Source organism: Chenopodium album, chromosome 22, assembly GCF_948465745.1.
Source record: "Chenopodium album chromosome 22, dcCheAlbu1.1, whole genome shotgun sequence".
In the NCBI taxonomy this organism is placed as follows: Eukaryota; Viridiplantae; Streptophyta; class Magnoliopsida; order Caryophyllales; family Amaranthaceae; genus Chenopodium; species Chenopodium album.
The window spans coordinates 5581325-5642272 of record NC_137855.1 but is presented as its reverse complement, the minus strand read 5'-3'; the positions used below and the strand labels follow the sequence as shown (position 1 = coordinate 5642272).

The following is a 60948-nucleotide window of genomic DNA, read 5'->3' as shown; positions in this document are numbered from 1 at the left end:
GTTAAGATCATTACAAGAGCCGGGTATTCCAAAAAATGCATGCCAAATCCATAAATCTTGATCCGCAACAGCTTCGAGGATTAGGGTTGCATTCTTGCTACGACCTGCGTATTGTGCTTTCCAAGCCATAGGGCAGTTCTTCCACTCCCAGTGCATGCAGTCGATGCTACCGATCATGCCCGGGAATCCACGCATTTCATTTTGGTGAAGGATTCTCCTTAAATCTTCATCTGTTGGACTTCTTAAGTACTCGGCCTCAAAATGCTTGATCACCCCTTGAGTAAAATGTTGCATTGATTTTCTAGATGTTGTTTGACCCATGCGTATGTATTCATCTACGGCATCCGGAGCAACACCGTACGCTAACATTCTTATTGCAGCGGTGCATTTCTGCAGAGGTGATAAGCCAAGCCTACCAGCTGCATTCCTACGCTGCTGGAAGAACGGATCGCCCTCAACCACTTTATTCATAATCCGACAGAATAAAGGTTTGTGCATTCGAAATCGACGACGAAACTGATTCTCGGAATACACAGGATTTATTGCGAAGTAATCATTGTACAATTGCAAATGCCCTTTCTCCCTTTCTCTATCTCCCCTATGCTGCGGGACTGTTTCATCTTCATTTACAATTTCGATCTCGGATGGAGGTGGGTGAGGAAGCATTATGTTAGGTAAGTGATTTGTGACAAATTCGTCAACTAGATTATCAAATTCCGCATATTGATCTGAATCAGAAGAATTTGAGCTTGAGGTTGAGCTTATGGAAAACATTTTCTGTGTCTGGTTTTTGAATGTTTTGGTGTTGTGGATCAATTTATGGATTTCAGACCTTTAAATAGGAAATGTTATCAGTGCATGTCCTTCAACTGAGTGTGACCTGACTACTCAATGTATAGTAAAAACAAAATACATGACTACTCATTTCTTAATAATCAATACCAATGCTTGTCATACGGTTGAAGTTATGTATGAAATGACTACTCAATGCTTGTATAAAACAAAAACTACAATTGGACTTGACTACTTTTTGGGATTTGACAGTTCAATGGTTGATAAAACCAACCACTTGACTCATAATTGTATTAGACAAAATCTACACACACTAGCTAGTACTTCACTCATAATTGAACAAAATATATGAAAATGTAATATAATTTGATTAATTTTTGGAACATAATTAATAATAAAAATTAATTCATTGCAACATAAAATAAACAAAGTACTTGAAATCATAATGCATAATAAACTACTCTACTTTCCACCATACACTTCTTGAATTAGTTCCTCCTTCCACGCTTCTTCCGCTGGTGTAAGTGGCGTCGTTTTTGACATAATTGCTTGCAACATATCAAATTTCATCTTCTTCTCTTGTAATTCGACCTGTTTGTTTTTCCTCTTTTCCTTTTCCCTTTCAAGCTCCAACCTTTGCTGCCGTAAATTTGCCTCAAAGCTTCTAACTTCAGTACAAGCCTGTATCTGTTCACCAATACTTAAAATTGCACTATCATGAGCAATAGCTTTTCCCTTACGCTTAGCCTTTGCTTTTTTTACCCCGTCGGGTCTGGGTATACCTCCTGATGAAAACCCACCAACGGGAACATCTCCTTCAGCTTCACTGTCAGTTCTCGATCTCTTTCCACTTCCACTGCTATCCTCGGTGTCCTCTTCCGGACGCAGTTGACAATCCTGTCGTTCCTTTAGTGACAATGCCCATCTGAGTTTCGGCCTCCACTTTGGGTCTTTCTTTATCATTTCCCAAGCGTGGGGAAAAACAAAATTGTGTGGTGGTTTGGCTGATATATGGAACAACTTCGAGGCCTTTTGAATTCGATCAACTTCGTTGTATCCACTTCCAGTTAACGGACCCGCTTCATCATAACAACTTGTCCATAACAGTACATCTGCCGCCATCCTTCTCCAACGGTTCTCCAAACTCTTCGCATTTCTGGGTGGTAGTATTTCTGGCTTCTTAGCTTGAACCATGTCGTACGCCGCAGATATTTGTCGCCAAAGTTCAGCTGCTTTCATGCCCGTACCCACTATCGCATTTCCACTGTATTTTAAATATAGCCCAATAAGAGCTTCATCTTCTGCGACTGACCAAATACGACTAGCTTTAGCGAGTCGTTGGTTGGAACCCACCGGCATTCTTTGAGTCGACGGAGGGTATTGAGGTGTCTCAGGCACATTTTCTTCTTGGCTATCATCGTACTGAGAGTTACTTCCTTGGTAAACAGGAGGTGATTGCTCGTTATCAGTGTTTTCAGTTGGAATTTGTGGAGGTGTTTGTTGTTGTGGAGGTATTTGTTGTTGTGGAGGATTTTGCAGAGAGGTGTTGCTCATTCTTTGTAGGAAAAGTTGAAATTGAGGTTGATTCATGAAATTCTCATCAAAATCATTACAATTTTGAGAAAAAAGTGAGTAAAAGGGGTTATTGGGATCCATATCTATTTTTTTTTTATTAATTTCAATAACTAACACAATAATAACAATAATAATAAGAATAACACAAATAAAAATAATAATAATAATATTAATAACAAAAATAATAATAACAACAATAATAATATTAATAACAATACTACTAAAATAATAACAATAATAATTATACTTCCAATAATAATAATAATAATAACAATAATAATTATAATAATAATATTAATAATAATAATAATAATAATAATATTAATAGGATGACTAATTAGGAGGGAGAAATTGAGAGAAAATGTAAATACAACAAATTTATGTGAATTTTGGAAATATGAAAATATAGGCAAAATGGGTCTCTATTTGTAGAGAATTTTTTTTTCTAGCCGTTGGTAATTTTTTTTTTTTTTTTTTTTAATTTTAAAAGCCCAAAATAACGGTTACAAAAATATAACCGTTGCAATAATCAGGAATTTCCTGATTGGTGGAAGCCCCTGACAGGACACGTGTCAGCGCCTGATTGGGCGTGCTGACGCGCCTGTCAGGGCTGGCAATAGTATTTTTTTTTGCTTTTCCCACCCTCAAAACGCTGCGTTTTGAGGTTAAGCGCAGCACACGCTTCCTCAAAACGGTGCGTTTTGAGGCGGGCTGAGCAAAAAAAAGGGCTGCAAATAGCGACGCACGTGGGGCCCACTTTTCCTTGGTCAGTTTTTAATTTTGCCCAAACTTTGATCATTTCTTGTTTTGCCCATGGGCATTTTCTATTTAGCCCATTGTTGGGATCCAATATTTTTGCCCAAAAACCCAAAAACTCCCCATGGGCAAAAAAATGTCCACTAGTGGCAATGCTCTTAGTATAAGTGAAAAGTGCAATTATAGACAAAAGTTAGAGAGAAGAAATGGAAAAAAGTACAAGACATGTGCAACATAAGAGTAATTTAGGTTGTACAATCAATAAAGATAAAAAAAAATGAAAAAAAGAGTGTATAATGAACAGTCTTTACATATATCTATACTAATCTATACTAATATATTAAAAGGCGTTTATAAAAACGTACATGCGCCACGTAGACTCTTCCAAATTACGCCTATGAAGATAAGAGGATTCGAACCCCAAACCACTTACATCAAAATTAACTATTTAGCCATCTAAGCTAATTATCAAACATTTTTTTTTTTTTTTTTGACGGGAATTATCAAACATGTTATAAATATGAAAAAGAAGTATATATATACATACATAAGAGTATAAGCTAGATGGTTTAATTATTTTTTAAAAAGCACATATTCATTTAAAGAAAATTAAATCATAAATTACAATGTATATTAATGATCAATTAGTTTCATGTAATAATCTGGGGCATCGCCCGGACCCACAAAGGCACAAACTAGTTCAAAAATAAAAACAGGAACAAATTTTTAGATTCCCAACATAGGAAAACATGAACTATATTATGAAACGAAGGGAGTATAAACCAAAAATTTGAGCAATATCATTATCGTTATCTTGTTGTTTTGAGCAATATCATTATCAATAGCAGATTGCAGATTCTGCTTCAGCTTAATAATATCTTATGCTTTTCCCGTCAAAAAAAAAATCTTGTTGTTTTTAGATTAGAGATAACGTTAAGCCAGAGTAATGTTGCCACGTTTCCCTCTAAGGCAGTACATCATTTCATTAACCAGAAAACACAGCCATTTCATATCATCATCAGAATAACAGAATTCAGAAATTTGATAGCAAAATATGGACCAACATTCACTTGCACCACATGTACTAATCTTTCCACTTCCTGCACAAGGTCATGTAACCCCTATGCTAAATTTAGCTGAACTATTATGTCTTGCAAATATTAAGATAACCTTCCTAAATACAATCCATAACCAGCGATGCCTTACCAAGCACACTGACATCGAAGCTCGTTTCGCTCGCTATCCCGGGTTCAGGTTCAAGACAATATCCGATGGCCATCCCAATGACCATCCACGATTGGGTGGTGATTGGTTGAAAGAAATGCACCAAGCATTGCCATCATGTGCTAAACCCGAACTGAGGGAAATATTCGTTAATGCAACAGGAATAGATAAGGTTACTTGTTTTTTATTGGATGGGTGGATGGGCTTTGCTAGAGATTTAGCAAAGGAAGCAAAGGTACCAGTTATTGCAGTTAGGTTTGGAAGTGCATGCTTCGCTTGGTCTATTAAATGTACTTCAGACCTCATTGAAGCAGGGGAAATACCCTTCAAAGGTAAGAAGCACTATACCTTTTGCCATTCAGATTCACAAAAATCAGATCCAAAAAACTTGAATATGCTATTTTTAAAAAACTGGATATCTTGGATATTCGAAAATATTAAAAGGCTATCCGGAATTTTCTATATCCAATCCGGAACATAAAAAGCTAATCGGATATCCTAAATTTTGGATCGGATTTATGCCCATCCATAATTTGCATAACCCCACATCTATGTGGGTGCATAAATGTTAAGTATATTTGTGTTACTGGCAAATTAAGGAAAAGGAATTACTCTGTAAGTCTTACCTGTTTGAAATTTAATATGCTGAAACTTAATCTAATAAATAAAATTTGTCATTGGAAAAAGCAAAAGCTATATAAAAATCGAACACCTAAAATTTCAGTTGACGAACAAATTAAAGATTGTTTAGATCTAATAAGAAAGTATTGTAGTTACATGTGAAATTGTGAATTGTTACAGAATTAGTATTTTTGCAGTAGTTTAAAAATTCTAGTTCCTCAGATGAACCCTCATTAGTCTCAATATTAGTTCTTCACCTTCACCTCATGTACTCATAATTTCACTGCCTATTAATAGGCCATGTAAACCCAATGCTACACTACACTAAGGGCCTATTTTGATTGACTGAACTGAGTTGAATTGAACTGAACTGAATTGAATTGAACTGAATATTTTATGAGAGAAGGAAATTAAGAACAGAACTAAACTGAAGTGAAGAGAACAGGCCCTAAGCTAAACTTCTTTGTCTAGCAGACTATAAGATAACACTATTAAACACAACCCACATACACCAACCTCTATTACGATACACATATCTCGAAGCCCATTTTGCCTGTACCAAAAACTCGGGTTCAGGACAATGCCAGACAGATTGCCCAATGAACACCCTAAGCTTGGAGAGATCAAAGACAGGGGCTGCTGGTTGAAGGATTTGGTACCTTTTGAGAAAGATTTTGGTTGGATCAGCAGAAACAGCTAAATCTCATCAAAGCAGGGAAAATACCCTTCAGTGGCACACACTTGATGCATCTCTATGCATAAATTTTCAGGGTTATCAAGTAATAGAGGCTCAATGACAGGCTGATCATAGGCAGGATGGGATTGAGCGAGCATTAGACTGCTATAATATAACATCTGTATTCATGGGGGTGACTTAGCAATGTGCAGAAAGCTAGTTTCTACAATTACTATCCTTGCCTAGCTCTCTAGATATATTAACCAACAAGTAGTTGTTTGGTTGACGTAAATATATACACAGGAAGTGTAAAAACTGAAGGATGTTGCAGTAATCATATATCCATTTTTATGTCTACTTAGGCAAATGTTGCAGCCAAATAAACCTAGCTAGATAATTAAAATATGTTCTAGGAACATCACTCTAAGAACATCTAAAAAGCATTATCCTCATTTTTTATTATTTTGGTGGCATTATGATTTTATCATGTAACTTTCTGACAATCTTTATTTTCATTTTATCAGATGATAAAATGGATCAGCTAGTAAAGAATGCACCTGGGATTGACAGCTTCTTTCGCTATCGTGACCTTCCTAGCTACTGCCGAAACCTAGACACATCTTCTTTTCAATATATCCGTGACATGTCCACTAGTGAGGTACAGGGAATTGAGGAAGCACAGTCCGTTGTAATTAACACATTTGAGGAATTGGAAGGCCCGTTTCTTTCTCTCATTCGCTCGCATTGCTCAAGGGTCTACACCATAGGACCACTTCATGCTCACCTAAATTACAGACTCAGTCCAAAAGAAACAACATTGTCCAAGAACTCTTCTAGTAACCTGTGGGAAGTTGATCGAAGTTGCATATCGTGGTTAGACCAAAAGCCGGACAAATCTGTTGTCTATGTAAGTTTTGGTAGCTCAACTATGCTCACAAGGGATCAGCTGATAGAACTTCGGGCTGGGCTAGTCCAGAGTAAGAAGTATTTCCTTTGGGTTGTAAGTCCCAATCTCATAAAAAAATGCGACATAAATAGTCGAATTCAAGATGACCTCTTAGAGGGGATCAAGGAAAGAGGATACATGGTAGGTTGGGCACCACAGGAGGAAGTTTTAGCTCATCGAGCCATTGGTGGATTCATGACACATAGTGGATGGAACTCGACCCTAGAGAGCATTGTAGCTGGTGTGCCAATGCTTTGTTGGCCTTACTATGGTGATCAACAAGCGAACAGCAGATTTGTAAGTGAAGTCTCGAGGATTGGCCTAGACATGAAGGATACATGTGATAGAACTATAGTAAAGAACACGATTAATGATCTTATGGAAAGGAAGAAGGACGAGCTACAAGGGTCAATGAGTACAATATCAAACTTAGCAAAGAAGAGCATCAGTGAAGGCGGATCATCTTATTCAAATCTTAACCATTTAATAGAAGAAATAAAAGGGATGATCAATAAAGAGGAACATTAATTAGATTTCATATTCTTCTAATGATGGTAGAGAGTTTACTAGCTGTCAATTGTAATTTGGTCAAGACTCAAAACAAACCGTTTTTAGGGCGGGTGGTGAGAATCGATCCTATGAGAAATATGAAATGTTACATTCTTATCTTATGCATCCCTCATTTTTATTGTGACATAACCTTATCTTATATTATTGTTGGCCATATAAAATGTATGTAATTAGATCTAAATTAATACTAATACTAATACATATAAAAGAAGGGGGGGCTTCAAATTCAAATCTTGACCAGTTAATCGAGGAAATAAAAAGGATGACCAAGAAAGAAGAGCATTAGATATCATCCCCCCCATGAAGAACAAGTGAATGAACTAGATATTGTAATTGTAATGATGCTCCTAATGAAGCATTTGCATTTAGGTTTATTATTTGGTCTATTTCATCAAATTATTTTGTTCCTTTCAATTCAAAATTAGTATCCCTGTTTTGTTAAGTCTGTTTAACCTGATATTATATTATGTAACTTGGCCAAGTATCCAAATATCTTTAGCAAAACTTATATTTCGTAGAATCATAGTATTTATTCATTCTTAAAAATATTTATCTATACCTATCTAAGTATCTAGGATATAAAAACTCAAACCATTAGCACCAAGTGTCACCCCCTTTTTAGTCTTTTTTTTTTGTTTAAATAATCAATCAATAACTCAATAACTATATACTAAAAGACACACCACCAATGACACATGTCATCTCCTGGTGTATCCTTAGTATTTTTTTTTTAAAAATATAATTAGAAAATATTTATTTAAGAAAGTTATTTAAAAGAAAAGTTTTTTTTTGTCAACCAAATAAACAAGTAATAATATTTACCTTTCTTATGTTATTGCGCAATTAAGTATGGATTAATAAGGTAAGAAATAATCTTTATACATAAGATACAATTATGGCGGAATATAATTTATTCTACAAAGATATTAACTTTGTATTTTGTATGTCATATATAAATTTATAAAAAAGAAAATATGGAGTAATTAAAATAACCGTGCATGGCACGGGACCTAACCTAGTTTTATCGCTAATTTAATTTATGTATTGAATGATGTTTCTTTCATATTCTCCATAATTTAATCATCTAAATGAATATGTATCTGATTTTAGGGTACCTTTTTTTTGAGGGAAAGATTTTAGGGTACCTGATTTAGCTTTATTTTATAATCTGGACATTACACGGTCTAAAGGCTAGTGTTATCAACTTATCACAATAATATTCAAAGAATCAAACACTGGTTAGTCTATTAAAATCTAAATTCCTAACCCAACGAGGGCCGCGAGCCTAGGAGACCCACTATTCCTTTTGTTTTATTTTAAAACAATAATAAATTCACTTGTTTTTCAATTTGTTTGAATCAAAATGTACAAAGCTTTCCACGTCAACTCAGATTCAGTGATGTGCCATCATAAAAAGACCAAAGTAAGTAACAAAAAAATTGCATGATTCAGTTTTCAGAATTTGAGATGCCGCGTTTATCTCGAGGAAAACAATACTCTTCTAACCAACTATATACTGTAGTACAACTATATATTATACACCCAACATAGCAAATACATCAATCTAAATTCCAAGACCAAAAATATTGTAAGTAGTACCAAAAATGGAGACCAAATCACATCCTACACCTCATGTGTTGATCTTTCCAGTCCCATTACAAGGCCATTTAACCCCAATGCTAAACTTGGCAGAAATTTTATGCCTAGCAAATCTTAAGGTAACCTTCCTAAACACAACCTACAACCAAAAACGACTTACCAAGTACACTGACATTGAAGCTCGTTTTGCCCGCTATCCCGGGTTTACCTTTAAGACGGTACCAGATGGGCTTCCCGATGACCACCCACGATCCGGTGATAAAACCTGGTTGAGGGAAATGCATGCGGCGTTAGCACAAAGTGTTAAGCCCTTTTGAAGGACATTTTTGTAGGAAAAGATGAAGTTACATGTTTAATATTAGATGGATGGATGAGCTATGCTAATGATGTAGCTAATGAGGTAAAGTTACCGGTGATTACATTTATGATTCCTGGTGCAAACTTCATTTGGACACTTCAATGTTTACCAAAGCTAATTGAAGCAGGGGAATTACCCTTCAAAGGTATAATTAACCCGACATGTACATTTTTTAAGCAGTTTAGAGTCGTAAATTGTTGCAATTACATAATAGAATAAGATTATATGTGATATCAAACTAAATTGATACTGATATACATTTAACAAACAATTCATAAAAAGTTGATTAAAAGATATTGTACAGTCAAAATGAAATAATTTGATATATTTGAATGTTTCTCAGGGATATATATAGGGGTTAGTTTGCATGCTTGTAGAGAAACTCAAGTTCAATTCTAGCTACCACCATTTTTTTTTTTTTAAAAAAAAAACAATTCATTCATTATCATAAATCACTATCCTTGATTCCATTTATCTTATTCAGCACTCTAACTTTTTTTCCTTATCTTATAATTTGCATATTATTCATTTTAGCATCTTATAACTAATATTGGTTGATATCATTTAATTTGGGATATTTTGTCTGAAAACAGCATACAAAATCCAAATTTTGTAATAATAAAACATTTTAACAATTTTTCTTGCAATTTACTACTTGCTTCTAAAATATGGCCACGAGATGCTATAACCCTTTTGACGGTTAGATCAGCAAATTTAGTTGAGGTTTAATGAAATAAAGAGAGAGATAGAGAACACAGAAGAGGAAGTTGGAATAAAGTGGGGAATTTAAAAGTGCAAGTTTTTTGGTAATTAAAAGTCTCGTCTATATTCCAACAAGTGGTAATTCCAACAAAAGATTTCTTAAATGCGACATTTCACAACTTGGATTTTAAAATGTAGTTTCTAACAAATTTCCCGTAACCTACTTGTGTAAACAACTTAGAAAGAACAGCAGTCATACAAATTAATTTCACAAACATTACAAAGAAATATACTAAATAAAATTTGTTAATATGTGAATCCAACAAAGTAATAACAGTTTCCCTAATAATCAATATATACTTATACTAAAGGCGAAACCAGAAATGACACTTGTTATAACCTGGTTAAAAATTTTCCCTCCAAACGGTTTTTTTTTTTTTTTTTTTTTTCCAAAGCTTCTTAGAGAAGTATTTAATTTTATACTTACTTTAAATAATATTTCTTTTCTATTTGGCAAGTATATTCATTTTTACACACTCAACAAAGATTTATATATTTATTCATTTTATGACGGGAACAAAGTCATATAATACAATATTATAATATTATCTATAACTTTGTAATGTAATTCATGGTTATTTTTAGGGTAGGCCCTGAGTGCAGCCGCCTAGGGCCCACGCCAACAGGGGGCCCACAAGTAAAAAAAAAATCAGCTTTAATATTGTAGAATGTTGCTCGTACTTTTTCTTGTTTTAAGAAAACAACTACTGTAGTTTTTAAAATGATAATTATTGCCTTTTTTTTAGCAATGAACATTAAATTAGTATTAATTAGCTGTTAATTTAGGGGGAGATTACAATGCAACGCTTCACTTCTTCTTCTTCTATGAGAATTTGCTCCAGAAATTCAATCTTTTCCAAATACACCGTTTCAGATTTATTCCATTACTGAAATTCAAGCCTTTTATAATCTATTGAAACGGTTAAAATATTAAACAAGATAAATAGCAACAAAAATAATTCATCTATCACCAAATATTCAACTCTCATATTCTTATTATTGGTTGTTTATGATGAATTTCATGGCATCATTGGCAAATTGATCTTTTTCTTTGGTTACCGATTAGGCAAAGGTATACAATTCATCCTCTGTTTTTTTTTTTTTTTTTTTTTTTTTTATCAAATTTATCATGTTTTAATTATTCAAACTTCTAATTTTTGTTTTGAATAGTAACATGTTATCTATCAGTTAATTGTGTATTTAGAGTTGTGGAAATTTGAGATTGCTGCCAATTGCATATGCTCACTTCTAATTCTACATTTCTACAATTTTTTTTGTACAAATCTATATTTTACAGGTGCTATTGTTCTTAATCTAGCTCTAATTTTTAAAAAAAAAATATATATATATATATATATATATATATATATATATATGATATGTTGCCTAAAAAAGCTAACAGAGGGAGAATTAAAAAAAAAAAATTATAGTCATGTGATGATGATGAGTTAAAAGAATGGTGTGCTAGATTTCACACTACCTTTTCTCATGGCAATTTATCGGATGTTGATGTAGATCATTATTGTGTATCGATACTTACTATTTAAATACAACACTTTTTTTTTTTTTTGAAATAACTATTTAAATAATACTTGTCTAAGTTATTTTTATCGTTTTTTTATTTATATCTATTGCGTATAAAAAAAAATTTGTTTATGTAAGGGGCCCTTTTCTTATATTATGCCTAAGGCCCATAAATTTCAAGGAACGGGGCTGATTTTTATTAGTCGTGCATGCATTTCTTCCTCTGTTTTCTTTAAAGATTCAAAAAAATTGTAATTTCAGAACTTTCATCCTATTTTGCAATTTGATATTATTTTTTATAATAAAATAATTATATTAAAATAATGATAAATATTGAAATTATCTTGCATAGCACGGAATCTAACCTAGTCAACTCCCTAAAATGAAACTCTTAGGAATCACAACACTGGCAACCAAGCATTAGTAGATATGAGATTGATACTAAATAATGCAAAAAAAAATATGTATTTTATGGTTGTGTCATGTGATCATAGATGTCTGGCAATCTGGCATATTTTAAACACAATTTAAGAAAGCATAAACCTCATTATAACTTTTTTGGTAACTTTCTAATGGTTTTAGTTCTCTTGCTATGAAACTACGATGAACTATAATAGATGAAGATATGGATGAGCTAGTAAAGAATGCACCTGGGATGGATAGCTTCCTCCGGTACCGTGACCTTCCCTGCTTCTGCCGAGACAAAGACATATCTGTCTTACGTATGCTTCAAGACCTATTCAATGGTGAGATACAACGAATCAAGCAAGCCCGCACCTTCATTCTCAACACATTTGAGGATCTGGAAGGTCCAATACTCTCCCTCATTCGTGAGCACTGTAGAGGTGTTTACACCATAGGCCCACTACATGCTCACTTAAAATACAGACTCAACCGAAAAGAAACCACACTGACCAACACCTTCTCTAGTGACTTGTGGGAAGTTGATCAAAGTTGCATATCATGGTTGGACCAAAAGCCTGACAAATCTGTTGTCTATGCAAGTTTTGGTACAATTACTACCTTCACAAAGGACCAACTGATGGAATTTTGGGCAGGACTAGTGCAGAGTAACAAGTACTTCTTATGGGTCATAAAGTCCGATATCATTACAGGAAGTGGCTCAGATAGTCCAGCCCACGATGACCTTGTGCAAGGAACGAAGGAGAGAGGATACATAGTGAGCTGGGCACCACAGGAAGAAGTATTGGCTCACCGAGCTGTTGGTGGGTTCTTCACCCATAGTGGAAGGGGATCGGTGTTGGAAAGCATAGTGGCTGGGGTGCCAATGCTTTGTTGGCCTTACTTTTCTGATCATCTGGTGGATAGCAGATTTGTCAGTGAATTCTGGAAAATTGGCCTCGATATGAAGGACACATGTGATAGAAAAATAGTGGAGAGCATGATCAAAGATCTTATGGAGAGAAAGAAGGACGAGCTGGGAACATCAATGTCTAAACTCTCACATTTAGCGAAAAAGAGCATAAGCGAAGGGGGGTCTTCATATTCAAATCTTGACCAGTTAATCGAGGAAATAAAAAGGATGACCAAGAAAAATGAGCAATAGATATCATCCCCCCAATGAAGAACAGGTGAATGAACTAGAAATTGTAATTGTAATGATGCTCCTAATGAAGCATTTGCATTTAGGTTTATAATTTGGATTCTTTCATGAAATAGTTTTGTTCCTTTCAATTCAAAATTAGTATCCCTGTTTTAAAAAGTCTGTTTAAACTGAAATTATGTTATGTAACTTGGCAAAAGTATCCAAATATCTTTAGCAAAGCCTATAGCATTTATTCATTCTTAAAAATATTCACAAAAAAGGACCATAATTAAATGTCATGAAATTATTGGATACACTAAACGAAAGGACCATAATACAACTTAAGTTCAGAAATACTTACCAAACAAAGTAGTGAAGCATCTGGAATTCTGGATAGAAACAAGATTTCATTAATTGTTCTTTGGTGATCTCTGCATTGAAGCTCACAAGAAACATGACAATTGGAACTAACAGCTGTTTGTTTTTCATAGATTGTCTCAGAGCATCAATCACCTGCTTTCCAACTTCATCTCAACTTTCTCTGCAACAAACAAACCAACCTCATATTTTAAAGTGACATAAACTTAGCACAAATCCTTCACCCAGAAGTCAATTCAAGAATGATCACAAAACACCAATAATCAAAACGGATTATGAAACAAAAATTGAAACTAGTAAAGCTGCAAAAATTATATACTTTTAAATATCGTGTGCAATAAGCTATCTTAAATAAGCCTATATGTAACAAAGTGTGTGCTCCATGCATATGGTTTTTAAGGGTATAGTCTCTACTAGGAATATGATTTTTTGGAATATATTTAGTGGATCACAGCCTCACAGGACTGTGCCTCTGCAGTTCAATTAGCACAAGGGTTTAAATAAAATGACACCCCATTAGCTGTAACAAACTAAAGCATGGAAAAACAGCTAAAGATGCCAATCTCAGTTTTTGATAAAGTTTCAATTTTATAGTTCTCATCTTAGTCATAACAGAGCTAAAGAGAACTACACCTGCAACTTAAAAATGACCATTTATAATGTTACCATTATAAGTTAAACATAAAGATACATTGTGCACATGATTTTGGGCAGGATAAGAAGCATCAAGCCTTAGAACAATGCACTTCACTACAGCTTTTGACTTTATGCCACAGATTACCTTCAGGGCCATCGGGAGGACAAAATTTGTTTGTCAAAAATACAAATCAGATAGATACAACAGTTAGAAAAACACTCTAATATCCAAAGTCCAAAATCTTTGCATTTGGCTGATGAACTTCTGTAGCAGGTCCTTGTTTGAGTCACTTAAGTTATCAGAAACAAAAGGCCAACAAATAATGAGGAAGTGTCTGCATCAGCTTCAAATCACTTTCCAACCATAAGATCACGATAGTATAATGCATCTGATAAGTCATCATGATTAAGAATATATCCTCTGATGATCATATTATCGAAACGATCATCAAGGGGGGGGCAACCATCTTCCTCCATTTTCCTGAGTAGCTTCACTCATGAGCCCTTTCTTACAGAAGACTTTGATCAATATATTGTATGTTTTAATATAAGGTTGCAGACCCTGAAATACAAGATCAGAGAAATTTGCCGCATCTTCAACTTGTCTAACCTCACACAAGTTGTCTATTAGAATATTGTAGATGACAATATTTGGCTAATCCTCCATATTTTCAAGTAATTTCACTGCCTCATCAGGCCATGCACTTTTGCAGAGGCAGTCAAGCAAAGAGGCATAGCCGCATATGTGACAACATCTAAAGCAATCCCATTTTCTATGAGCCTGCATTTCCCCTTAAACAGCTTACATGCAAGTGGGAGTCTATTGGCTTTGCAGAGTCCATCAATAAGAGTAAAATAGGAAATAACATCAGGGGAAATCCGTTTCGGAAACATTTGATGGAATATGTTTAGGGCCTTGTCAATGTTTTCAGCCTTGCAATATCCATTAATTATAGTATTAAACTTACTAGATTAGGTTCAAAACCATTTTCGGCCATGAGATCAGCATTGCCCAACAAACATAACCATTTTCGGCCACAAGATCATGGATCTGGGGGAATGCGGTTGAATTGCAGCAACCCACACAATCCAAATAGCACCTTCTACACCTCGCTCACCTCACGCACAGAAGCAACAACACAATGCATTTCGAAGGGATGCATGAGATGGGAAGGCCTCCCTTAAAGAGCAGCAGCGAACAAAGAACAGGGGGCTTCAGTTTTTATTTTGTTATATTCTTCTTTATATTAGAATACTATTACAATGAACACTACCATCATTCCCTTTACAACTCGCTTTAATCACTTTATCTCATATCCACCACAAATTATAGAGTATACACCCCTAAATTCAACCCAATTCACTTCCCACAACTTCAAAAACACTCCACAAAAAACCAAAAAACTTCTCAGAATTCATTAGGATCTTGGGACATAATTCCTTGAACAATAAATTAAACCACCAAATTTGAACATTAAAATTGAACAAAAGCAAACAGATATACAGAATAGTATAAAAACCTTCCTTGTTTGACTGTCTAAAGTTGAAAATTAATTACTTAAGTAATTTACACAGCTTTTAATTGTTTCACTAGTCTAAAGAGAAAAAATAGTGAAACTAAATTGATTTACACAATTTTCCAATGCTTGGCTTTATTATATAATAAAGAGAAATTACTATTTATTGAAGATTTCTGCCATTCTTCTATCACATTTGTAACAAAAAATCATGCTAGACCGATAGACCCATGTTTTTTATAGGTAACTTTTTTGATATTTTGAAAGGGTTTCCATAGGTAATTAATATACATTTTCACTCAGATTTAATCAATAAAATCCAACCTTAATGTACTTCACAACATAATCCCAAACTAATTTATTTCACAAATAATCCCACAACTTGAATATGACTAATACTACATCTAAAAGCAGTCAGTATTTGTTCTTCCAAACTCCCCAACATTAATTATTTGAAGTTCAAAAAGCAATATCACAACCTTCTCAATTAAGTCTAGTTTCAATCAATATTTTTCTTAGGAATCACAGGAGCAATGTAAAACATATTTAAAAAATTAAACAGAAAAAAAAAATGTAACCAGATTAAATAAACTGGACTACACTAATAATTAAAACTATGAGCAATATCCAAAGGCAATAATTTAATTTAGAGCATGAAAAATAAAAAGAGAAATTGCCAAGAACAGACCTTTCGCCTTTTCGCCAACTCCATTGCTGATATCATCAAATTCACAGCAAACAATTCCATCAGATTATAACTCAAAACACCGCATTCATATGATTAAAAGTGCAATTACCAAATTGAAAACACACGCAACAATTGATTCAGATTCCTGCATTTGAGCATTTCACTCTTTTTTGCTGCTCAAATTTATGAACGAAAAAATGTAAGAAATTGAAGAATTGAGAGAAGAGAAACATAGATAAAGACCTTCGAAATCGGCGATGGCAATGACGGAAAGGTGAAAGCAATCCTGTAAAAGTGATTTTATCTATATCACTCTCCATTAGTAATTTCAAGTTGATAAACTGGAAAATGATTTTGGCACATCTCTACGTGAGATCACAGTGTTCTATGTTTTTTGCACATAGGAGTGTGCCAAAATCAGTTATAGGTGTGCCAAAATCAATTTCTAATAATATAAATGGCCATCAAACCGCCATTTTTTCAAGCAAAAAGACATCCTTGCCCTTACAAAACTATCTAACTACTAAACTACCCAGAAACCCAACCCCGAGTCCCGACCCAGAAAACCTACCCCACTTCTGTGAATTTTTTATTAATTTTTTTTTAAAAAAAGAATCTTACAGGGTACCTTGATTGTAATTTTTAACTCTATAATAACATGTAAAATTAATTGTTACAGAGTACTCCACTATACTACACGTTTGACGTTTGTACTTATCTTTTATGAGTGATGTGATGCACAACAAGACCACAAAAACTTATCATTATTAGATTTTCTCCCATCAATATATATAACACCTGCATCAACTTAATCAGTTCCATAGCTATGCCTCAGAGTTCCAACCCCAAAATCTCAAGCAAAAATGGAGCACCAATCTTCTCATACACCTCATGTGCTCATCTTTCCATTACCATTACAAGGCCATGTAACCCCTATGCTACAATTAGCTGAACTTCTTTGTCTTGCTGATCTTCAAGTGACTTTCCTGAATACAAACCACAATCACCAACTTCTCACCCAAAACAACAACATTGAAGCTCGTTTTTCCCGCTACTGGGGTTTCACGTTCAAGACTATATCAGGTTGGCCGCCCCAAAACCAATCTTGGCCACAGGCTGGTAACACTAATGTTATGGACCTCTTGAATGCTGTGAATGAGGGGGTGGCACCAACTGCTAAACCCCTTTTGAGAGAGCTTCTGTTTGGATCAACAGAAACAACTAAGGTTACATGTTTCATCATAGATGGATGGTTGAGCTTTGCTCATGATCTAGCAAATGAAGCTGAGGTACCAGTTATTGCATTCAGGTGTTCCAGTGCATGTTGTAATTGGACTTATTTCTGTATTCCACAGCTCGTTGAAGCAGGAGAAGTACCTTTCAGAGGTAAGCATATCTATATTCTCGACTTTTAAGAGCTTTCAGTGTTACTAATATATGATCTTATTATTCATACCAACTAAGGTGTTAAAAATGACACAGTCAATAGGATACCCAAGCTTAAGCATTTTACCAAGGAGAGAAAACCCAATATCAACTCTACCCAAATGACAGTAGCAATTAGCAAGAATACCAATTGAATGCTTATCGGGTTTAATATCATACAATTCAAGCTGCTTGAAGAGAGAGATAATGGTGGAATGAGGTTGAAGTCGTTTCAATTTGACAATAGCAGTAAATAATTGATTGAAATACATAACAGAAGGAAGAGGGCGCAAATTAATCATTTGATTAAATAGAGAAAGGGGGGATTTAAGATCGGAAAACCCTAGTTTGGATTGTTCAGTAACTGAAGTTAGAAACAATTGACGATCTTGGAATGAAGAGAAAAGTCGAAAATGGGAAAGAAAAGAAGGGGAAAAAGACATACCGCCATTAAAGAAGAAAGCAGAAGCTTTAGAAGGAATCATCATCTTTGAGCTTCACGCAACCTTCGATCTCCTTCTCCCCTTTTGTTGCTTAGAGCCTTTGCCCCTTTTGATAGCGTTTGGTGAAAATAGGAATGTATCAGCCCCTCTGATTTTGTTATACACTGGATTCTATCCGTGCTAATGCACCGGACCGGATATACGTATATATGTAGTATGTATATTTAAAAGAAAAAAATTAAGTAGAAGTTGTAGTTTTTTCTTTACAATAAAAAGACAAAATGGATAATTGAAAGTTATTGCAATAAAAAGAAAATAATTTAATGGAAGTTAGAGAGTAAGTTATTAAAAAAAAAATAAAAAATGCATAGAATTACTTCATTTAAGGATGTATTTTTTTTATTGGTTAGGTCAAATTAAACCAACTATTCAATTAATTAACTAGTTATTAGCCCGGGCGATGCCCCGGGTCATTATAAATTTATTATTTCCTCCGTTAATAGTTATTTGCAATAAAGGAATATTTTATATCTCACAAATAATACCCCTTTGTTGCAAATAACCATTAACGGAGGAAGTACTTTAATCAAATATATATATATTTTGGCTTGTTTGTCATTGAGAGCTTAAGTGGTGATTTTTATTTATTTATTTATTTATTTAATATAATAGCTTAGGTAGCTTGTTGCTTGTATGAGTTGGTTTGATTATAAGAATAATTTTTTTACATTAAAATCATAAAAATATGATAAATCAAATCTTTATAAATTTGATGTCAAAATATATACTACTCCATAATGCACAAAAATCTTTTACTCTATGATTACAATTTTATGAGTTAATGCACAAAATAAAAATGGAGTAATGTTTAATTTCTTACTAACTTTATTAAATGTAATTATTAAGGAGTTACAGTCCAAGGGAAATTGTCATGCATATGAAGAGTTTATCAATTAAACTTAACATTAATACATGAAAGTTAATGCATAGAGTTTTTCAATAATTAATGCTATGGTATGATTTGGCGACGACACATCATATGCCAAATGGCAAAATTGTTGACACATGGCAAAACATCATGTCTTGCCATAAGTTTTAATATATATATTGATATTGATATTGATTGATTTTTTTTTGGTGTTTAGAGAGCCACAAGGGCGGGGGTGAGAATCGATCCCAGGATTCCCTGGAATCGGGAGAAAAGCTCTAACCACTTGAGCTATATATATATCAATTAACTTCATAAGTCAACTTTTATTATACAGAGTATATCTTTTCAAAATGAGCCAAAACATGTTAGTTCAAAAGTTAACTAGGACACATATCATGGTTGGTTTTTTAAAAAAAAAAATAATGAAGATTTATTTTTTGGTTGATTATTTTAAAAAAAAAAATCAATTTACAAACAATTTAATAATTATATCAAATTGTTTGCCGACCATCTCCCTCCTTCGTCGCCGGCTACTCCATCCCGTCCTTAAACCCAACCCCAGAAATCATCCTAAACGTGTTTCTGGGGTGACGTTTAGCTAGGCTGATTTCGAGGGTTTTGGACTTTTGGCAGTGGCGATTCTAGTATGGGTTCAGTGGGTTCAGCTGAACCCATACTAGATCTGGAAAAAAACGAATAGGTTTCCTGTAAAAAAAAAATAATAATAATTTATAAAGAGTTAAATATTAAATTATGCGTACAAATACAATACACAACATGTGGACTGCTGGTCAGAGCATTACTTTTTAAGGAGAAAAGTCAAGGGTTTGAAACCCACCAAACCCAGATCTCGTTTTTTTTTTCTTTTTGTTTTTTTTTTTTTGTTTTTTTTTTTTGTTTTACAAAGAAAACTTATCTCCAATTCCCCCCAAATCCCAATTATACGAAGCATCACCCTCACAGTCTAACACCCTTCAATTCGTGAACTTCTTTTCATATCTTGAAAGTTTGTATCTGTTCTTCAATTTAAGTTTAGCTTTTAATTTTTAATTTTATTTTTAAGTTTTAAATTGTTATTGAATTCAAAATTTGTTATATAATTATATTTTTAGTTATACTGTTAATTGAAGATTTGAAGTTGTGTTGATTGGAATTGTAAAGTTGTTAATTAATAAATGGGTATTTGGGTAAATGATGTGAATTGTGAAAATGTGAAATCAGAATTCGTGAAGTAGAAAGTAGAATGTTAATGTGTATATATTTTGGAATTGTGTTTTATAGTTTGGAGATGAAAGGATTAGAGTATTTTTGGAAAGAACGTGAGTCAAAATCGTAGAAAGTCGAGTTTAATTGTAATTTTATTAAACTTTTTATTGTGTTTTTTTTTATTGTTGTTGTACATGACATATATTGTGCACACCCGAATTAGCAAATGCAAATTTTATTTTGAATTATATGATACTATTTGATATTCGGTATTTGCTTGGAGAGTCCGAACCCATAACAAGCAATTCCTGGAATCGCCACTGACTTTTGGGGTGATGTTTCTGGCTGATGAAGGGGAGGAGGTCGATCCAGGTGGGGGATAGGGGATGAATATTCACCAAGAAAAAGGAATTAACCTCTTCTAAGGAATTCAGTGAGAAAAGGGTAGAAGAACTCAGCAGAAGAAGGGGGGAGCCCGGGAGGGGAAAGTAGAGGTAATAAGGGGGGTGAGAGAGAAAGTGGATGAAACAGAGATTCGACAAAAACCCAGCTCGTGAAGCGCAACGTGGATGTTGGGAATGGCCGCAGGAGAAGAGCGTCGGTGAGGTAGAAGGAGGAAGAATAGATGTCGGAGGCTCGGAGCTAATGAGTGAAAGAAGTGATGGTGGTTGGGAGTAAAAAGAGGAGAGAGAATTCATGGGTTGGGGGAAAGGGAAGGAAATGGGTCGTCGGCGCCGGCGCCTGACAGTGGATGGGGGAAGGGATGGCTGGTTTTTTTTTAGTTTTTACAATTAATTGTAGTTACTTAGTTAATTTAATACATTATTTAAAAAATTAAATTTAATAAATAATTGTTAATTAAAAAAATACTTGTTTGGTAGGTTGTAGGTCATTTGATCTATTTAAAGAAAATGCTCTTAAAAGTCGACTTATTTTGTAGTTAATAGAAAGATTGACTTAATTTGAGATGACTATACAAAGGTTGGTTAATTTTTGACAAATTATCCTTTTTTATACATAGGAAATACAAGTTATCTCAGAAATGAACAAAATTAAGATTTGTTAATAAAATATATTAAATTATTTTCAAAAAAATAAAAAAATAAAAAAAATAAAATAAACTTTTTTTGAATGAGTTCTAAAAGAAATTTAAAAACAACATATTTATTTTTGCTACTCGTACATGTTATTGAGAACGTAACCTTTGAAATGAAAATCTTTATAAAAAAAATAGCAAGGGTGACATGAATTAAATGATTATTGATTAGGAAGGTTAAGATCGATGGCTTGTGCTGTTTTGCACGATAGCTTACATATTGAAATCTCCTATCTTCATTTGCAATTTGTATTCGTCATTGAAACAGTATGCTTTTAGTCTTTCACAATTAGTTCTACTCTATCTAGTTTAAACTTGCATAAGGCTTCATTCGAAAAGAATATATGTAAAAGCTACTACCTAAAAAGTTAGGAGTGTGAGTGGCGGATCTTGAAAAAATTTCTTTAGGGGGCCGATCAAAATTTAGTGTGTTACGTATAAATACAATTATACAACTAAAGTAATAATAACAAATTAGATCAATATCACCAAATCTATACTTTACTAGTACACCTTAAAGTTTAGAATAATTTAGAGAAATACTTCCTTCGTTTCTTTTTAGTTGACACGTTTCTTTAATACGTTTATCAATGCACAACTTTAATCATTTATATCTTTAATTACCAAAAAGAAAAAATTATAAAAAGTTGATATTTTGAAAATATAAATTGTGACGAATCAAACAAGATTTCACACCACTATATTTTTCATTACATATAAAACACAAAATACGACCAAAGGGCAGCGTGTGAATAGTGTTAAAGTCAAAACGTATCAACTAAAAAAAAGGAGGTAGTAAGTAATAACATAATAAACGGAGGATCTAAATGCTAGGAGATAAATTAGGTAGAAAGGTCAAAATACTCCATGTGATTTAGGCTTTAGCTTTGCAATGGTAGGATATATTAGAAACCAAATACGTAGGAGTGCATAAAGTTGAGCCTACTGTAGTATTTCTTTTTACTAGCTATGTCAGTAAATTACAATAATCATAATAAAAGATTTTGGGCTTTGGACCAGGGGCCAGGCCCCTAATGGCCCCCCTGGATAATCCGCCATTGAGTGTCGATCAACGTCATGATTAATTTATTAGGGTAAACAAATAAAGAGGGATTTGTTTAAGAGATAGTAGTATCATAGTACATGTTACTCCGTAATATTTAGGGTCTTAACTGATTTACTGAACTAAGCTAAACTGATTGAAACTGAACTAAATTGAATAGAGCTTTAATGAATTGTTTATAACCGAAGAAAATTAGGAACTGAACTGTAATTAAGTTAAAGATAATAGGTCCTTAATACTTATTAATGAAAAACAAGATAGTAGAAGGACAAGATTTCAGGTCGGACCAATTTTTTGATAGGTTTATTCCCAAATGAATGGTAAATTGGTGATGGTTTACATTACATTTGTATCCAATCATTTTTTTTTATTAAGTTGTACCTTTTTTTTTTTTTGTAATTTATGAAGTGGACAAATTCCATAGATAATGTATTGGGTAAGTGGTTAAAAGAGTTTTTCTAAAACACTATCCCTGTCCCCGCCAAACACTCAAACAGAGCAAATGAAGTAACATGTTGCTGCAAACTCTTAGTATTACTACCAAGGATTGAAGAGCCCTGATGACGGTTGTCGGACACCCGATCACCACCGCTCTCACTCGTGGCTCATTGCCGGAGCTAACTTCTACCCAAGGTACAAGATGGAAATTCCTGGCTGCCAATTACTATATCATGAGGTGAGTTTTTAGTTGTCAACTTGTCACCTTACGAGTTCAAATTATACTATCAACGTGACAATCAAACAATATGTGGTACTATTTGGAGGTTAATGTAGACTAGATAATGTATTATAGTACCTGAAAAAATCATTAGAATGCAAATAAATTATATAATTTGGTTAGTATTTGCACTATATATATACATATTATACTCCATATGAATTTAACTAGATAAGAATAGTGTGGACAAATTTGATCATATCCTTAATTACCATTCAAGCTGGCCTAGTCTTTTGTACAGTCCAGTGATATTTGATGTATGTTAGTGTGAAATAGTATAGAATCATTAACATGTAATTAATTTAATGTCCATTGTGCAGTATATATTTGGATCTAAGAAGGTATAACAACCGTAGTGCTTGGAAAGTAAAGAGCTCGGATGTTGAGGTTCCTGATAGGTTGAAGCACGATGACACATATGTTGACAGACGAGGCAGGTTCAGAAGGTTCAATCGAAAAAAGTTGTCTAGGAAACGATGTATGTACAAGTATATCATACCGGTGATTTAAGTACTAACACCATTTTTTTTTAACTATATGTGCTGAACTCTATCTTAAGTTTTGTAATCTGTTTTTCAAAATCAGGTGGAGGTTTAAGAGGACGCGGATGGAAATTTGGTTCTGGATTTATTGATGGTGTTTTTCCAGTGCTTAGCCCAATTGCTCTGAAAATTCTGGAACTTGTAGAGCAGAATGAAGATATTGATAGAATTTGGACCGTTCTTGACACCCTTCCTCGAACACATACCACTTGGGATGATATCATCAATGTAGTTGTCCAACTACGCTTGAACAAAAAATGGGATGAAATTGTGGTGGTGAGTAAACTTGTAAAATCCATCAGTCTTTTTGTGTAGTGTCCTGTTACAAATAGCATGTAAAATAAGAGTAAAGAGTTGTTCTTTGACACGGTATCAAAGCTAAGAAGATCCTTCTTTAGCCCTTGAATAGCTATATCTTTTCCATGTTAATTTTTTTATGATTAGTTTGACACTTTGGCAATTTTGCAGCTGTGTCAATGGATATTGCATCGGAGCTCCTTCAAACCAGACATTCTGTGCTACAATTTGATGATTGATGCTTTTGGACAGAAATCACAACATAAGAAGGCAGAAGCTATATATTTAGAACTTCTAGAGGCTCGATGCATTCCTACTGAAGATACTTATGCACTTATGCTAAGGACTTACTGTGCTTCTAGGTTGTTTGCTAAAGCTGAAGCTATCTTCTCTGAGATGCGAAAATATGGCCTTTCCTCGAGTATGTATTCTTCCTCCATCTATATACTGCCTGTTTTTTTAACTGTATGCTGATTGCTGACAGAGCATGTAATGGATGATTGATAAAATTTGCCAAAAACCTCATGGTTTACGCTATATAGCATAGAAGAAAATAACCTCTTACTGTCTTGATCCGTCCTTAAAGAACAATGCACAGTTTACACCAGAGGTTTCTAAGTAAAACTTGGGACAACATGCTTACACAAAATTTGTACTTTTTTCCGAAAAAAAAAAAGAAAAAATGTACTTTTTTCTTTCTTGCTATAATGAAGTTCTTGATTGGATTTCTTAGGTGCTGTTGTGTACAATGCTTATATTGAAGGATTGATAAAAGGAGGAAACAACACAAAAGCAATTGAGATATATGAGAGGATGAAGCAGGAACGATGTGAGCCAACTACTGAAACTTACACAATGCTAATCAATTTATATGGAAAGGTTAGTCAGTACTCGTAGTAACTGTCTTTTATACTAGCCATCAGCTTGCAGCCGCGCATTGTCACCTAGATTGTTTTGTCATCATTGCATCTATAATCGAATTCTCTGCTTTGCTTGGACCTTGATCAATATCATTAATTCATACTGTAAGCCAAATTTGTGCAGTGTTTCTGCAATCAGTTACAGCAAGTCTGAAACACCCATTCTGTTTCTTGGCATTGTTATTCGATCAAATGTATAGGTCGGACATAATCTGATCAGATCGAATTACAAATAAATGGCCATTATGTATGCAGGCAAATAAATCTTATATGTCCCTCAAGGTGTTCAATGAGATGACAACTCGTAAAGGCAAGCCAAATATCTGTACTTACACTGCACTAATCAATGCATTTGCAAGGGATGGACAATGTGAGAAGGCGGAAGAAATATTTGAGCTGCTACAAGAGGCTGGCCTTGAGCCTGATGTTTATGCTTACAATGCACTGATGGAAGCTTACAAGTTAGTATCTTATTATATGCTTTCATGATTCCTGATAAACTTTTTGGATTGTTTGTTACATTGTGTATGGTGGCCTTTTGTTATGTTTTTAATTTGATGATACTAATAGAGTTTAACTAATTTAGCTCCTTTGTTTTCGATTTCTCATAGTCGTGCAGGGTATCCTTATGGCGCTGCAGAGATATTTTCATTGATGCAACACATGGGATGTGAACCAGATAGAGCCTCATATAACATCATGGTAGATGCCTATGGTAGAGCTGGTCTAGTTGAAGGTAACATAATTTGCCATCATACTACTTCTAAGAGCTCGAGTCAGACATGGTTGCATACATATAAACAATAGCTCTAACAAATTGCGAAGTGTTTGTATATGCTTGAGGGGTAATATCTAAAATTTCGATTTTTTTAACATACTAAATTTAGAGAGTGGCCTATTATTTGAGACAAAATTACCTGAATTAGAATTTTGGCCAATTATTAGGAACAAAGGGAGTCTATTTTGGTGTTAAATTTCTACTGGGATAAAAATATCCTCTCATACTATGCTTTCAGATGCGGAAGGTGTGTTTGTGCAGCTACAACAGCTCGGCATGACTCCGACCATGAAATCCTACATGTTGTTACTATGTGCCTACGCTAAAGCAGGGGACATTGCCAAGAGTGAAGAATTTGTAAATGAGATGATGAAGTCAGGTATCAAACCAGACACTTATGTCATGAATAGCATGATGAATTTGTATGGTAGGTTCGGCCAATTTGAAAAGATGGAACAAGTTTTGAGTGCAATGGAGGACGAACCCAATGTAGCTGCTGATATAAGTACTTACAACATACTAATAAACTTATATGGTAGAGCTGGATACTTTGAGAAAATGGAGCAGCTGTTCCATTCACTCGGCGATAAAAACTTGAAACCAGATGTTGTGACATGGACATCGCGCCTAGGAGCTTACTCGAGGAAGAAGCAGTACAAGATGTGCTTAGAGATATTTGAGCAAATGATAGATGCTGGGTGTTTTCCTGATGGAGGTACTGCAAAAGTTCTTCTTTCATCTTGTTCAAGTGAAGAACAGGTAGAGCAAGTTACTACAATTCTTAGAACAATGCATAAGGATGTCAAGCCTATACTCAATATTGAGAACAAATGAGTACTAGCTGAACTTAACTTTACACATGTATATATTTATAGTGCTTTGTTAAGAAAATAAAATAATATTGAGTTAGAATTTGAGTCTAATTCAGGAAATCTAGATCAGAGTTGGATTAAAAGTCTAGTTATACTGGTAAATTACATACAAGACAAGTTTTGCAGCATCTCCTTTCCATCAAAATAAACCAACAAACTATTTCATTCTATCATTAGCGCAAGGCTCACAAATATGGAAACAAGCAGTTCAAATCAATTCTACTTTCTAAACAACAAACCATAGCTAAAGATGCTGATCTCAGTTTTAAACGTTTCAATTTTAGACAGGATAAGAAGCATCAAACCTTAGGACAATGCACAGCACAACAGCTTTGACTTTATTCCACAGAGTACCTTCAAGGCCTTACGGAGGACATAGCAACATAGATGACTTTGTTTGTCAAATATACAAATCAGATATATTCAGCTGATAAACTTCTGTAGCAGAACCTTGTTTGAGTCACTTAAGTTATCAGAAGACAAGAGACCAACAAACAATGACAAAGTGCCTGCATCAGCTTTGAATCCTTTTCCAACCATAAGATCACAATAATACAATGCTTTTGATAAGTCATGATTGAGTATATAGCCTCTGATTATCATATTATAGGTAGCATCATCAGGGGGGCAACAATCTTCCTCCATTATCCTCAACACTCGAGCAGCTTCACTCATAAGCCCTTTCTTGCAGAAACCTTTAACCAGTATACTGTATGTTTTAACACTAGGTTGCAGACCTTTTGTTACAAGATCTGAAAAGAACTTTGCTGCATCTTCAAGTTGTCCAGCCTCACACAAGTTGTCTATCAGGATATTGTAGATGACAATATTTGGTTTAACACCATTACCCTCCATATCTTCGAGTAGTTTCACTGCCTCGTCAAGCCGTGCAGTTTTGCAAAGACAGTCAAGCAAAGATGAATAGGTGACAACATTTGGAGCAATTCCAAGAGCCTGCATTTCTTTAAACAGCTGACGCGAAGATGGGAGTCTATTGGCTTTGCACAGCCCATCGATAAGAGTGCTATAGGAAACAACATCAGGGGTTATCCCTTTCTGACTCATATCATGGAATATGTTTAGGGCCTTGTCAATGTTTTTAGCCTCGCAATATCCATTCATCATAATATTAAAACTAAAAAGATTAGGCTCATAACCATTTTCGGCCATGAGATGAAGTAGGTTCTCTGCATCTTCCATCTGACCACGTAAACAATAACCATCAAGTAATGCACCATAAGTAATAATGTCAGGAGCCACACCTTTCTCAACCATGTGCTTTAGAATGGATTGAGCTTGATCAACACACCCATCTTTACAAAACATGTCAACCAGCATGTTGTAAGTCGCAACAGTAGGTGCAATGTTGCTCTCTAACATCTCAGTCAACACACGCTGAGCCTCATCCTCACAGCCGGAATTGTAGAGGCCTCGAATCAAAGAGGTATAAGTGACAACATCGGGTTTAATGCCCTCAATTTTCATAGATGAGAATAAGTCTAGGGCCTTTTCTAATAACCTATCCTTACAAAGACTATCGATAATAGTGCTGTATAAAACAATGTTAGGCTTAAAATGACATCCAGACTGCATTTTCTTAAGAAAAGCGAGGGCAGACGCATTGTCGCCAATCCTACAAAGGCCTTTGACAATAGTACTACACATAATTAAGTCGGGTTGGAAACCAAGCTTTACAATTTTATCCAACAAATGAGCAGCTTGGGGGAGCTTATCACAGTGAATATAGCCGTTAATTAAGGTGTTAAAAATGACAGAATCAAGGGGATAACCAAGCTTAAGTCTTTTAGCAAGGAGAGAAAACCCGAAATCAAGTCTGCCCAAATGACAGAAACAATTGGCAAGAATACCAATGGAATGCATATTGGGTTTAATACCATACAATTCAAGCTGGCGGAAGAGAGAGATAATGGTGGAATGAGGTTGAAGTCGTTTCAATTTGACAATAGCAGTAAATAATTGATTGAAATAGATAACAGAAGGAAGAGGGCGCAAATTAATCATTTGATTAAATAGAAAAAGGGGGGATTTAAGATCGGAAAACCCTAATTTGGACTGTTCAGTAATTGAAGTTAGAAACAGTTGACGATCATGGGAAGAAGAAAACAGTCGAAAATGGGAAAGAAAAGAAGGGGAAAGAGACATACCGCCATTAAAGAAGAAAGCAGAAGCTTTAGAAGGAATCATCATCCCTGAGTTTCTCGCAATCTTCGGTGTAGTACTGTACGAGTAGGATTTAGGAAATGCGCTTTCAGCCCCTCTCACAGCTCTTTGTTCTGTTATACGGCTTATACTTTATACGTGTACAAGTGGCTAAGTGCATTCTTATTATCAACTGAAAGAAAATAAGTTCATCTCTCAAATGGACAATAATTTGTTTATCGCATGTCATTTTTTTCGTATAATCTGTAATAATAAATTAGTTAATTTATCAAAATAAAATCCATTAAATGTGCAAAAAAAATGATTTTATGTGCATCCTAAGCCAAAGACGAGTCATCACATCGATCAAACGATCACCCCTCCACAGCCCCCATCTCCAATCTAGACCAAGCTAGTCCACTCAAGTCCTCCAATAAAACAGCATAAAGATCCTTTAGGACCGCATCAAAGAGAACTAAAAAATGATCCGTTGTCATGTCAAAGTTAGCTAACCTATAATTAGGTCTACTTACTAAAAAAAAGAAATCGGGAACCACTTTGTTCACCTCCCTATAGCAATGAGTAACAACAACTTCTCAAGTCCCTACATAAGATGGGAGCTTTGCATTTGTGGAGAATATGAATAAGTGAAAAATTGGTATTATACTTTTTCTGTTTCTTTTTAGTTACTACACTTTCCTATTTTAAAAATTTTAAATTAGTTGCAACACTTTCCATTTTTTAACATTCAATTCTTTTCTCTCTATCTCTCTCCTACCTACATGAGTCTATCTAATCTTCCTCTCTATCTCTCTCCTATTAAAAAACTGTTTAGGAGACAGTGAAAATAAAAGTGTAGCAACTGAAAAAAAAAAAACGTAGAAAGTATAAGTATACAATATAACGAATTCAACAATGTATTATATTATAACATTTATTTTATCTAATATGATTAGAGTCGGATTAAAAGTCTAATTATAAATTTCGTACGAGACAAGTTTTACAGCATCCAATTCTAATCCCACCCGTTCCTTCACTCACCAAGTCACCTCCTTTTCATCAAAGTGAACCAACTAACAATTGTATTCTATCATTAACGCAAGGCTCACAAATATAGAAACAAGTAGTTCAAATGTATAAATTCTACCTTCAAAAAAACAAACCAATTAAAGAGGTAGCAAATTGACAATAATACCATTTAATAAAAAAGGGATTATACAACTAACAAGCTGCAAGTCAAAAAAATTCAATTTAAACTATGAGAAGAACAAAACGCCAACAAGACTCATCATCACTCACCTCCCTACAAATTAAAGCTAATACGTCTCCACTTCCCATCCTTACATTTTTTATCTACATAATTTTAAAATATTTCATGCCAAAATTCATCCTTATTAAAAATAAAAAAATAAATAAAATCCATATTTTCATGTGATACTTTTTTTTTTGTCACCGAGTACTCTTGTCACCAGTTCACCACCATGATAAATAATGGTGTGCCAATTTCAAAATAAATAATTTCACTTTAATATTTAAACATTCAACATTTTAACCTAGGATTTGTTTTATTATATCTTTGTATGTCAATGAGTTAACTTGAAAAATTAACGGTTACTAAGCTTGTTAGTATAAGTAATATGTCACAAATGACAACGATTTCGATCAAGCATCAGAATCTAATATATATAATTAATTAATAAATAATAATTATGACAACTAACATCCACCACAAGCTTGTCTATCTTTAGGCAATTAGGCGGACCAACCACCAAGCTAGACTAGGCCCCGACCGACCCCAAGTGAGCCCCAAGTAAATTTTTCTTTACCCCATAATATCAAACTTAACACGATGGTTGATTTGATGAGGTTAGAGGCTTAGAGATGGTGCTCAACATGCCTACATTGCATGGATGGATTTTAAAGTTTTACTACTACTACAAAGTCTTCTTTAACATGGAAAAGTAAGGGTTAAAAGTTAGGTATTTATTTTCTTTTTTGGGAAGATTTTTTGAGACTAAAGACTTGAAGTTGGTTGGCATCGAAAAGAAATGTGCACCAACATAATACATGACATGTAGGACTCCATTAAAATAAATTCGAATACAATTGCATGAAATCACAACCAACAATTTCCAACTCCCATTACTTTTTCTTTTTTCATTTATTTTCTCATCTTTCAAACCAACTCCCAATAATCATACTACAACCATTATCATTAACTTATTATATTTACAATTAATGCTCCGGATTAGGGTTCATCATATATACAAGCAACGTAGACCCCTCACTCCCCTTAACCTTTGAAGGCTGCAAATTAGCATTATTTAAGGAGTATATTTTTTGAATTGGTATGACAAAATTACAAGTTAATTAAGTGTTGTAATTAATGTTTAAATTGACTAATATACAGTAATTAGTTTTACTAGATTTTGTCTTCTAAAATATGTACCTTTTGTAGTTCCTAAGGCTTTTTATATCGTTTTCCTCATTATTATTACCTCGCAAAATTCTTAATCATTTAATTAGATAAATGATCAATAATGTATGCACAGTAACAAGTGGAAAATGTTACGAGTAGATTGGTTGAATGAAACAGTAATTATACCAATTAACGTGTGAATTTGTACACATTTTGTATTAATGTTCCATGCCAATTTATTAATCAATAAAGGTTTTTATATGCAACTTTTAGAATAAGGAATAGGAATATTAGATCTCAATAGTATAATATATCAATATATATGTATAATAAGTGTTTTCTCATGATTGATATATATATATATGTATTACTCTATATAATTAGAGTCGAATTAGGAGCAAAATTACCGCTACTTACTTTTTAACTATATCATCCTACTCATTTACGATTAATTTGTTTTTATAAGACTCATCATATCTATTCATACCTAGTCACTCAATCCTTATATAGAAATAAAGGAGTGATCTATCTCTAATCCCCATCACCCTATACAAATCACAAATATTATTAACAAAACACTTATATATAACAACAGTTAAATTCGAACAAAAAAAAATATTCGCACAAATATTGTGTATTGTACAACCGAGTGCACCACTCAACTTGCATAAACCAACACTAGAAAGCCTAGAATCATGGCTAAATCTATCACCCAATATTTTATCCATATAAATCCAACAATCCAATCTACCACATTTCATATTCATATTCATATTCTTATTCATATTCATCATAATTCATAATCTCATACATATAAAATCTCCCTCCCTTCCTTCTTCTCTCCCACCAGGCCACCACACACTCCCTCTTTCTCTCTCTTCAACCACTACCACTTTCTCTCTCCTCAAATGGCAACCACAACCAACAACAACACCACACCCTCACCCACTAAACCCCTCTCATTACCCTTCAAAACACGTGTCCAAATCACAGCCCTCAACTTCGTCACCGACTTCGTCCGCCGTACAGATGGCACAATCAACCGCACCCTCATGAACCTTCTAGACCGCCGCGTCGCACCCAATCCCATCCCGTACAACTCCGTCTCAACCCACGACGTCGTTTTCGACCCTTCCAACAATCTCTGGTTTCGCCTCTTCGTCCCTCACAAATCCGACGTCGTTTCACTCCCCATCATCGTCTTCTTCCACGGCGGCGGTTTCGCCTTCCTCAGCGCCGCCTCCCACGTATACGACGCCGTTTGCCGTCGTTTTTCCCGGAAACTAAACGCCGTCGTTTGCTCCGTCGAATACCGCCTCTCACCGGAACACAAATTCCCGTCCCAATACGACGACACCTTCGCCGTCCTTAAATTCCTCGACAACCCCGAAAACCGGAAAAACCTCCCCTTCTTCCCGGAAAACGCTGACGTGTCAACCGTATTCATCGCCGGAGATTCCGCCGGCGGGAACCTCGCGCACCACCTCGCCGTCAACTACGCGAAATCATCCTCCACTTTCTCTCTCCTCAAAGTGATCGGACTCGTCAACATCCAACCCTTTTTCGGCGGGAAAGAGCGAGTCGACTCGGAAATCGAGCTCGAGGGTGCGCCAGTTGTGTCGATGGATCGAACCCAGTGGTTGTGGAAGGCGTTCTTGCCGGATGGGCTGGACTGTGATCATTGGGCCGTGAATGTAAGTGGGCCGAATGCGATGGATATAAGTCGGGTCGAATACCCGCCCACATTGTTGTTTGTGGGCGGGTTTGACCCTTTAAAGGATTGGCAAAAGAGGTATTACGAGTGGTTGAGAAGAAATGGGAAAGATGTGAAGTTGGTTGAGTATTCTAGTGCTATCCATGCTTTTTACGTTTTTCCTGAATTGCCTGAAGCTGAGTTGTTGTTTGCTGAGGTTAAGGAGTTTTTCAACAACCAGATTTCTAAAGTTCGGCGAACTAAAATTTGAGCTTCTTTCATTAATGATTATTACCTCCGACTTTTTTTAGTTACAACTTTAGGGTGTGATTTGTACCTTTTATTTTGTTTAGTTTTTTACTTATTATATGTTCATTTATTTAAGAATTTGAAACAAAAAAAAAAATAGTTGGTATAAACTGATTATGTATAGGGTTTATATGTAATGCTTCGTAATTATTAATGGCACGTCTAGTTGTTTAGGTTTATATGGACATGGGGATGCTTTCTAGTTTGGTAATTTATTATGAACTTGTTGATTAAATTTTGTTTGGTTTTACATATAATCTAACAGTTATAATGTTACATTAAGTTTGGTAATTTATTATGAACTCGTTGATTAAATTTTGTTTGGTTTTATATATAATCTAACAGTTATAATGTTACATTACTCTCTTTTATTACGTGAATTTTATAGTTGAACTCTAAGGAAGATTTTGATGATTTGAGCTTATATTTTATGGAGAAGTTACAAGAAGATATGATTAGAATGATGATGAAACGTTGGAAATTTGATGATAAATTTATTAGGTTTAGGGTATATGCTGGTTATTCTTGAGAGAATGTCATTATTCCTAGCAAGCACTAGTAATAACTATGGAGTAGTGTATGATTAAAGTCGAGAATATAGTACAAATAAATGATTATTGTTTCAATGGTTTTCATATTCTAAAAAAAAAAAAAAAAAAAATTGATGATAATGTTTGATTGCTACTTAAATTAGAAAGTGCGTCTTCTGATTGATAGGGACTAAAAAGGGTGTAAAAGGTTTAGAGCACACAGTACATCATCTAATTACGCAAACAGTTCAAAAGGACTATCTTGATTAACCATTGATTAATGATTACAAGTAGCTTAAACACAAATGATATGGTGCTTCCAAAGTTCCAATCACGCATGGAATTTGAATAGTACGCTCCCATTAGATTAGGCATGCTTGTGTAGTTGTGTTTATCACCAGTGATAAGAATTACGAAGTACATTATTTTTGAACGAAGAATATTATGACATTTTTATTGAGAATTATGCATAGGAGAAACATATGCTTAATGAACTTAAATAAATCAAAAAATTACAAATTACGGACAATGAAGGGTTTTTTTTGTTTTCACAAAATAAATGTGCATACTACTCGTATGTAATTAGGTTTTGGGCCAATTCTCATACGATTATTTTCAGTTCAGTTCAGCTCCTAATTTCCTTCTCTTATAAACTATTCTTCAGCTCTAATAAATTCAGTTCAGCTCCTAATTTCCTTCTCTTATAAACTATTCAGTTCAGTTCAATTCAGCTCTATAAGTTCAGTTCAGTTCAATTCAGCTGAGTTCAGTTAATGAGAACAGACCTTTAGTAGTGTTTATAAAAGAGAAATATAAATTGTTAGAGTACACCTGTTCACCTGTATTTTTATACTTACCTAAGAGTACACCTATTCACCTTTATTTTTATACTTACCTAAATCATATTATCATAATTTATTTCAACTTTCAAGACTAAATTTGAAGTTATCTTTAAATTAAAAATTGAATTTAGGGTCTGTTCTCTGCATCACAATTTCAGTTTAGTTCAGTTTGATTTATGCTCCAATCAATTCAGTTCAATTCATTTCCTAATTTCCTCACCTCATAAAGTCATAAACAATTCATTTCAGCTCTATTCAATTTAGTTTTTTTTTTTTTTTTTGAGGGACTATTCAATTCAGTTTAGTTAAGCTTCAATCAGTTTAGTTCAATTCAGTAAATCGGCACATGCCCTTAGATAACTTTATTAAAACTTAGGGTGTTTGGTTCAAGCATATTAGGTATAAGGTATGGGTTTGGAATGACCAAAACCCATAGCTTGTGTTTGTTTCTTGAAATTTCATTTTTCAAACCCATACCTCAAACCCCCAAGGTATGGGTTTTTGAAACCCAAGGGAGGAGGTGGGTATGACTCATACCTATACCTTTAGGTTTAAAATTAAAAGGAAAATTATCATTCCTAGATAAAAACCAAACACATGAAATCAAGTATCAAGTTCCAACCCCATACCACCCAGGTTTCATTCCTCATTCCAAACCCATACCATTGTTTGAACCAAACGTCCCCTAACTATATTTAATTTAAATAGATATTGTCAAAAAATTATTACTCCGGTAATATTTGTCTTGTACTTCGAGACTTCGAGTGCATTCTATCACTTAATCAATTTTCACATAATTATTTAATCTTACCTAAAACAAAACTTTGGGACGAATGATGGTACACTTGGCAAACAAGTATACAACATACAAGTATTATATACCCCCATATAATTGGTGTCATTATTATCTTTGTAATATAAAATCCTTATATCCATATTTTCTTTGGGAGTTGCGGTGAAAAATTGACTCTTTGGGCTTTCCCACTTAAGGAAGAGACCACAAAGATAATGTCATGTCCCCTTAAAAGAGAAAGTGACTATTTATGAATATTATGACTATTACGTGCATGTTGTTAATTGACAAGTGGATTTCATGACTCTCTTATGAATAAATTTAAAACAAGGTGACACTCCTTAACATTTATGATTAATAGTCCTACACTCCTACGTACTTCATCAGTTCGTCCTACCACAGCAAGAATTTTCAATAAACATTAACATATAAGCTCGTACAAATCCCAAAAGTGATTGTATGTTAATAACATCTTCACCTTAGACCTTACTATACGCTGCATTGATCTAGCACATGACACCCGTCTAATCCTCACTTGGGAAGTTGAGAGTTGCCGAGTTGGTTTATCACTTCATTCCGCGTTCTCTAAAATGTCCGTTATACATCTAGATCGATATACCACATATAATATTTACGAAGTATTATCTTACATGTTTGAGATAGTTTTACATAAACAAGAAAATATGTGCAAGATGATGTGTATAGTACAGTAAACATGGCATGGGTGTACAATTGTACATAGTGATGGATAATGTTTCAAAATTAATTATCACTAATCACGTAAAGGCATTGTTCAATTTGATTTATTTAATCCTATTATTCATTCCTATATATGAACTTATGTATTTAAGAATTAACTAATTTTGTTTGGAAACCTTTTAACATTAACTAATTTTTTTTTTTTGCTTTCAAAAAAAAAAAAAAAAAAAAACTAATTTTGTTTGAAAATTTTTAAAATTGTCTAACTACTTACGCATTAGAATGAAAATTACCCGTATGAATATTTTTTTTTTTAACTTACATTACGAAGTGAAAATAAATTGAACAAAAAGTGTAAGCGGAACTTGATTCAAAATTAGGTGAATAACATTAGTCTCTTTTAAATTTCAACACTTAAAAGACTAACTGAAATTAAGATCACACTCCGTAGCATGTTGAAAATAATTACAAGACGCCGTAATATTTTTAGTTTCTTTTGACGGTGTACGAAAAACAGATGGACTCATCACTCATGGATTGAATTTGGCCATTTGGGGTTGTCACTTTTGTGGTCCGGGTAGCTAGTAAACAAAGTAGGACCAATGGATGGGAAATGCAACGGAAATCGCCAACTACTCAATCAAAAGTCTTTCCCCAACCATCTTGTGGACCTTGTACTTAGGATCATTTGTACAAGTATTTTATTTTTGTGATTTAACACTTTATTAAAACGAAAGTTTTAAATTAGTTGTATCATTATCCTTGTTAACTACTCCTTCCGTTTTTAAATACTTGTTCCATTTCTCCATAGGCGGAGACGCAGAGTTTTAGGAGTAATTGGAGAAATTAATAAAATATGGAGGTAGTGGGATAGTTCAAAAAAAAGAAAAAATTGTAAAAAGCAAAAGTAGTGGAAGAATAAGAGGAGAGAGAGTATTATGTTGGGTCCACTAAGTGTAAGAAATGAATTAAATATTGTAAGAACTTTCCAAAAAAGGAAATGAAGCAAGTATTTAAAAACAGCCGGAAAAGGAAAGTGGAGCAAGTATTTAAAAACGGAGGGAGTACTTCGTAATAAATTAGTATGTGGTTAGGGTGATGGCGCGATGCCTCAAATTGTTAGTTTGAACTTGTTTAATTTTTTTGACACATTGTACGTGCTTAATTTAATAGTGGACATATATTCTTTTCATTGACAATCAAAGAGCATGGACATATAAACATATGTTATTTTCCCTCTAACATATGTCCATAATCTTTGATTGTCAGTGTAATGTACATTTATTTGTGATATAATGTTCATTGTTTATTGTGAATGTTATTTGAATTTTGTCTTTTATTTTAAATAATGGTGGGTATATATAAATAATGTTCATTACAAAATGTTATCATGTTCTTTATTAATATTACAGATGTTTAAAAGATAAAAAAAAAAATACGAAGTAGATAAAATTAGAAGTTCTTTACAAAATAGTTGTATGTTATTTTCGCGTTTTTGGTCTGTACTAAATAAGGTACTGGCAGTTGTCCTTTAAGAGGGTGTTTGTTTGTAGGGATTGAAGGTGGGATAAGGATTAATAATTCCTTATTTGTTTAATGAGAATTGTTCTATCCCATATGAAAAGGATAGGGATTAAAAAAAAAAAAAAAGGTTTTTCTAAGCTATACCCCTAAGGTAGTTGAGTTTCTAAGGTATATCCATGTTTTTCAAGTTTCTAAGTCGTGCCCTTCAACTTCTTATCAATACTAAAATGTACCCTTATTAGTTATCTAAAAGTTAATTGAGAGTAAAATCTCGTGACTTCAGTTTTCGTTATTAGGGTTGTTGTGGGTAAGATTTATTTCTCGTATCATTTCTTTACCTTTTATCATCTTTTTATTAAATTTATAGTTAACTTTAGGTGACGTGGAAGTCCCAAGAAGGGTACCATTCATTAATGGTAGAGCTGTTCATGGACGGGTCAACCCGCTAAGCCCGCCCAACCCGACCCGCAAAATAAGCGAGCTTGGACAACCATTTTGAAAAAATTGAAAACTTGGGCGGGCTAGGCCCGGCCCGTTAATATAAATGGGCAGACATGGACAAGACAATATGTACCGCGGGCTAGCCTGCCCGGCCCGTTTATTTCAAAAATTAATATTTTAATGATTTTTTTAGTTAGTTCATTATGTAGTGTATTTTAGAAAAAAAATACAAATAGACTATATTGGACTCCAAGCTATTATTAACTACAATTATTTATTTCCCTTTATATTTTATCATTATACTTGTATTAAATAAGTTCATTCTTTCATATTTTTCACTAACATATGTCAAAAGTTAATTATATATTTTTTTCTAGTATCATTAATGAGATCAAGAAATTTTTAAGATAACTAAATCAAAATAATATTAACATAAGTAAGTAAATGATAAAAAAATCAATTAGTGTTAGGTAAAAGTAAAACAATTATTTTAGGCCCGTGAGCCCGCGGGCAAGTTCGACCGTTAATAGAGCAGGCTTGGACAATTTATCAAGTCCGCATGAAAGGGCTCGGGTTAACTACAATAAACCCGTTGGACAAAAAATGAAGTATAGGCCCGGCCCGTTTCCCGTTCAAGCCCGCAAATGATCACCTCTAATTAATGGTAGTGAGTTGAGGGGCACAATTTAGAAATTTGAAAAAGCATGGGTACAGCTTAGAAACTCGATTACCTTAGGGGCATAGCTTAGAAAAACCCAAAAAAGAATTATCTCTATTTTTATAACAGGGGGCATGTATAAGGTGTAGGGATTAATATTGAAAAGTAAAAGACAATTTTACCCTTAATAAAAGGGAAGGAAAATGAGAGAGGAGAAATGTTAGTAAGGATTTATTCAAAAAAAAAAATGTTAGCAAGGATAGTTAAGTAATTTCACTACTTTTTCCAAATTTAATTCTCAAATCATACCAAAGTGTCAATTCCCTATCCTTAGGTCCCGTTCTCTTCACCTTATTTTTGCTGAAATGAAATTATTTTTGTTGAAATGAAATTATTTTTACTGAAACAAAATTATATTTGCTGAACTTAAATTATTTTTACTGAACTTAAATTATTTTTTTTTACTGATTTTCTTTTATAATTCTTCTTTAAGAAAACTGAATTTTACTGAACTGAACTTATTTTAATTTTACTGAACTGAATTTAAATTTTTTACTTAATATCATTATTTTAAGGTGAATAGAATAGGGCCTTATTCTACCTTCTTATCCTCATTATCCCTATCTCTATTATCATACGCCCCGTAAAATTTTCATATATACTTCCTCCGCCCACAATTATGTGCAACAAAGGTTTATTTTATACTTCGTATCTCACAAATAATATCTCACTACAAGAAAAAGATGAATTAGCAACTGATTTTTGTGACTACCATAATAATCAGTCGCAAAAATTATTTTTGTGACTGAAAAAGACGAGCAGTCGCAAATTTTGCAACTGATTTTGCAGTAGTTGCTATGCGGTCGCTAATTAGCAACTAATATTTGCGACTACCATAATAATTAGTTGCAAAAATTATTTTTGCGACTGCAAAAAGTGAGTAGTCGCAAATTTTGCAACATATTTTATAATAGTTGCTATGCAGTCGCTAATCTGCGACATTCTTACAACTTTTTGCGACTAAATTGCAGTTGCTAAGGCTAACAAATTTGAAACAATTTTTTTAAAAAATTTGCGACTAATATTGCAACTAACATGGTAGTTGCTACTATTGTTTTTAAAATTTTTTAAAAAGGAATTAAAACCCTTAATATATAATAAGTTTTTTTTTTTTTTTTTTTTTTTTTTGGTACGAAAATATAAAAACCCTTAGTAAAAGTAGTACAATAAGTTGTTGCCGCCAAAAAACACAATAAACAAATATATCACTCCTTCCTAAAAATAAATAAATTATATCACTCCTTACTCACGAACAGTGCTACTCGATACTCTTCATCCTCACCAAAAAAAAAAACAAAAAACGAAGGCCAGAACAGTTCAATTCAGAACTTCAGATTAAACCGTCGTCTTCATCTGTCGCCGTTGCGCCATCCATCTCCTCCCCGGTTAGTTACGCATGCTTCCTTTTCCTAGTGTCCATTCAATAATTCTCATATTGCAATTTGCTAATTGCAATTTAGGGTTATCATTGAGTATTTTTCCAATTTTTTAATTTATTTTAGTCTAGTTTCGTTTGCAAATTGCGAACTGATTTTATATTTCTAATTGATTGAATTGCGAATTAAATGAGTTGTGAATTGATTGAATTGAATTTAATCTGGTTTATTGCGAAGATTGAATTGATTTTGTTTGACCGCCAATTGCGAATTTTTGGGTTATTTTTGAAGTCAATTATTGTAAAACCATTCAAACATGATTTATTATTCAAAAAGCCCCAATTATTTTTAATTTCTTTATGACTGATTTCATTTGCCCTGAGGTTTGCAAGGTCTGGATCAGTTCGAATTCTCTGTATAATTTTCAGAATATGAAAGAATAATCAAGTGAAGTGTTTATGCATTTTTACTTGTAATTAAGTATAGGAATGACAATGATGAAGAGGATGAATAAAACCAAGATTAGGTTTCCCGAAGAATTTTGATTAAGTTAGCTGTGGTTGATCTTGTGGTGTTGTTGGGTGCTACACTGCTGTGGAATTTAGGTTTCGCTACTTATTCTTGCTAATAAAATTCCATTGCATTAAAGTGTTGGGTTTTTATTTTTAATGGTGTTAATGGTTTGATTACCTGGTTTTGAATTTTTTTTTAACTTATTATATTGCAGTAATTTTGTGTCTTAGGTGCCAGAATTGTGGCAGAATTGTATACTGCAGAATGAATAATATCTGACAATGTAAATTCTCTCTGCAATATGTTTATATAGATGTTGTAATTGATAGTTTAAATGATAGAAACTTATAAACAGGAGTTTATATAAATGAATTAGTCAGACTGACTGCGATGAATTGGACACCAACGAGGAAAGGTTTTTCATGATTGTTTTTTGAAAAATATTCATCCAATGTGTCAAAATTAAAGCAGTCTCTATAAAAAGAAGAGAAAAGCACATTGTTACTTACAAATGAATAGCAATAGATTAATGACGAGTCTAAATTAATGAAATTGCACTTATGATGCATGCTCATTTCATCCTCTGATTTAGTCCCTTTAAAGTAGAAGAAAAGATTTGGGTTCCACTTGTTACTATAGTAAAACAACTCCTCTGTTAACTCTTTCTTAGCAGGGTCCTGCATAATTTCATACAACCAAATTAAATTGGCTTTAGTATGGAAGTGGCAGACAGTAATTTTGTTTTTATACTTTTGACTTAGAATTCAGAATTATACAATATATCTTTCTTTTTGTGTGTGAAGAATGTGACTGGTATATAAGGATTGTCTGAGGCTAATGTTGATAAGATATGCGATGTAGCTGAGAAGATTGTGGTAAGTTCTCTACAATCTGATTTCTCAATTATTCGGTCTATATATCAGATTGGTTTCGAAGCTAATCAAATAATAATGTTGTGCTTTAATTCATCCAGAATTATGGTCATATTACAGGAAGTGATGCTTTGCTCAAAGTAAGATCTTGTTCTTTATAAGTTTTAAAATTCAAAATTTCAACAGCATAGTTTTAGCTGTTTTACTACTTCTTATTCTATCATAAATGTTATTTGCAATAGAGAAAGTATGTGGTTCGCATAACCACATGAAGCCAGTCATTAGATGAGTTATTAGGAGGTAACGCTCTTTTATTCTTTTTCAAATTACTAGCATCTTGGCATATATTAGAGTTCTATCATATGTTTAACACTCTTGGTAACTTGGGGTATTGGATATCTTTATTGAGAGGGTTGGGGGTGGGAAATCGGAATCACTGTAAATGTTTTTTGCATATGGCACTGTACCATTAGATGAAAGCCTTTTGTGTATGGTTGATTATTGCTCTTTTGTACTCCACTGTGTCCATACTGAAATTCTTTACCTTGTTCCAAATTTGAATCTTAAAAATAAATTGCACATTCCTACTAGAGCTCAGTTCAAGGATTTACTATAAGTGTTATGGCATAATGTGAATTGAAACAGGTTTATTTTGAAGCCATACCCTATTGGAGGGAATTCTTCAATTTACAAAGGAGACTCTGTCAAAATTTTTACTAATAATTGCTTACAATAACTATTTTACTACAATTGTTGCATTTTTTTTTATAATAACTTTTTTTTAACGTTTTTAGTCTTTTAAGTTTTAACATTTGAGATCATAGTTACTAATACATATCTTAATATAGGGAGAATATATGAAAAAACTTGAGGAATAAAAGAACAAAGGAATTGAGATCAACCCCGACAAAGTCTATTTGGAGATTGTAGGTGGACAAAAGAAAGGAAAAGTTTACGGTTTAGGGAGTGCTTCACAAATGTACTACAAGAGTGATCCTACTTCTCAACTTACTGCATCTTCTTCCACGTACTTCTTCCATGATATCTCAACTAAACTCTCAAGTTAAAGAACTAAAGTGACAGGCTAAAGTCGTATCACCTAATCAAAAGTAATTACCTAAGTCCTCTAACTAAAGTAGATAGGGAAGTAGGGTCGAATCCACAGGGAAACTAGTCTTTCTATTCCTAATTAATTAATAGCAATCTAAATTATTAGTAACAATTTGTTGTGATTTAAAGATTATACTACGAAGAATATAAGTAGGGAGAATAAAATAGGAGGAATCAATGAATTAAAGACCTAGGGCATAGGTTCACCAATAAATAATACTCCAGGGTAAAACATAATAGTCAATCATCAATGCATCAATTAACCAGATTATAAAGGGCTTTCGCTACGTATTACAATCACAGAATTAGTCTACCGGTATTAAATCTCATCTCTTGAATCTCGACTTAACCATTTATAGATTAACCTGCCTATTGAAACTAGACCTAAACATCAATTCTCATCTCTCGAATCTCGAATCAATGTTGTCAAACTCATGCATAAGAGATCAGGCCTAATTTAGTCACAGAGCATTAAATCAATCAATAGGAAATTAATATAGCATTGATAATTAACAACAATAAATTACCCCTTCATATTATTTATGGATCCCCATAAACCCTAGAAAGAGAACTACTCACACATAATTAAATCTAAACTAATCAAAGCAATAAAATAAGACATGGCCGAAAGAATAAAATAAATAACCGAGATTAAGAGAAAAGAAGTCGTTACCAAAGTAATCGGAATAAAGAGTTGAGTAAAGAACAAAGTACAAAGTGTAGAGAGAGGAAATAAGCTTAAGTAGAGAGAGGAAGTCTAGAGAAAGAATTACAAAAGTAAAGAGAGAATAAGGAAGTGTAAAAAAGAATACTAAACTTGCTTAACCAAAACATATTTATAATAAGCAAGAATCCTAAACTAAAACAAACTAAACGATGCTTAAAAGATCTATCAGAGAAACGCGCCCGACCGGGCGCGCCTTTTTGATCGGGCGAAGGGCTGCTGCGATATAAGTCTTCTTTGCCCGATCGGGCGCGCCTTCGGGCGGACCACCGGGCGCACCATCGGGCGGACCATCGGGCAGATACCCTTGGGCCGCTTGGACTCCTCGTTTAGGCTCGTAACTTGGCCCAAACCAAATATCCTCTTTGGGGCTTTAATCATTCGGTCCAAATGCCTCGTCTTCACACAAGTCGAGCCCTTATTCACCGGTTTGATTACTCTAAACGATCTTGGGCTACGAAAGATGGCCGTGCTCCTCCAATGCTCGTAGTTGCTCCATAAAATCCCGGGAAAGTACTCCAAAGGTGCAATTCCCTACAAAACTCAACCAAAACTACGAAAACACTAGAAAACACATATTAGTAATAAAAGTGGCTCTAAAGAGCCAAAAACACTACTAATAATGACCAAGGGACGGGGGTAAAATACTACATAAATTAGACATATCATAAAGAAGATGGCGGAAGAAAACCATAACAAGGTAGAAGAAAGCCAAAAAATAGCGGTAGAGAGTTTTAAATATTCTAAGGAATTTTTCGAAAATCATGAGATCGAAAAAGCTACATGGAAGAAGGAAAAATTAGCTATGCAAAATACATTGCAGAAAATAGCATCACTTGTCCAACAATGTTACCGTCCTTCTAAGTCTCCTACGTCTACTGTCACCCGCGCCTTTCGTGATGCAACTAAGTGATTTTTATTTCTTAATTGGTGGTACTAACTCGTTAGTTCTTATTTGAAGTAGCTTTCTTTATATGGAGGTGATTTTTAATACATTGATACAAAATTGATGATATTTTGGATATTTGAATAAAATTAACATTTTTGTTATTTGAATTTATGCATGGGTACCTTTTGTTTTGGATTGATATTGGTTGTCGCTAAATTATGGTCTCTAAATATTAATAGTCAGTCACAAAAATTTAGTGACTGCAGATTTGTTTTAAGAGACTGATTGGTTAGTTGCAAAATAATAAGTCTCAGTAGTCGCTAATCTATCGCAAAAAAATTAGTTTTGCAGTCGCAAAATTTTGTCTCGTATGTAGTCGCAAATCCGTTGTGAAAAACATTAGTCTCAATAGTCGCAAATCTGTCGCAATAAAACTAGTCTCCGTAGTCGCAAAAGTTTAGTCTCGTAGTCGCAAAAGTTTGGTCTTGTAATCGCTAATCCGTCGCAAACGTAGTCTTAAAACATTGGTCTCTGTAGTTGCTAATTCGTCGCAAATATTTTACGACGGACAATAATTTAGTTGCTAAAATTTGAAAGTTAGTCGCTAAATGGCAGTTGCAAAGGCGTTGCTAATCCGTCGCTAAATTTGCGACTGTTGAAAAATTAGTCGCAAAAATGGATTTGCGACGAGGTCTTTGGCAACGAACCAAAGTAGTTGCAAATTTGTCGCAAATCCATTTTTGCGACGGATTTGCGACTACTTTGGCCGTCGCTAATTACCCTTTTTCTTGTAGTGTCTCTTTGTTGCACATAATTGTGAGCGGTGGAAGTACATAATATCACTCCCTTTTTATAGGGCATCGCTCCAAATATTTCTTAAAGTTATTTCTATAGTCAACTTGCTAATTATAATTAATTGGGAAATTCTCACCGGTAATCACAAACTTTTATTTTTTCTCAATGGTAAAGTCTAACTTTTTTAATTATAAATGGTAATCACAAAATAACATAACTAAGACAATAGTAACTTAAGTTAAACAACTTATTAATTCCTTAACCATGATTTAGCTATTGGATTGCAAAAAGACACAACTATCCCCTACTAATTCTTTCTTCTTCCTTTCTCTCTACCCCTCCATTCTTTCTTCTTCATTTCTCTTTCCTCCTTCTCGCTGCTCTTCCAACCACTGTATCCCCCATCCCAACAGACCTCCTCCCCCACCTATCTAAACCACAAGCCACTTCCTCCCTCTGTCGACGTTCAGCCTCCCGCACCTCTAGACGACCAACCCAGCAAACCCCCCCAGCGAATTTAACATCGAAGCCCCGACCCATTCGACCCAAAACCAACAAATCGACCCGAAAATCAACATAATTCGACCACCAACCTAAAATCCAAGCAAATCTTAGCCACCCCCCCCCCCCAATTTTCGAGCAAAACCGAACCAAACCCCCCCATTCTCGAGCAAAAATTGACCCAAAACCCCCTATAATACCCTGAATTGTGCAATTAACAATTGTAAATAACTGATGATTTTGGAAACCTAGAATTTTCAACCAAAAAATCGGGGAAGGAGAGGAAATCGGGGAATTGAAGGAGAGGGGATCGGGGAGGAGATAATAAGAGGGAATCGGGCAAGCTATTGGTGGTGATGAGAGGAGAGAGGGTGGGTCGGGAACAGGGGGAGGGAGTGATTGTTTTGAAATTGGGATGTTGGTGGTGGGGTCTTCGACGGGGGAAGGGATAGATAAAGACTGGTGGTAAGGGAGGGGGGGGCTGGCGGTTGACTGGTGGCAGGGGAGGGGTTGGATTTTTTGTTTTTATTTAAAGAAATTTAAAGGATATTAAAGTAAATTCATTGTTTCTTAACCAAGATTTAACCCTGATTAATCATTAAATAACGTTTAAATATTATTAAGGTTACCATTTATTTAATCTTATTAGTTAGTGATTACCATTGATAATTAAAATTTTCAGACTTTACCAATGAGAAAAAAAGTTTGTGATTACCAATGAGAATTTCCCTAATTATTTTCTTACAATACGAAAATGACATTTCCTGAGTATTTTACACCAAAGGACTCAAAGCACCAAAGGGAGAAGGAGATCGAAGATTGCGAGAAACTCAGGGATGATGTTTTCTTCTAAAGCATCTGCTTTCTTCTTTAATGGCGGTAATCCTCTTTCCCCTTCTTTTCTTTCCCATTTTCGACTTTTCTCTTCTTTCCAAAATCGTCAATTGTTTCTAACTTCAGTTACTGAACAATCCAAATTAGGGTTTTCCGATTTCAAAACCCCCCTTTTCCTATATAATCAAATGATTAATTTGCGCCCTCTTCCTTCTGTTATCTATTTCAATCAATTATTTACTGCTATTGTCAAATTGAAACGACTTTAACCTCATTCCACCATTATCTCTCTCTTCCAGCAGCTTGAATTGTATGGTATTAAACCCAATATGCATTTTATTGGTATTCTTGCTAATTGCTACTGTCATTTGGGCAGAGTTGATTTTGGGTTTTCTCTCCTTGGTAAAATGCTTAAGCTTGGGATAGCTCAAGTGGTTAGAGCTTTCCTCCCGATTTCAAGAGATCCAAAAAAATAATGAAGCATGTTTTCCCCATTTAAGTTATACGTATCCAATAAAATAAAAATTATACAACGTTGCTTTCATAAAATAAGCTAAGTTTTTTTTTTTTTTTTTTTTTAATTTTTTTAATGAGGGAATAAAATAAGCTAAGTAGAATAACAAAAATAAGAAAAAAGAGTATAGATGACATTATATATTGTTTTGGCAGAAATTTTAATAACAGCTTGACATAAAAATGATGTAAACATGTTTTGTTGTATTAATTTATAGATACGTCACTCAATATACAAGTAATCAATCAATTGGTTGTTGATGTAGTACGGAGTAGTGAATTAGACTACATTTGGTAGGGAGATTCGTGTTTGATCCTCTACGACAACAATTGGGAGGGTTGGTGGAACCTAACCACTCATAATTGATCCTACGGGCAATACCGGTGAGATTAATGGGAGGCATGCTATTTTTTTTTTTTAAGAAAAAAAAAAGAAAATACAGTAAAATGCCATATGTATTTTTTTGGTAGGTGTAAAATGCCACATTTACCGAGTATTAATTTATCTGAAGAATTGTATCAAAAAAAAAAAAAAAATTGTCTGAAGAAGATGAGTTTCAGAGCTGCTGCTGCTTCTGCTTCTGTATCCTTCTCCCATGGCGGTATTTCTCTCTCTCCTTCTCATTTCTTCAAGTTTCCCCCCTTTCATTTTCATTCCCGATATTATTTTCCTAATCATGTTCATACTTTTGATAATCGTGACTTGTTTCTTCAATCTATTACTGAACGATCCAAATTAGGGTTTCAAGACCTCAAATCCCCCCTTTCTCTCTTTAATCAAATGATTAATTTGCGCCCTCTTCCTTCTGTTATCTATTTCAACCAGTTATTTACTGCTATTGTCAAATTGAAGCGCTTTAATCCTCATTCCACCGTTATCTCTCTCTTCAACCAGCTTGAATTGTATGGTATTAAACCCAATAAGCATTCTATTGGTATTCTTACTAATTGCTACTGTCATTTGGGTAGAGTTGATTTGGGATTCTCTCTCCTTGCTAAAAGACTTAAGCTTGGTTATCCTCTTAATTTTGTCATTTTTAATACCTTAATTAATGGTTTTATCCACTGTGATAAGCTCCCCCAAGCTGCTCATTTATTGGATAAAATCGTCAAGCTTGGTTTACAACCCGACATTATTGCCTTTAGTACTATTGTCAAAGGGCTTTGTAGGATTGGCGACAATGCATCTGCTCTCACTTTGCTTAACAAAATGCAATCTATATATCATTTTAAGCCTGACATTGTTTCATACAGCACTATTATCGATAGTCTTTGTAAGGACAGGTTGTTACAACAGGCCCTGGACCTGTTCTCCTCCATGAAAACTCAGGGCATTAAACCCGATGTTGTCACTTATACTTCCTTGGTTCGAGGCCTTTATAATTCCGGCTGTGGGGATGAGGCTCAGCGTGTGCTGACTGAGATGTTAGAGAGCAACATAGCACCAAATGTTAAGACCTACAGCATGCTGGTTGACATGTTTTTGTAAAGATGGTTGTGTTGATCAAGCTCAGTCCATTCTAAGGCACATGATTGAGAAAGGTGTGACTCCTAACATCATTACTTATAATGCGTTACTGGATGGATATTGTTTGTGTGGTCAGATGGTAGATGCAGAGAACCTACTCAATATCATGTCCGAAAATGGTTATGAGCCTAATCTTTTCAGTTTTAATACTTTAATAAATGGATATTGCAAGGCGAAAAACATTGATAAGGCCCTAAACATTTTCCAAGAGATGTTTCGAAAAGGAATAACCCCTGATGTTGTTACCTATAACACTCTTATCGATGGGCTGTGCAAAGCCAATAGACTCCCATCTGCGCGTAAGCTTTTTAAGGAAATGCAGGCTCATGGAGTTACTCCAACTGTTGTCACCTATGCCTCCTTGCTTTACAGCCTTTGCAAAAGTGCACGGCTTGATGAGGCTGTGAAATTGCTAGAAGAAATGGAGGATAATGGTGTTAAGCCAGATGTTGTTGTTCTACAATATCCTAATTGACAACTTGTGCGAGGCTGGACAACTTGAAGATGCAACAAATTTCTTCTCCGATCTTGTATCAAAGGGTCTTCAACCTAATAATAGAACATACAATATAATGGTCAAAGGCTTCTGCAAGAAAGGGCTCATGAGTGAAGCTATTCAAGTTCTCACTAATATGGAAGAAAAGAGCTGCTTTCCAGATGGTATAACCTATAACACAGTTATAAAAGGATTTATTCAACACAATGACTTTCCAAATGCCTTACACTATTGTGATATTATGGTTAGCAACGGGTTTGAAGCTGATGCTGACACATTCTCGTTGTTCACCGGCCCTTTGTTTCGTGATAGCCAGTTGCTGCGAAAGTTCATCAATTGAGTTGAATTTGAGATGGTTTCAATACTTACAACCATGGGATTTTGGAAAGAATTGTGCCTCAGGTATAAATGTGGCTGTTCTACAGTTGAGCATTACTTTTGTATCACTTAAAAAAAATAAAAATTATAAGAAGCTTCTCTCGATTTTAATATTCTTTGTATCAACTGTATTGCTCTCTTTTCATCATATATAGTTTGATACCTTCAAACTTTTATGGCTTTGTTGCCAATTAACCTCAAAATTGACATTCTCTCTTCTCTTCTGTCCTATGAAGTGTATAATCACAAAGTCACGATTAGATTTTAATCACATTACCTATCATGTTAACTCTCTTGCAGATGGATGAAAGCTGTCTGTAACCCCTTGAATTAAAATTCAATATATTCATTTATATTATTGATACTCTGAGCTGGAAATTTTCTTTGTTGTGTATCTTTAGAAATATTATTGATAATCTGATAGTAGATGATATTGCAGAGTATGAAAGTTATAACTTGTGATGGAAATCAATTCTGAACTTAGAGAAGGCACACTTAGCAACTGACTCCAAATGGCTAAGGTTAAAATGCAAGCTGCACGTTACAGAAGGCAAATTCACTAGTCTAATGCTAATGCCATGATAATTGATAAGGATGCCTTCATTTTTGCTGAGTATTGATCAATCAGTTATATTGCTAAAAAGAATGCAATGAGAATTCATGTGTGTGTGTGTGTGTTTTCGTAAAATTTTGCAGTTAGAAGATGTATTGAAACTTGGTAGAATTGAAGAAAAATTGTTCGGCTGATATTGTTATCTAATTGCCACATTTCCTTTTACTTGAAATGTTAGTATATCCATTTATCTAGATGCTTGAATGTCTATTCTTCTCATCACCACATGCTTATTTAGGCCAATTTGAGTAAGTTACTTGTGTTATAGATTTTTGTTGTTTGTTCTGATTTCTCTGTATAATTATACAATGAATATACTGCTTAGTGCTTACTGTTGATTCGTAAGGGTTGCTAAATATGTGAGACTTCTTTTATTTTGTAAGATTTGTTGGTTTCCTTGTAGCTAAATTCTTCTTACTAGAATCCCTTGCATAGTTGCATCAACATAATTTAAGTACATTTTGTTTTTTGGCAAAGTAATGTAAGTGCATTGATGATAAATGATACGGTACCTAATCTGACTCCCTATTCTCTCCTTGTACATAATACAAAGTACAGTATATAGAATATGATTATATTGTAGCTATTACTTTTGTTGGTTGGTGTGTATAGCCTTATTGGCACCCGACTGATATGTTTGAACCAAAACTGGCAGAGGCTAAAAGGCTTATAACCATGACTAAACCACAGGATTCCTGGCCATGAGCAAAGCTCAATTCTCTGCTGCCTTTTTGCCTGCAATTCTACAACACTCTCATCACTAAGGTAAAGCATGATTCACATGAAAGCATTAACAAAGTAGAGGTCTATATTCCGAAGCACCTAATGGTTTAAATCTCGTTTGTTTGTGCAAGCACCTTGTAGCTGTGGTGCTATCTGAGATGCGTCTTTTTCACTCAAAAGACTGAGGTGATTACGTTATTTATTATGTTGTAATTTGTAAGAAAAAGTTTGAAGCCTGTCTATCTTTTATGTAAAGTTTGGCTTGTAACAAATTTTTGCTCATGCATATTGCAATTATGTAGTAGCATCACTAGCATACACTTTTCAGCTTTCTTTTCCCTTTCATTTCAGGGTTGAGGAGGCAGCCAAGTTTAAGGAGATGCAGGACCAAGAAATTGAGAAAACGAGAAGTATGTAGCTGGGAGAGAGCAATTGGCACAGATCCACAATGGGAAGAAGCTAGATTGAAATGAAGAAGAGGCTCTTGGAGGCGGTGGAGGTGGAGCTGGATATGGAGTTTGATGCGGCCTTGATCAACTGTACTTCCAACTGGCGTAGTGCCATCCGATATGCTTCTCAAGTCCACTCAAAAGTACCTGGAGCAATTAATTTCTCCTGGTCTAAAAATCTTTTATTAGTTGACTGTTTTGTTCTTTAAATTATTGGTCATTTTGACATTGTTTAGTTGTGTTTGTGAATAGGTTTTGAGCGATGTGATTAAAAACTGTAGAACTGATGATGATGTGCAGACAGGGTGATAGTAGCAACGGCTAGGAAGGACTTTAGGAGATATCGAGTTATTATACTGGTAGAACAGACTGAAAATATTGCAGTTAACGAGAAAGCCAGTTGAAGGAGGGAGGAAGGGGTGAGAGTCGTGAAGGATACTACTCTTCCTCCTTACTCTGATGGGAAAAGAAGACCATTAAACTGTAACATCCTGTGATTTCAGTGTCATGTACTCATGTACAATTCTACAATGAAACTTGGAAGAGATGGAATATATTTTGATTTGTGCAGAGCTTAGGAAAAAAAAAAAAATTGTACACAGTACTAATTTATCACTATCTTTCAAAAAAAATTTATCAGTATACTTCGTATATGCTAATGTTTATGCTGTGTTTTACGAGTTGGCTTTTAGCTAGGTGCTACTTGGCTGGCCTGCTAGTCTTCGTTGTTAACTGATTTTTTTCTTAAGAACTTTTTTTTTTTTTTTTTTTTTTTTTTTTTTTTTTAATTTGAGAAAAAACTATGAAGTACTTGACAACTATGTGGTGGTGGTTACGATGTTGACCAAAATACCAAATAACTTTTTTTTTTTTTGAGAAAAAGAAACCAAATAATATACAGTATTTGATTATTTTTTTGGGTAATGCTGTATATAGCCCTTAGGGCTACATATAAGCATTAAATATACCCTCGAAAATTGTATAAAATTAAAAATTCATGACAAAAACACGCACAAATCAGTGTAATTACTGTGTTTTTGTCGGAATTTTCGAAATTTAAACAATTTTCTAGAGTATTTTTTTTTGTTGGTTTTAGGTTGATAGTTACCAAGAATGCTCTCAAAAAAAAAAAAAGGGGGGGGGGGTTTGATACCTAGAATACCAACTCAAAATTCAAAGTATTTCATACCTTAACCAGTTGAACTTGTGAGTTGTTTAATTAACGACGTGATTCTTTTTTTTTTTTTAAAGAAAATGACCTTAATTATTTTAAAGAAAATTTACAAGATGTTATGAAAATATTGTGTGGATATCCATTATTCACTTTGTATGTTTCCAGAATATTCTAGATCTTGGGTTTATTGTTATCTAAGCAAACCCTACTTATAATATTCTATGTATATATATACCCCTATCATATGGAATAACATGGACAGATTAATTCTCTCATCATCTCTCATCTTTTCCTCTTATTTCACAACACGTTATCAGCACCAAAGCTCAATACAATTAAATTGGATAAATTATGATACATTCATCAGGTATGTCGTCATCCCTATCTTTTGTATTTTGAATGAAGGTAACGTGAGTGCAATTGCATTCTTTGCACAGTAGAATTAGTTTTGTTTTAACTTGTATGAGTATTATTCTTTGCTTTCGATTCCTAATGAATCTGCCTATTACATAGCATAATCGTCCAGTGACATCACATAGCCATACTATAATAACATATGATTTGTTTAATTATCTAAGTTTTCTTTGATATTAAATAATTTGGTTTATGTAACATGATTGGTATGTATTGTTTAAATTTTTATTATTTTACCATAGGTTCTAGGATCTGAAATTGTATAGTTACGAAGTTTTAATCTATGCATTATCATAATTCTAAATTTCCTGTAAACTTACTACCTTGAGTGATTCAATTAATTGTTCATCAAGTAAGAATTTTTATTTTACGCATTTGCTATATCTATAAATCAGCCTTAATTTATTAATTTAGTTTAATATCAAATGTATAGGGTACTAAATTTGACGATCAATTTAAGATTTAATATGATATCAGTTTTTATAAATCTAATGGTTATTTTCTAATCATGAACCTACAATTTACCAATTAATTTTCCACACTCTATCTTATTATATATTAGTTCTATTATTTTGAGTTGGTTTGGTGAATATTAGAGATATGTGTCATACGATTGTACTTATCCTTTTTATTAAGAATAGGACTAATAATCTATGATTAGTTTATTCTGCCTTTATCAACAGTTTTTCACCACTCTAGATGATGGGAAATTACTTTATAATTAATACTATTTATTAATGGTAGTAAAGATTAATCATAATAATAGCATGGTGGCAGTGATACACACATATGAAATACTTCAATGCCATATTGACATGCCTATTTTCTAATTTGCTACCACATATAATACATATAAATTATTTGCACTCCAATACTATTATTTATGATATGATTGATAACCCTTTCTTTTATCCTAAAACATTGCATATACGAGGAAATAAGGGATACCATAATCATTAAGGTAAGTATTATTATATGCTATTATCTTATTATTGACATTTTAATTTTATATAATGAGGTCCAATTGTATTAGATTAGTTGGGACCAAATTCCGTACAAGATCTAATTTAGTGCTCTATCTAAATACATAAGTAGCTTGGCAGCAAAAACATACATAAGTAGCTAGTATGTGTTTAGTTTCTATATTATTTTGTTGTGCGGTAAATTACTAAATTGATTCAACTATTTTGGTTATTAGTTTTCTAGCATTTTGTGGCTTTATTAGATTTACTATTATTTAAATGCAATATTACATATTAATTTTTATATATGCAATTATTTAAATTCAACTATTTTGGTTATTAGTTTTCTAGCATTTCGTGGCTTTATTAGATACACACATATGAATTACTTGATTGGTTCAAACATATTTGATTTGTATCTATGATCTATGATAAATGAGATAAGTTGTGAACATAGTTTTGTGACATTCAATCATTCTATAATATAATGTATGTACATGAGATAATATAAAGTACAAAGTATATATTAAAAGAAAAAAAAAAATTGGAACTTTAAGTCCAAGATTGAAAAAGGAGTATTAATTAGCTTGCAACTTATTATCGTTGATTTTATAGTTTAGATGTAGTTGTACAAATATGTATCTGAGTTAATCAAAATACCATTGATGTATATATTAAATTTAATTTGGTGGTTATTATAGATACCACACTTTGGGTGAGTATTAATGATTCATAAATTACTAGATTCTTTTTATTCCAAAAAAAATGAATGAGAAATAATTATATGATCAAGATGATACACAAATGAATGTTTCCGTGATAAATACAATTCATGCAAAAGTTATATGATTTGCAAGTTAAACTTGATTGCACAATATCTATTTGAGCAAGAGATAGATGACATTGTGGGAAACTTACTTGTAAATATATATATATATATATATATATATATATATATATATATATATATATATATATATATATATGTATATATATATATATATATATTTTATTATGCCCATACATACAAGAAATTAATAAAATTGGGCAAGAGTTACGAGTAAGAGTTTATAAGAATAATTTTATTATGTTTGATATATGCATTGCTAAAAGAAATTATGGCTTGAGAAGAGAATGAATTTAAAGATTGTTGGACTAGTTTTATACACCCATATGCAAGGATTAGGGGGAGATAGTGTTTATTCCATTATATATGTAATCCTTGCACATGAATAATTAAATATGCTAATGGTCAGTTTGGTACATACACTAGCCTAAATATCAATAATTTATTTAATAGAAGTGGCCATATGATAATCAAATATTTAGAAAGATACCATCCTGAAGATGGATATGAATAAATGTCATTACCTATATACTAGCTATAAAGGTACATATTAAGTTGATGTCCTAGTTGGACAAGATCAGTTGCTATTGAACTAGCGCACTTGAAGTGTGGTAATGCAAAAGGTTACAACGATAAGAATCCTTGGAAGAGGAAAGAAGCACTTATTGATAATGACAAATTTGAGAAAGTGACACATTTTATGTATAACCTGAAGAGATCATTTCTAATACATTAAATGTGATATGGTTATATAAAGTACTCCAGAAGTGTATAAAATGTTGTCTAATAAGATTAGCATGTATCAAGATTACAATCAATGCTCCAATAGAGTATGAGTATTAGTTAATTGTCTTGCCAATTGTAGAAAGAAACACATTGGCGTACTTATATCACATCGCATTCATGGCCTGCATAAAGTATCTTTAATAAGGTGATCACCAATATTATAAAACTGACCATTATTTAGATACTAAAGGAAAAGTGATTGGATGTGATAATTAAATTGGGACATCCGGGTTTAATAATTACCCGTTATGGAAACCTGAAGTTTCATTTGATAATGTGCTGACGCTCTCTCAATGTTAAATATATGAAATGAATTGAATGGCAAGACATAACATTGAGATTGAGCTACATTTGGATTGTGATTCATAATAATTTGTATATATGAAAATTTCAAGGGTTAATAAGTTTTGATTTCTTATATAAAAGAGTAATGAGTAACTAGAAGTTCACCAAAATAACTTATATATTATTGTCAACTATCTGGTGACTAGAAGCTCACCAAATACACTATTTAAGTCTTTAAAGATCTAGAAGATCACCAACTAGTAAAATTACAAGCAAGTGACTTATCCTTGTATAACAATTCTTTTGATTGGGGCTATAATATGTCAGCACATAAGAAATAGAAAAGAAGGAAATTCAACTGCACAACATATGTCTCCCCATTGATGTTGAATTATTGATCTCCTGAAGAGAACAAATTATGAAAGATTTAATAATAAATACATATGTGTTATGCAATGTATAGTTAATGAAGAAATGATTTAAAAATTGCTCTCTAAAAGAGATAAAAGGTTGTTTAATACAAATCTTCTAAGAAATAAATTTTGATTGTGATTTTCCTACTGAAGTGAATTTTATTAATGCAAATTTATCTACTAAGTTGGTATATAATAAGACGCCCCTATAAATAAGATATTTTACCAACTTAGGGGGAGAAGAACGAATTAGAAAAAGTTGAAAAAATTAAATAAATAAAGAATATTTATGATCCCTATAATGGTAGTTTGAAAAGTTATATATATGCCAACTTTTGTATATATATTATCAAGATATGTTGCACATTTATGATTTGATTTGTATTCAGTTATGACTCATGTTGCATAGCGGTGAAGATACATTTTGGTCATATTATGTGTATACATTGAGATAAAATCTTGCCAATTGTAAATCACTACACCTGAAGTGTAGGTTGTATATAATCGGTTCCAAAATAAAGATATGTTTAATAGATATGATATTTGGCAAGATAGTGCAGTTAACACTAATGGTGTAATAGTATATAAATATCATAGTGAATGAAATACACTAAAAGTGGTATAGATATTTGAATTATTATAATAGATGGCCTATGATGTAAGAAAAAATTATGATGGTACCAATGAGAAATGTATTCAGATATCATTGTCAAAATAGCATGCAAATTAAAATTGTACCTTGAGGAATAATATGATGATACCGGTATATGATGGAACTGATAAATAATGCATGTGTGCATGATATAATGGACTAAGTGAATAAGGGATCTGGAATATATGTCCATTTTAATGTCGACATAATGATAATAATAAAAGTTTATCATGGACCAGAATTCCAAAGAAATATTGATTTTTTTAAAATCCACACTGTACAGTGTCTTGCATTATTTCGAGTCTTATTTATATTCATATGCATGTGTGAGTCTTAGGTCATTGGATTATTCATTACATATGTTCAAAGTTGTAAATGCATTACTCATTGTATAATTTGTTAATTATGTTATTATATTTTTATATCTCATATTGCATGCTTTAATTTCTATATGATAATTGTGGTGTATGTCAATGTTCATTCAAAGTATAGTAAGACATATTTACAACTCTGATGGAATATTAGAAAGAAATACTTATGTTCCAATGGGCTTATACTTGTGATGAAAATATTGATGACGTCAATTGAATAGCATGTTATGTAAGAAGAGTTCCTGAAGAACTTATATACGACGTATTTAAATATTCAGCCCTGCAAAGTTTATATCTTGAATATTGCAATTCAATAATTATCAAACTCTTGATAAGTCAATGTGACTACTGACATCTCAACCTGAAGATTGAGCATATGAAAGTTAGTGAATTGCTATTTGTATTTGCAAAAGAACTATCATGTCAATTATGAATATTCTAAAGAATATCAATAGGATACTTATGTGTGAAACTATCTTATTATGGTCTAGAAGAACCATGATAAATGTATATAATTACATGTGTTATATTAATTCATATGAAATTGAAGAATGACATTAATGATATCAAGTTTTTGTCATCAAATTATTATTAATGAAGCTTGATCAAATAATGATCATCAATTTCTATCATTAACGACTTCTAGAAGAAGTCATAATCGTATTAGTTTAATTTTTAAATCAACTACTAAACAGATTGAGATTTGAAATAATGATATTAGAGATAAACACATGTATGGTGAAATGAAGACACTTCACATGTTCACGAGAAGACTTGAAGAATTGAAGACACAACTTCAGTTTAAGAGAATTGAAGATCAACTAATGATATTTTACTTACTACATATGAGAAGATATGCAAACATATTGGATACATTGTTGTGGCACTAGAAGATCTCAAGTTATGTATTCATCAGGGGGAGAAAATACGCGCTGCACTCTTTTTCCCTTGACCATGGTTTTGTCCCACATTGGGTTTTCCTGGTAAGGTTTTTAATGAGGCAGCATATCGAGCGTATTACGAAGAATGTTGTACTCTTTTTCCTTAATTAGGTTTTTATCCCATAGGGTTTTTCTAATTAAGGTTTTAACGAGGCACAATCGATCTTCGATAATGGACATCCAAGGGGGAGTGTTATGAAAATATTGTGTGGATATCCATTATCCTCTTTGTATGTTTCCAGAATATTCTAGATCTTGGGTTTATTGTTATCTAAGCAAACCCTACTTATAATATTCTATGTATATATATACCCCTATCATATGGAATAACATGGACAGGTTAATTCTCTCATCATCTCTCATCTTTTCCTCTTATTTCACAACACAAGACAATATATTTGTTTTTTAACTTTTTTTTTTAAAATTTTAATATATTGGTATATAGTAAAAGGAAATATAAATATAGTGCAAAAGTTAAATTGTTGAGAATTTATAAAGCGGAAGTAGTTTTTTTTACTTTCCTTTTCAAATTGCGTTCCTACGTAGGCACCCTTGTATAATAGTTCGAATTTGGGACCAACATGGCAACATATATTGGGATGGAACATAGAAGCCATGAATCATGATGAACAAGAACATTGTTTGCTTATTCAATCATAACAATAATTAGGTCTATAATATTAAACTGGTTAAAATTGGCATATGTTGAATATTAGTGATCCGTTTAAATATATACCAAATCCCCCCCCCCAACCATCACACCGTATATGACTATATGGCCAACGATGTACTCCGTACCTAGGTTTTCATACTACCTAATGTAAACATAGACACGTGGTACTATTAAAAAGTCAAACTAATTAAAAATATGTTAGAGATCTTTTTAAGAAGGATCACCCTAAGTTAATCGATATTCGATACTCCATAGTTAGGACTTAAGTCTGAGACTGTGAGGACCTTTTATAAATTTAAAGAAGACCGGATATAGTTAGGAGACTTGGGACTAATTTGCAATTTTTTTTACAAAAATAAAAAAATAAAGTTTGTGTTTGAAAATAACCCAACGAATCAAATCTATTTCACCTCTTCAAAAACCTTCCTTCCCTCTTTCTAGGTTTCTTCCTTCTTCTTCCTCTTCATCTTTCAAGAGTTTCAACAAACACAATTTCAAGGTTTGATTTTTATGGATTTTTACAGCTTCAGATGTTCTTCAGCTTCCTCCGTTACTTCCCAGCCGTCCGATCCTTCCATCTTCAACGCTTCTGATTTCAACAATTCTCTTTCTTCCAGATTTACCCCTTGGTTTCGTTACCTCCAGTTTAGTTCTCCGAAATAGTATTTACCGGTGATTATTTGACTCCCTTTTAGGTGATTATCCATCCACAATTTTTAATTTTGTTAATTTTTTTTAGAAATTTTTCAATTTAATTTGTTTTTAATTCTTGGGGTTTTTGTTTATGAGTTTTTTAAAATTTGTTTGATTGGAAATTGGTGATGTGGGGTGTTTAATTCTGAGATTAATCATTGTTTGGCTGATCAAATTTGAGCTAATTTTTTAAATATTAATCTTGTATCAGTTTAATTATTGTTTATTTAATCAAAGTTATAGAAAATTTGTTGATTCATGTTCATCTTTTTAGCTTGATTATATGTGTGATTAGTTTATAACTTGTTATGAAATATATAGAAATTAGAGGATTAAGAGAAGAAGGTAATAAGAGAAGTATTACTACTTTTATGTATTACTCTTGGTAATATTTTTTTGTGTATCATACAAGTGAAATTACATGGCTATTTATAGTAGTAAAAACCACTATTACATTGTGGGCTATAACCTTAGAGGGTGGCAATTAGGGTTGGCTACTACATTAAATGTAATGAAGAAATTGGAGTGTGGACATTCACACCTTGACTAAATTAATTAACTCTTAACACTCCCCCTTGAATGTCCATACAGAATAGGGTATATGTTGCCTCGTTAAAACCTTGCTAGGTAAAACCCTTTAGGATAAAAGCCATAGCTAAGGGAAAAGAGTACAACAATATATTACTATATGCTTTAGTGTACTGCCTCATTAAAAACCTTGTCAGGAAAAACCCATTGGGATAAAAACCTGATCGAAGGGAAAAAGAGTGCAGTGCATATAATGCTCCCCCTGATTTTAACATAATTTATGAAGACAACGCATCCCAATCTTGTGGACCAACCGCTCAACACTCTTCGAAGGTAGGGACTTAGTAAACAAGTCTGCAAGATTATCAGATGATTGGATCTGTTGGACATTTATCTTCTCTTCCTTCTGCAAATCGTGTGTAAAGAACAGTTTTGGGGATATATGTTTAGTCCTATCACCTTTAATATATCCTTCAGTTACTTGTGCGATACATGCAGTATTGTCTTCGTAAATGATGGTTGGACTTTTAGTTACTTCTTTCATCCCACATTCTTCTTGGATATTGCCGATCATTGACCTTAGCCATACACACTCACGTCCTGCTTCATAAAGGGCAATCAACTCAGCATGATTTGATGATGTCGCAGTTAAGGTTTGCTTTGTTGATTTCCAAGAAATTGCAGTTCCACCATAGGTGAACAGATATCCAGTTTGTGACTTGGCGTTTTGTGGGTCTGATAGATATCCAGCATCTGCATATCCGATGAGGGTGGCATCTTGCCTTGATTGATAAAACAAACCAAGATCTTTTGTTCCTCGTAGATATCGTAGTAAGTGTCTTACTCCTTTCCAGTGTCTCTTCGTTGGTGCGTTGCTAAACCTGGCTAACAAATTCACAGAAAAAGCTATGTCTGGTCTAGTATTGTTAGCTAGATACATTAGAGCCCCAATTGCACTTAGATATGGTACTTCAGGACCAAGGACATCCTCGTTTTCCTCTCGAGGTCTAAATGGATCATATTTCATAGTCAAAGACCGAACAATCATCGGGGTGTTTGTTGGGGTCGCTTTGTCCATGAAAAAACGTTTTAACACTCTTTCGGTGTAGTTAGACTGATGGACGAAAATACCATTATTTAAGTGCTCAATTTGCAATCCAAGGCAAAATTTAGTTTGTCCAAGGTCTTTCATCTCAAATTCTTTCATCAAGTATTTTGCAGTTATTTCAAGTTCATTTGGGGTTCCAATGATATTCAAGTCATCAACATAAACTGCAACAATTGCAAACCCTGATTGTGATCTCTTAA

General features: G+C 33.5%; 5 protein-coding genes, 1 long non-coding RNA gene and 3 pseudogenes across 8 annotated transcripts in view; 8 read left to right on the top strand and 1 right to left on the bottom strand.

The window, feature by feature from the left end:
* Nucleotides 1-4037: 4037 nt before the first annotated feature.
* LOC145604998 (7-deoxyloganetic acid glucosyltransferase-like) lies at nt 4038-7267 on the top strand. Its single transcript, XM_081661002.1, has 2 exons — nt 4038-4679; nt 6169-7267. Exons 1-2 carry the CDS (start codon nt 4178-4180, stop codon nt 7116-7118), a joined length of 1452 nt encoding a protein of 483 aa, XP_081517128.1. The 5' UTR covers nt 4038-4177; the 3' UTR covers nt 7119-7267.
* LOC145606288 (7-deoxyloganetic acid glucosyltransferase pseudogene) lies at nt 7142-13289 on the top strand (annotated as a pseudogene).
* Nucleotides 13290-17031: 3742 nt separating this feature from the next.
* LOC145606287 (7-deoxyloganetic acid glucosyltransferase pseudogene) lies at nt 17032-17583 on the top strand (annotated as a pseudogene).
* A 5209-nt stretch (nt 17584-22792) lies between these two features.
* LOC145604713 (uncharacterized) lies at nt 22793-26542 on the top strand. The gene is made up of 8 exons (XM_081660635.1): nt 22793-23008; nt 23371-23528; nt 23636-23868; nt 24061-24310; nt 24623-24768; nt 25065-25270; nt 25421-25545; nt 25826-26542. Exons 1-8 carry the CDS (start codon nt 22893-22895, stop codon nt 26419-26421), a joined length of 1830 nt encoding a protein of 609 aa, XP_081516761.1. The 5' UTR covers nt 22793-22892; the 3' UTR covers nt 26422-26542.
* Nucleotides 26543-26604: 62 nt separating this feature from the next.
* Nucleotides 26605-28775, bottom strand: LOC145604714 (uncharacterized). Its single transcript, XM_081660636.1, has one exon. The coding sequence runs from the start codon at nt 28665-28667 to the stop codon at nt 26883-26885; it is 1785 nt and encodes a 594-aa protein (XP_081516762.1). The 5' UTR covers nt 28668-28775; the 3' UTR covers nt 26605-26882.
* Nucleotides 28776-31782: 3007 nt separating this feature from the next.
* Nucleotides 31783-33265, top strand: LOC145605386 (putative carboxylesterase 18). Its single transcript, XM_081661428.1, has one exon. The coding sequence runs from the start codon at nt 31947-31949 to the stop codon at nt 33000-33002; it is 1056 nt and encodes a 351-aa protein (XP_081517554.1). The 5' UTR covers nt 31783-31946; the 3' UTR covers nt 33003-33265.
* A 6460-nt stretch (nt 33266-39725) lies between these two features.
* LOC145605889 (uncharacterized) lies at nt 39726-42570 on the top strand. The gene is made up of 5 exons (XR_014105154.1): nt 39726-39972; nt 41280-41351; nt 41450-41488; nt 41591-41648; nt 42197-42570. It is a non-coding gene; the product is annotated as an uncharacterized LOC145605889 (long non-coding RNA).
* Nucleotides 42571-47193: 4623 nt separating this feature from the next.
* On the top strand, nt 47194-51979 carry LOC145604905 (uncharacterized; annotated as a pseudogene). Its single transcript, XR_014104978.1, has 2 exons — nt 47194-50638; nt 50804-51979. The product of XR_014104978.1 is annotated as an uncharacterized LOC145604905 (transcript).
* A 6777-nt stretch (nt 51980-58756) lies between these two features.
* The window catches only part of LOC145605821 (uncharacterized), a 10387-nt gene continuing 8195 nt past the window's right edge, over nt 58757-60948 (top strand). For both annotated transcript variants that reach the window (XM_081661886.1, XM_081661885.1), the window contains exon 1: nt 58757-59114. The gene's annotated coding sequence lies outside the window, so the exon portion shown is untranslated. The remainder of the gene's footprint in view (nt 59115-60948) is intronic.

Coding starts and splice junctions, on each gene's coding strand:
- LOC145604713 (XM_081660635.1), top strand. CDS start 22,893: ATGACGGTTGTCGGACACCCGATCACCACCGCTCTCACTCGTGGCTCA. Junction 24,311..24,622: donor AAAATATGGCCTTTCCTCGA/GTATGTATTCTT, acceptor TGGATTTCTTAG/GTGCTGTTGTGTACAATGCT. Junction 25,546..25,825: donor TAGAGCTGGTCTAGTTGAAG/GTAACATAATTT, acceptor CTATGCTTTCAG/ATGCGGAAGGTGTGTTTGTG.
- LOC145604714 (XM_081660636.1), bottom strand. CDS start 28,667: ATGATGATTCCTTCTAAAGCTTCTGCTTTCTTCTTTAATGGCGGTATG.
- LOC145605386 (XM_081661428.1), top strand. CDS start 31,947: ATGGCAACCACAACCAACAACAACACCACACCCTCACCCACTAAACCC.
- LOC145604998 (XM_081661002.1), top strand. CDS start 4,178: ATGGACCAACATTCACTTGCACCACATGTACTAATCTTTCCACTTCCT. Junction 4,680..6,168: donor AGGGGAAATACCCTTCAAAG/GTAAGAAGCACT, acceptor TCATTTTATCAG/ATGATAAAATGGATCAGCTA.